The 72,089-nt window shown below is 38.2% G+C and overlaps 1 protein-coding gene across 2 annotated transcripts; it reads left to right on the top strand.

Annotated features, from left to right (window-relative positions):
• The first annotated feature begins 37,733 nt into the window (after positions 1 to 37,733).
• Positions 37,734 to 61,919, top strand: SLC35B3 (solute carrier family 35 member B3). Of its 2 annotated transcripts, none has more exons than XM_081952971.1 (10): positions 37,734 to 37,879; positions 42,528 to 42,778; positions 47,535 to 47,656; positions 49,358 to 49,512; positions 51,620 to 51,727; positions 52,612 to 52,709; positions 54,785 to 54,877; positions 55,360 to 55,471; positions 58,297 to 58,366; positions 60,412 to 61,919. In XM_081952971.1, the coding sequence occupies exons 2-10, from the start codon at positions 42,578 to 42,580 to the stop codon at positions 60,560 to 60,562; spliced, it is 1,110 nt and encodes a 369-aa protein (XP_081809097.1). In that variant the 5' UTR covers positions 37,734 to 37,879; positions 42,528 to 42,577; the 3' UTR covers positions 60,563 to 61,919. The 2 variants fall into 2 exon arrangements, with proteins under 2 accessions (XP_081809097.1, XP_081809098.1); XM_081952972.1 differs by lacking the exon at positions 37,734 to 37,879 and adding an exon at positions 37,918 to 38,086.
• The last annotated feature ends 10,170 nt before the right edge of the window (positions 61,920 to 72,089 follow it).

Genomic DNA, 72,089 nt, shown 5'->3' with positions numbered 1-72,089 from the left:
TACATTGCAACTGGGAAAACCATAGCCTTGACTATATGCACTTTTATTGGCAAGGACAATATAGAGTCTAAACAAGTGAATGATTTATAGTCCAGCACACAGAGAAGGCAGACAATTGTGCCTTTAAAAACAAAGCTTCCAACAATTTTGTGTGTTTATGAGTCACCAAAATAATGGAAGGGAGGACAAAATCAAAACAGCCATTAGATTTTATTGATGATAACGAGACATGCTTCTGTTTGTAATCCTTTGCCTCCCCTTGTATAATGCTAATGTTTATTATTATTCTCTTTAGCTTTAGGCTGCTGAAAGCCTCATATATCTTAGCACTTATATCATCATTTTAAAAAGATTAATCTTTAGACAATGGTTTCTGAATATCATTAATCTTGGTCTTGGCCTTGTTTGTTGTCCTAGCATAGTAATCATGAGATTACCAAGAAAACAAAACATCTGCCCAATAGAATAGGAGAAAGGGATTAAGGGGTACCTCAGTGATGAATGGTTTAGATACTTGATGCTTTAGGATGCCCTGGCAAAGTGTGTGGAAAAGGGCATGACTAAATAACAGCAATTCAATGAATGTTAGTAATTGGGTAGAAAGAAACACAAAAGCAACACTTGATAAGATTGTTCCACAGCATGAAGAAGATTCAGTTGTGGCACATACACAACAAACTCATTGTCAGCGTTCCAAGTAATGCACCCATTGAAAGCAGAACTCCAAGGCAGGTAGAGTCCTCTAAGAACATGTCTCCTTCTTTCTCAGGCTTTGTGACCACTGTGAGGCAGGACAGGATGGCTTCAGCCAGGTTCGCTTCAGAGTTAACACTCATAATATGTGGAGAATAAGCACGCATCCTTTTATTTGTCTGTATTCGGGGGATCCTGCATGCAATAAGATTCTTATACAGGGTTTTATAACTTCATTGCTTGATGTCATGGTGTGTGTTCACTTGCTGCTAAATGATCATTGGTGCCCAAAACATCAAGTGATCAAGATCTCATCATCAATTTACTAAGCTAGCAGATGGTGGATCCACAGCTGCTGGGGAACTTTCCCTCTCCTCCTTTCCATCTTTGCCCCAGAAATTGTGACACATCATTATTTCAATTTCTCTGTCTTGTTTCACTGGGTTCAGCTGATAGAAAAAGAAGACATTGAGACAGCTGAAAGTACTCCATACCTTTTAGCTTGAATTAGATAATAGAGGTAGTCCTCAACTTACGACCACAATTAAGCCCAAAATTGATGTTGTTAAGTGAGACATTTGTTAAGTGACTTTTGCTCCATTTTACTGTGACCTTTCTTGCCACAGTTGTTAAGTGAATCAATGCAGTTTGTGTTGTGGCCCAGCAGCGGCCGGCTGAGATGTTGGTGGACTCTGACAGCTCAGACTATTATGGGACTGCTCTGGAGGATGAGGAAGACTCTGGAGGATGTTTGGAGTCAGAGCAGGAACTAGCGAGGCCTGTTGGCCACCAGGTGACATCTGAGTCAGGGAGCAGTGAGGAGGAACAGAAGGAGGTTGTCCCTGATGTGCATATGCGTAGAATTGATAGAAGAAAGGAACAGCTGTGGAGAAGATGTCATAAAAGGAAGTAAGGACAGCTGGCTAAGGGTGTGGCCCCTCCCAAAGACTTTATAGGTGGAGCGACGGGAGAGGAATCTTTGCAGGAAACAACAGTCCATTTTACTAGCCGTTGAGAAAGCATTCCGTAAGTCTAATCTTGGTTTCTTAAAGTTAGCTTTCTAGGCTCCTAGCCAAGAGTTGGTTTTATCTATGTAATTAGTCATGGCAGACAGCCAAGCCTGTGTCTGCATATTCATTGGAATCACGGGACAGAACAAGTTAGTAGCCTAGTTGTTAAGTGAATCTATCTTTCCCATTGACTTTGCTTGTCTGAAGGTCGCAAAAGGGGATCACATCAATGATCATAAGCATGAACCAGTTGCCAAGCATATGAATTTTGATCACATGATCATGGGGATGCTGCAAAGGTCGTTAACTGTAAAAAAAAGAAACAGCCATAAGTCACATTTTTCAGAGTCGTTGTAACTGTGAACAATCATTAAAGAAACTGGGGTTTATTGTTTTCTTTCGCCTGTATCTTAAGAATGCCTAGAAAGTTTTTGTTATGTTTATTCTGGAATAGGATTTTCCAAACTGTATGTGCTATAGATGTCTTGGGCACCTAGACAACTCCTAGAATTCCCAGCCATTATAACCACAAGGGGGAGGGTGTTCTATATCAGATATTTTGCTTTAGGTTCAAATTTCAAAGCAAAGAAAAATATTTTCAGAAAAAAATTCTCAAGTTTTTATTGAAGTAAATAATGTCCATATTATATTCTGTGGTCGGGTGGCCATTGTTCACAAGCATTTTTATGCATCCTGGCTAACACACATTCATGTTTCATTAACAATTTAGATGCTGGAATCTGGGAGGGAGGGAGGGAGGGAGGGAGAGAGAGAGAGAGAGAGGGAGGGAGGGAGGGAGGGAGGGAGGGAGGGAGGGAGAGAGAGAGAGAGAGAGAGAGAGAGAGAGGGAGAGAGGCCCATCCATCTAAAACATGATGAAATGAAGAGGGCTAACTTCCCTGGTTATAATGCTATATTATACCTCTGTTAAGAAGAATCTACATTGCATATTTTACCACACATCTTGGAACAGATCTTATAACCAAAAGATGGTGGCCACTTTACATTTCTCTCTACAATCAGTTGTCAATCTGCGATTGCCTGTTGAGTTTGCAGCAGGATTCCATATGGACTCCAGGTCGCTCCAGTTCTATCTCATTGTCATTAGCTGTGGCTTGAAGAAATGACCAAGTCCTCATAGAGAGTCACTATGTAAGCGTGACTCAAATTATGATCACAGCAGCCATGTGGAACCATTAAAACTAGCCATTGTGAGGTAAATGAAATGTATGCACTTTTGAAACTTGGTGTCTTCCAGATATTTTTTATTTTAATCATCAAACTCATCCACAATAGCCAAAAGGAAAGAACTGTGGGTTTTGTGAACTAATTTCATACATAAGCAGGCTACTTTAAAGAACCAATTTAAAATGTTCTTGGGTCAGATCTTTGGACTTTTTCCCTTTCCCTGGAAGCCAAATATTTGGAAGCACAAAGAGAAAAATCACCAGAAGAAATGGAAAAAGGAGAATTAAATAACTCAATTTGGCTCTAAGTTCATTCACTGCTGGCTTTGGCCTTCTCATTACAGAAGTGGACTATAAACAAAGCTGTCCTTGTCACTTACTCCTATTTTACATGAACAGGGCAGTACTGTAGTAAAATATATTTATAACAACTTATTTTTTATATCAATGGGGCTTAATTTGAACTGAACTTAGTTCATAAACTACATGCTCAGATCAGAAATCTAGTTGAAGATCCAAAGCTGAGCCCAGAAATACAAAAAGTAATAGTAAATCAGAGTGCCTTGAAGCATATATAGGGCACATTTTTAACTACAGTTCTCTAACTGCAAATCCATTTTCTCTTCCAAATGGGTGGCCTGTTCATACTGTTTTCTCCCCTATTGACAGGTAGCTACAGCTGTTGTGCTTATAAAAATCTATTATGGGATTAACAACAACACAACATTGATATTTTAAAATATCAGCTATCAGCTGCAGCCATCAACTCAAAAGAAATTATATCTTATCACTCCTCCTCATAAAAATTTGATTTCCCATGCCAATGCACAAACCGTCGCTGATGTTTTGGTTTTTAATTATCATTTTAGTCACAGTTAAAACAGTTTGAAATGATGTAAGCAATGACTTCGAAAAGAAATAATAGTGGCATTAAATTTTATTTAAATTTCTACAGCACTGATTTGTATATAGGCTCCCACTGCAAGTTCCCACGAACCTGTAAAACGTTTAAAATACTGTCTGTGCAAATGCAAAATTTATGAATTCACACATCTCTGGTTGATTTATGTGAAATAATAATGCACTATTTAATGCTTAAACATGGCTAGAAGCAATGCTAGGCTATCAAGATGTACAATGGAATAATAGATTTATAAGACGGATAACCTTCCTGCCTAGAGAAGCTTGTTTAAAGGTGTTGTACAGATATATTAAACTATATGTAATTTTATACTAACTTAATGCTGTAGGCCTATACTGGAAGCAGTAAAAGATTACTGCCACAGCATTTGCAATAATAAAATGAGCCACACATTCAACATAATAGCATCTGAGTAACAGAAAGGGAAAGGGAAAAATAGGGAAAAGAAGTTATTTATGATTGCAAACTTTTTGCTGTTGTCTAACATGGTCAAGGCTTCAAACAAGATCACATGAAACTCTTAGTTACCAATCTGACTGAATTTAACTAATTTTGTTTCTCAGTTATTCCTTGCAAGGCCAAAAGCTGCTTTATTTTCTCCCTCTCACCATCTAGGCTTTTAAGCAAAATAAATGGAATCAATGTTCTCTCATATCTGAAAGCTATCAGAATCCAACCTCAACAGAGCAAGAGTCAAAAGTCAGCATGAATAACTGATTGGTTGATGCTGTTCCACTCATGATGGAACCATGGTCAGCTAAATTATTTCAGTGTTGGGTAAAGCAGTAGTTGCAAATGTTCTCCCAGCTCAGTGTCCAATCAATGCAGAAGAATGTGCTCACCATGGAATCCAATAGCACATACTGTTCATTGGCTTTTGTTTGAAGGCATTATTAGATACTTCATACATTTCTCTCTCTTTCTGTCAGAAAATACACTCTTGATGGGTTCATTCTATGTATCTTTGCTTGGAAGAAAGTGTCAATAAATCTTACATGAGTTACAACATGAGGAATTGATATTACAACCTTTTTTTCTTTTGCATCCTTCCTGGTGTTGTGTTATAACCACTGCTAATGACATCAGGATGTTTTTTTACTTAGTTATGCTCCTCCCACAGATAGTTTTATGGGAAATTCAGATAATGTCTTCTCTACTTGTTATCATCCTGTCTATTTTCCACAATTGCAGGGTCTTTTTTTTTTGTCTGAACATTAGAGTCTTAAATGTGGACAGTCCTTTAGCTGTCTAGTAAGGCAAACCAGACTATTGCCACAGTGTAGACAAAGGGTGATAAATCTGGGTTGAGAACAAATCTGAAAGTGTTTGAGTATTTTTTTAAGGCAACTCAGATGAAAGGTGTGTTGGACATCAATATAAAATGAAGTGGGGGGATTATGTCTGAAGAATGTTATTTATTTATTTAGTTTGCCAATCATCTTTTACACATGAAATGTTTATTTTTGGCAGAGGCATGGAAGAAACGAGCATCACATGAAACGCTGCATCCTGCATAACTTCAACATATGCTTTGTTTTTCCAAGCCTGGTACAATTCCTGTTGAAGCTGTACCATCAGATGCACAATGTACTCCTGAGCAACTCCAATGAATGATAATTCAGGAGAGTTACTCCTGAGCAACTCCAATGAATGATAATTCATTGGAGTTGCTCATTGGAGTTGCTCCCCGAGTCCCTTCGGGGAGAGGGGGCGGTCTAGAAATCAAATCAAATCAAATAAATAAAAATAAATAATAAAGAAGCACAACAGTTAGACATGCCTATTGACACGTTATTCGTTACCTCCTCTCTCAAACCTAGGTTGTGATTGCTGACAGAATGGGAACCAAGGTGTCACTAAAATTAAGGATGTCTATGTTCATGGGGAACCCCAAAGTTTGGAAAAGCAATATATTAAAGTTCACCCCCATATATACACGAGGAGTGCAATGAGGATTTATATTGTTGTGTATCTCATAAACCTGCAGGGCATCACGCCAAAATTACTTCATGTGCCACATTCATTTCACACTGTATTCTCTGATAGATTGCTCACATTTAACAATCTCATGCACTTGAGAAAATGTTCATCACTTAGTATGGAGAGATTTGTAAAAAGCAATATCGCATTTCACTTGTACTGTGGAAAAAGTGTGATTTTTTAAATTATTTTTTTGCATATTCCTCCTTCATGCTTCAGCCCACATACTCTAGTTCTACAAGATTTTGGAAACTACAAAGGCAATGGAAATGCGCAAAGGAACTTTACTCCTCTCTCATGTAGGAAATCGCTAGTAGAAAAGATACTTTTGGCATCAGACCTTCAGAATGGAAAGTCAGCTGGGACTCATCAGCCCCCCCCCCCAACTGAAAATCTTAGAATGGTCCTGAAATTCTTTCTATTATTATCTTTGGCCGTCACCTAAAAGGATTGTTTGCTTGGCCTGGTATAATTCTATATGTGGATTTTTTTTTTAAAGTGTAGATAAGATAACTAAATCAACAACAAACCATGGTAGACAGTAGTGAAATTAGTATCTCTGTCACTATTTATTTGGAACCAATTCTGGATGTAGCTTTAACTCCCAATATTGCAATGTCCAGAAATATGTACATTCCACTCTGGCTGTCTATAAAGATTCTCAGTCATCCAGGTCATGGTTGTCCCAAAGGTGCTTTTTCAAAATGCAATGGACATTGTTTTTTCTTGAAGATGTTTTGCTTCCTGTCCAAGAAGCATCCTCAGTTCTGACTGAATGCTGGAAAATGGAAATATTTATATACCTAGCAATCATCTGGTTGTTAGCATTTTGAAGGTGGGTCATTAGCTCTCAGGGAGTCCTTGAGACCCATTGGCCTCCAGTGGGCATGCCAACCCAGAGAAATCAACAGGATATATTTCAGCAACAATTTGTTGAAGGCTTATGTATTTAGAGCACAGGTGTCAAACCCATGGGAAGTTTTGCAACGTTTTTCCCATTCACGGAGCTGGGGCAGGCATGGCCTGCACATGACAGACCAAGCCTGCGGGCTGCCAGTTTGACACCCCTGATTTAGAGCTCCATTCTATTTGCCTCCCGGGTCCAGCAAAAACTGCCTAACATATCAATGATCAACATACTGCTTTCAAATGGGATAAACATGGTCTTAATCAAAACCACTAGCTTTGGTTGAAAGTATCCTATAAACCTTCTGTTTTACCAAAGTTATGTTCTTGAGTTAATGCAGGGTATTGTGGGAGGAGATGAAAAGTAAAAAAGTCAACTTAGAATTACAAATGTGAGAGAAATATTTCATCAGTTTTTATCTATTTGTGCACTCGTTTCTGCAATATTCTTCCCTAGTGCTTGAGTGAACATAATTTGCATCACAATACTACTTTATTTTGGATCGCTGCAGTAAAAATCAGGGTGGACAAGCCACCATTGATATATGAGCAGAACTGAAAAATGAAGCATGTCTGTCTCTCCTGCATCCCAGTTTACTGAGCTGAAATCCTAATGTTCAGATATTATAAATATCTCTGGCTCATTCACCTTAATAAGATTTCCACATTCTTTTCCAGCTTTCACTTATGCATGATATGCATACTTTACACCAGCAAAACACAGCTTATAACAGTTTATTTATTTAGTAACTGTTCATTTACACAGTTACATCCATAAGGGAGAAAACCAAACTGAAACCTCTTTCATAATTGTTCCCCCTTGAGAAGGGTTGCCTTAGTAGAAAATGAGAAGTCAATCAATTCAATCAGAATACAGTTGGAAGGGATCTTGGAGGTTTTCTAGTCCAACCCCCTACTCAAGCAGGAGACCCTCTTCCGTAAGTCTTTTCTTAAAAACCTCCAGTGATGAAGCACCTACAGTCCCTGAAGGCAAGCTGTTCTACTGGTTAATTGTCCTCATTATTAGTTTCTCCCTAATTCCGGGTTGCTTCTCTCCTTGAATAGTTTCCATACATTGTTTCTTGCCCTGCCCTCTGTGTGTTTTGGAAAATAAGTTGACCCGCCTCTTCTTTGCGGCAGCCCCTCAAATACTGGAATACTGCTATCATGTCATCCCTAGTCCTTCTTTTCTCTAGACTGTCCATACCCAATTCCTGCAATGGTTCTTCACATGTTTTTGTCTTCAGACCCTTAATCATCTTAGTTGCTCTTCTTTGCACTTTTTCCAAAGTCTCAACATCTCTGCAAACATCTTTGCAAAGTTTGTGAGGGAACTTATCCCTAGGTGAGGTGTGAATGTACAAAGAGTTAATAGTGAGCCACCTCCCCACTCACTGAATTGAAAGCTAATGGAAAGATCTTAGCATCTTAGGTATGTTCTTAGAGAGAAAGTTGAATAAAGAACTAATGAAGAGCTGACCTAAGTAGCCCTTTCTCCTTCATTTTCTCTTAATTTTTGGTAAAACGATATGGTAAACTCTGACAAGCAACTTCCAATTAATTAAGATTTGGACATTATTGCAGTTTAGTTTCATGGTTGGAAGGGAGATGCTAAAACATTTTTTTTCCTGTGCTCAGGAACATTGTTTTCAGATACTAGTCTGCTACAACTTCATCCATCAGAATAATCAGTTTGGTAATCAGTCAATGAATTTGTTTTCTCATTTCTCAGGTACTTTCAGTCATTCTATGCCAATCTTTGATACAATGATGTAAATGTGGAATGGAATGCCTTTCTGTTCATTCTGGCATAACTTCTTTCATTAGTGTTGTGTGCAAATGAATGGATCATTCTAGCATGAGTTGGCATGGGTCATTAAGCTGACCATTAGTCATTTAGTAGATAATCATTGAATACATTCATAAAGGTTACGTACATTTTTGCTCAGACACAGATGGTTTTATGTTTGGTCACAGATCTTCCTTCAAAAAACTGATAGTTGGGGATCCCATAGTATTCCCGCCATTTCAACCAAAGCATTTAAAAGGCTGCCTCTTCTTAGCTAGAAGTAGGGTCTTTTAAGTGCCAGCACTCCAATTTCCCCTTGTGCACATACAATTAGTATGGATATCAGTAGAAAAAATGCTCCTACCCTCAGGAGTTTGCAATGTAAAAATGCTTTAGGATCAGACTGCCTTTTAAATAAATTAGATTTTAATTTTACATTTCCATTTTTAATGGATTCATGTCACCAGAGTCTGATTTTTATTGAAGGGGTTTTGCGTTGCTTTGTAGGTATGGCTAGATTGTTTCAGGTTCCCAAAACACAAGGCAGGAACTAAATAAGAGTATATACTTGGTCAAATAAAATATCAAAAGTGTTCTGCAAAAGTCAGTGCTTACAAGGCACCATTTTGATTTAAGTTGAATTAGACACTCCAGACAACTTCTAACCTACCTGCCCAGAAACTGATTATAAATAGGGTTTGGAAAAAGTGAATGTGAATTGAATGTTCATTGAGAATGTTCATTGAGTATCAGAATAGAGCTGGAAGGGACCTTGGAAGTCTTCTAGTCCAAACCCCTGCTGAAGTAGAAGAGCCTAGGAGACATCCATGCTACTTTTTAGTAAATTCCTGGCCAGTTTTAAACAGAATCCAGTTCTGCCAAACCTTTTAGATGATCCACCAAGGACATCTAGATGTCTTGCTTTATTTTACTCTTTACAATAATGTCTGGGCAGGTCATGTTGCAAGGATGCCAGACCATCACATCCCTAAACAGCTCCTCTATGGTGAGCTGTCTCAAGGAAAGCGATCTCACGGGGGTCAAAGGAAGTGATGCAAAGACACGTTGAAAGCCTCCTTCAAGTCCCTGGATATCAACACCACCTCCTGGGAAAACCTGGTACAAGATCGATCAACATGGCACATGTTGATCCACCAAGGCTGCCAGACATCTGAGGGCAGAAGAACAACCACAGCACAAGAGAAGCGAGAACTCTGCAAAGCCAGAGCTGCAAATGTTACAACAATGGTGCCCACACATATCTGCCCGACATGCGGCAGAACATTTCATGCCGGTATAGACCTTACCAGCCACCTGCGAACACATCATGGACAGTCCACAACCTGTTAGATGTCAAGGTCCTCTTCGAACACGATGGACAGACATCATCACAATAATGTTTGCTCAGAAATAAATCAATAAGTCAACTATCCAATTCAGTAGTTTCAGCTTGTCTAATATTTATGTTGCGATTACTCACAGCAGCGTGCTAGGATCATCAAGAATAAAACAAATGCAGCCTTCTCTTCATAAGGTCAGTCCATGGATTTTGCTGTAGCACCTTTTTAAAGGGGTGATAGACACATTAGGATAATTCTCAGGCTCATGAGGAACTCAAGAAACAGCATTATATTCTCATTTGACCAGCAAATTGTCCTGGTATTTAGGTAATACATTACTTAAGGTAGGTATGTTGAAGCTGGATTGTCTGTGCAGAAAATCATAATGAAAGCTGCACACTGACTCAGTGCTTTTTAAAACAATGGTGTTCTCATATTGGATATATATCTCTCTGACTCTCTGTTTCCCTCTCTCCCTTTCTCTCTCTCTCTCATACACACACACACACATACACACACCTGGAACTTATATTCTGGTTCTAACAGCAGTTGAGGGACTCTGAGGGAAGCCATATATTCTATTGTTTATCTGCAGCCCCACATAAATACAAGTATTCTGCCTTTGATGATAGAGGCTTATTAACTAATATGGTTGATTATATATATATATATATATATATATATATATATATATATATATATATATATATATATATATATATATATATATATATATATATATATATATATATATATATATATATATATATATATATATATATATATATATATATATATATATATATATATATATATATATATATATATATATATATATATATATATATATATATATATATATATATATATATATATATATATACACAATACAATAATACAATAGTAGAGTTGGAAGGGACCTTGGAGGTCTTCTAGTCCAACCCCCTGCCTAGGCAGGAAACCCTATACCGTTTCAGACAAATAGCTATCCAACATCTTCTTAAAGACTTCCAGTGTTGGGGCATTCACAACTTCTGGAGGCAAGCTGTTCCACTGATTAATTGTTCTCACTGTCAGGAAATTCCTCCTCAGTTCTAAATTGCTTCTCTCCTTGATTAGTTTCCACCCATTGCTTCTTGTTCTACCCTCAGGTGCTTTGGAGAATAGTTTGACTCCCTCTTCTTTGTGGCAACCTCTGAGATATTGGAATAATGCTATCATGTCTCCCCTAGTCCTTCTTTCTCTTAAGCTAAACATACCCAGTTCCTGCAACCGTTCTTCATATGTTTTAGTCTCCAGTCCCCTAATCATCTTTGTTGCTCTTCTCTGCACTCTTTCTAGAGTCTCCACATCTTTTTTACATCGTGGCGACCAGAACTGAATGCAGTATTCCAAGTGTGGCCTTACCAAGGCATTATAAAGTGGTATTAACACTTCACGTGATCTTGATTCTATCCCTCTGTTGATGCAGCCTAGAACTGTGTTGGCTTTTTTGGCAGCTGCTGCACACTGCTGGCTCATATTTAAATGGTTGTCCACTAGGACTCCAAGATCCCTTTCACAGTTACTACTACTGAGTATGGTATCACCTATACTGTACCTGTGCATTCCGTTTTTGTTGCCTAAATGTAGAACCTTACTCTTTTCACCATTGAATTTCATTTTATTAGATAGTGCCCAATGTTCAAGTTTGTCAAGATCCTTCTGTATCTTAAGCCTATCTTCTGGAGTGTTGGCTATTCCTGCCAGCTTGGTATCATCTGCAAATTTGATGAGTTCCCCATTTATTCCCTCATCCAAATCATTGATGAAGATGTTGAAGAGTACTGGGCCTAAAACAGAGCCTTGGGGTACTCCACTGCATACTTCCCTCCATGTAGATGCAGTTCCATTGAGAACTACACGTTGAGTGCGGTTGGTCAGCCAGTTACCAATCCATCTGGTGGTGATGCTGTCTAACCCACATTCTTCTACTTTATCTAGTAGTAGGTTATGGTCTACCTTATCAAAAGCCTTACTGAAGTCCAAGTAAACTATATCAACGGCATTCCTCTGGTCCACTAATTTTGTCACATTATCAAAGAATGCAATAAGATTAGTCTGGCATGATCTGTTTTTGACAAATCCATGTTGGCTTTTGGCTATTACTTTGTTTGCTTCTAGGTGTTCGCAAATTCGTTGCTTGATTATTTTTTCCAGAATCTTTCCTGGTATTGAGGTTAGGCTGATAGGTCTGTAGTTTCCTGGATCTAATTTTTTCCCTTTTTTGAAGATGGGAACCACATCAGCTCTTTTCCAGTCCTCTGGTAGTTCCCCGGTGTTCCAGGATCTCTGAAAGATATAATTCAGTGGTTCTGAGATCTCGTCTGCTAGTTCCTTCAGAACTCTGGGGTGTAATCCATCCGGTCCTGGTGATTTGAACTCATCTAGGGTAGACAGGTGCTCACTTACCATTTTCTTCCCTATTTCAATTTGTGTTCCTAATTTTGTGGTGCTGCTTTTGATAGGTTGGACTGTTTTATCCCTTTGTGTAAAGACAGATGCAAAACATGAGTTAAATAGTTCTGCTTTCTCCCTGTTGCTTGTCACCTTCTTGCCACTTTCTCCTAGCAATGGACCAATTGTTTCCTTAACTTTTTTCTTGTTTTTAACATGTTGGAAGAAGCTTTTTTTGTTAATTTTTACTTTTGTGGCAAGCCTTTCTTCATTGTGAGCCTTAGCTTTCCTCACTTCATCTTTACAGGCTCGGGCTATTTGCTGATATTCTGCCTTAGTTATGTCCCCCTCCTTCCACTTTTTATACTTACTTTTTTTGTCTTTCAGTTTGTCAGATAGTTGTTTATGCAGCCATGCTGGTTTCTTTTGGGAGCTGTTGTTTTTCTTCTTCATTGGTATTGTGTTAGACTGGGCTTTTCTAATCTCATTTTTCAAAATTTCCCAAGCTTCTTGAGTTGTTTTCCCCTCGAGGATTCTCATCCATGGAATTTTTCCCAAGCTCTCTCTAAGTTTATTGAAATTAGCTTTCTTAAAAGTCCAAGACTCTAGTTTGACTTTGTTCTACTACTTGTGTTTGGATAATGTTGAATTCCAATATTGCATGGTCACTTGCCCCCAGGGTTCCTATGACTTCAACACCTTCTATCATTTCCTCTCTGTTAGTGAGAATTAAGTCCAGTATGGCTGATCCCCTTGTTTCCTTCTCTACTTTTTGGAAAACAAAGTTGTCTGCTAGGTTTGTTAGGAACCTGTTGGATCTTCCACTTGGTGCAGAGTTTGTTTCCCAGTTGATGTCAGGGTAGTTAAAATCTCCCATTACTATTGTGGTGTGCTTCCTACATACCTTAGTTAGCTGACTAGCAAAAAGTTCATCTTCTTCCTCTGCTTGGTTGGGTGGCCTATATATATATATATATATATATATATAAAATATTCTATAAACATGCTTTATAACTTTAAAAGTCAATATGTAGATGGTTATTACATTTTCTTGTTCCATGAATATTGCCCAATTTATTAATTCGGCTATGTATTCGTTTGCAAAGGTTATGGAATACTACACATAGCAAGAATAATTACGTTGCTCAGATAACCCCAAGCAAAAACTTCCCAGTGGTATTTTGCTACCTGAGGCAAACAATGAAATGGCATTTGCTATATATCACACCTGTAGAAGCCAACTGTCCTGCAAGTACATTTTGATTTCAACTCTGAGGATGGGACAGTATGTCTCATTACATCTGATTGCATTCTAGTCTAGAGCTGCAGCAGTAAAAACTGTATGGCCTTCATTGTCCTGTTTCCACATGGCCAAGGATCTCATAATAATATTTTAGGACAATATTTTCTTCTTCTCCAGCTGAAATTTACGGGGTGGGGTGTGGTGTAATTGCCTCACTAACAGCAAACACTGTTTACAAAATCAGAATGCCTATTTGCAAGACGTTTGTCTTCCACAAGTAACAGAAAAAATTCCCAACTCTCTTATCCATTCAGCAGCCCTCCCAAAATGAGAGGGAGGTAAACTCCTGAAGATAATTCTTCCCATTTTCTTCTGGAAATATTGCAATCTCTGAGTTTATGGACCTTTGCTCTCCACAAAGAACATCAGAAGTTCACTGACTTCTCGTGTTTAAGGAAATGTACTATAAATCATAATGTTTCTGCTTTGAATAAAGGCTGATTCCAAATTTGACGGTCCCTTGACTCTGGCAGCAGTTAAGACAAATGTTCCTAACAGGACTAGTTGCTGACTCACCATTTTAATTTCCCACAATGTCCCCAACATAGCAGTGTGAAGAATTAAAAATGCAAGAGACTGCCTAATGCTGATCAAAGCATGGTGCTCCAGAGGGAAAACGTGTTCAAAGAACAGCTAAGAATAGGTCTCAGGGTGGATGAAAGTTGAATTTGCTAACAATACTCTGCTGCCATGAATACAAAAAGCTGGCCTAGATCAGTCATTGCTTCTCAACCATTCCCAATATATTCTCGTGATTATATTGATGAGTTATTAGACTGATATTTGTAAGGATTGCATGCACACACACAAAATGTGTGTACACATACGCATACTGTATATACGCATAACTCGTTGGGTTGTTACTATGAAGATACAAGAAAACACACAAACACATACGCTGCTTTCAACTCTGAGAAGGTAAGCTATTACTATAAAATAAATAAATAAAATATTTGTAATAAACCCAAAGTTTGTTCTTGTACAGACTGATCTGGAAGTATTCCTTGCACAACTTAGTGTTATGCAGGGCTAAGGGTGTCAAACTCAAGGCCCGTGGGCCGGATCTGGCCCACAGGGTGCTTAGATCTGGCCCGTGGGTCTGCCCTGAAACAGCGAAGGACTGACCTAGTGTCTCTGCCAGCGAAAACGGGCTCCCAATCCCCATTTTTGGCTGGGACGGCCTCTCACAACCCTCTGCCAGTGAAAACAGAGCTCAGGAGGGCCGCATGCTCCATTTTCCCAGCTCCGTTTTCACTGGCAGAGGGTTGCAGAAAGCCATCCCAGCCGAGAACGGAGATTGGTAGCCCGTTTTCGCTGGCAAAGAACTCGGGCCACCACAGGCACCACTGAGATGAATGATGCCAAGCTGGCCACGTCCACACTCACACTCACCCCGGGCTCCCAAGATTTAAAAAAAAAGAACTGATGCGGCCCTCACTGAAATTGAGTTTGACCCCCCCTGTGCTAGGCTAACTATAACAATGTAACTTGATGGATGACTTCAACTTTACCTTAGATGCTTTAGTAAATTCTACCAAATTCTAGGAATTTCCACTTGCTTCTGCAGTACAGAAATGTAACAAAAATAAATAAATCTCATTCCCAAAATCTAAGTTAGACAACTTCATGAATGATATAACTTCCTATCACATTTGTTCTGGATATTTCTATCGCTACAGAAGTGTTTGTTGAAAGTATCCAGTCATATAGTCAGAATCAGCTCTGTCCTGAAAGAGAATGAAGAAAGGTTATATTAGCCCCTTGAGGTAGTCCAGACAGGTTTCTTCATCCATGTATGCTAGTCGTTTCCAGCTCTAGGGGCTGTGCTCATCTCCATTTCTAAACTGAAGAGCCAGTGCTGTCCTAAGACATCTCCGTGGTCAGGTGGCTGGCATGACTAAATGCTGAAGGCGCATGAAATGCTGTTACCTTCCCACCAAAGGTGGTTCTTATTTTTCCTATTTTCATTTTTACGTGCTTTCAAACTGCTAGGTTGGCAGAAGCTGGGACAAGTAACAGGAGCTCTCCCTGTTATGCGGCACTAGGGATTCGAACTGCTGACCTTCTGATCAACAAACTCAGTGTCTTAGCCACTGAGCTACCACATTCCTTATTCTATTCTAGTGCATTCTAGTCCAGACAAGAAGCATGACAAAGAATGCTCTGTCATGGTTTTAAGTTACGTTAACAGAATCTTTCAAGACTGAAAGTATTTTTCCTTTCCTTTCTTTCTTTTTTCTCCAGAAAACTAGAGTCTCTTCAGAAATGTTTCTCATGCTGCCCCTTCTTCTCTGGGGCTGAGACACCTTTTACATGGCATTTATTCCATCTACTGTGAAAACTGTCTCCTATGGTCATTGCCACATCAGGTAGTCCTCAACTTACAACCAGCAACCATTCCAAATTACAATGGACTCTCCCAAAGGATACTTATTACCTGACTCCAAAGTTTTGACAGCTAAATCCCAACGATTTCATTTTGGGCACTTGGCAACCAGTCAGCATTTATAGCCATTTGCAGCATCTGGCAGTCACCTGACCACCATTTATGACATTTTTTTCCTGAAATCCAGAAACTGATTTTCAGCCAAAATGTACCAGAGTGAACAATTGGTTTGCTTAACAAATGGTGTTTGTTTAACAACTGCAGATTCACCGTTGTGATTTGTTTAATGACTGCTGCCAAAAAAGGCTGTAAACTCAAATTGTTCACATGTCTGTCACCACTTACGATGTAACGGGCGTGCCCCATTATGGTTATTAGTCAAGGACCACCAGTACCATTACAGATTGTGGGCAGTCAAAGGAACTGCAATCTGAACAGTTCAACAACGCTTAAAAAAAAAAAATTGGTCCGCGCAGCTCTTTGGAACGAATACGAAGTAAGGTACATAAAATCACATGGCGCCTAAAGATAATGCAGATCCTTGTGGGAATTATACTTTTAAACCCAGTGTTATATCTAATCACACTACAATTCCCGTTCCATTTCTTTTTAGTTCCTATGTATCCAACTGAAGTGTGCATACAGGTGTTTGAAGCTGTGAAACTATAAAGATACAGTGAAGATGCTTCCCTCTTCTGGACAAAACTAAGAAAGGCTTAAGGCGAAAGAGAAATTAAAAACCAAGCATAAATCCAGTAGGTTTACTTTTCAGTGTGGAAATAATCACAAATTCGCAGAGGTTAGTGGGAATTGAGTCCAAAGCACAGGTATTTTCAAAAAGTCATCCAACTTTTGCAGAATCCCTTTTCCCATTTTCACCACCTTTCAGGGTGTCAAACAGAGTAGGAAATTAAGGAAAATGCAGAAACAGGATACATCACATAAGCTGTTTCATAAGTAAGTTCAAAGTGTGTGTGTGTGTGTGTGTGTGTGTGTGTGTGTATTGCTCTGCATTCTTCTGTAAATAATGTTCAATATTAATCAAGGGGAAAAAACTCCCTCTTGCAGAATTCATGGATTCCTTTTTTTATCTAGCCAACAGAATGCACAAATGGCATTGATTACAAATAAGTCTAGGTTTACAATATATTGAATAATCTATTTTCACCACAAGATGGTACCTCAAGCATATGCAAACTCATATGCCTCAATGTAGTTGTAACTTTGATACTATTGGTGCAGTACCAAACAATAATCTATCTATCTATCTATCTATCTATCATCTATCTATCTATCTATCTATCTATCTATCATCTATCTATCTACATTTATTTATTTATATTGCTTTTTAATTAATAACAAACAAGAAAAAAGCAAAACACAAAAAGTGATAGTGATATGTACATTGTCAAAGAGAATAAAAGTGCTATAACAAAAAAGTGAAAGAATGATATACAAATATATGCCATGTCATTATAACAATAAAGTTACACTTCTATATATACTTGTCAAGTGCATTATTCAAGATAATCCAAACATCAGACTTAAAAATCTGCTATCAGATCAGATTTATGCTTTAGCCGGCATTAATGGTGCTATAGTCATTTTTTCTGTTATGATTTATTACCATTGTTTGCTTCATAAAAGAATCATCTGGAAAAATTGTTAGAAATTGTTTTTAAAAATCTGAGCAGCATTAGAACAATATCTGTAAAAACATTAAAGGTGGAAACAGACATGAAAAAACAAGAAAAGTCTTCTAAAATATCTTTGTACTCAGGAGGTATTCCAGCCACAAATTCCAGATGTGCCACAAGATGTCAATGAACAGCTAGTGATTGATTCAAAAAAAAAATCGAACAGACAGAAGCAGTATTCTGAAATTGTGTAAAGATATCAACATTCAAGATTCCTTAGAATCTTTGTGCCATATGTGTGACTATACAGTATGTCCTATTTCACAGTGGACCATTGTCAATTGAATATTTACTTATTTAAATTATTTTTCCAAGGATACTCATTGATGTCCTCAACTTAAAGGAAAGTTTAGTGCAAATCTAATGTAAAGATCAAGACATCCAAAAGGTGATCAGTGGCCTTCGTATAGCCAATCAAGAGATAGTAAGCTAGTAAGCTTATAGGAAAGCCATAAATCATAGCTTGGAAGTCATGGGCAACTGTTCTTTTCTTGTTTGAAATGTTTTGCTACTTATCCAAGTAGCTTCTTCAGACTTTCCAGTTGCTATGACTCAACTTCCAGACAACTTTAACTGAGTGACCGACAATCTTCACTGACACATAAATCATAGTCCCCATACAGCAATATGGTGTGCATTTCTATCTATATATTTTAACAAGGGTTTATCATCTTATTTTACGGTGCTTCTGCCTTTCTTTAGGAGACAACTAAGCACACATAGAAACTGACATGTTTTAAGGAACATGAAAATAGCCTATGGAGTTTTGAAGTACAGCTTACAAATTAAAAAAATGCCTGGTTTCTCAGCTTCTGAATCAGGAAAAAGCTAATTAAAACAGAATTCTCCATATCCTCCGGAATCATTCCATTATCGTATTTCCTAGAAAATTCTACTCCATCCATTTTTTAAACTTTATCAGATGTTAGAAGATATGTGTAGAGCAGTGTTGTGTGTGTGTATGTGTGTGTGTGTGTCAGATTTATCCAGATCAGAGGCACTTACAGAAAGCTGCATTGTACTTTTATGAACCTTCAAAATCAATTGTATCAATTACTTGTGTATCCACAAAGTTACAACTCATGAAAAATGATGTAAGATATAAATAGTTATAGGCATCTCAGGTGACTGCTTGAAGAGAGGAGATCTCTTAAGAGAATGTTATGCACCCCAAAAGATTGATAGTCTGGTTGGGTTTCTTAATAGCCTAAGATTTTGTTAGTTAAACTGTATACGTAATTAACTTATTTTCTTGCACATGTTTTTGTGGCAGTAATGCTGAATTCAAACATTGCTCTGAAGACTTATTTTAGTTCGGATCACTAAGCATAATGGAGCTTGTAAGCGTAAGGACTCTACAAACCCATCATTTCTTCATCTGCATAATACTGAGATTAGTGAACTGTAAAAATTGCAGAAACATTGCATATTGTAAGAATATAGTCATAAAGGCCTCTGGTAGAACCTCTGGTCACAGCCATAATTCGTTCCAAAATTTTGGTCAAAATCCAATTTGGTCATAATCTGAACCTTTGGAAATTTGGCACTTACAAAAAAAAATGGCGTGGAAGGGAAAATTGACCACGAAAAAAAAATGTGAATTTTTTGGTCTGAACCCGATTTGGTTGTGGTCAGAAGTGTTTGTGACCAGAGGTTCTGCTGTATTATGCTCTCCTTTACATACGGACTTGCTGAAAGCTTCTTTGCATCAGAAAAAAATTTAATAGTTGAGTCATATCAAATTGACGTGTTGATATTCAGGTTCCTAATTCCCATTGGTGCTCTTATTGAATGCTGATCTTCAACGGGTTTAAATGTTACTCAAGATAGTTTTGAAAGATAATTTTCAAATGTTACCTTTTTCTTGCATTATTGGTTTTTGCTTTTTAATTGTTTTTAATGCCCTGTGGGTAACAGCTATATGCAATTAGTTTAGATGAGATTATAATTGATTGTGAAAGGCATAAATACACTAAGAAAATCTGAATGAGAAACCACCAATTGGTCAAAGCACATTGCACCACCATACTTATGAGTTGCAGCAAAGAATGTCATCATTTCTTCCAAGTCATTGCAGGCTGAATGACAGCTCTACCTGTTGCTGGAAAACACAGTTTGGGGTAAAATTTTGAGTAAGCTGGATCGCTTGCCTTCCCAAAAGGAGAAAAATATGCTATATTTTTATAGACACCCAACTGAGCATGTGAAGGCAGAAGACATGAAATGAAAATTATGAAAAGATGGATTCCAAAATAGCATAATCACCAAGCATTCCAGTAAACCCAGTGCATTTACAATGTTTCAAGGGAACAGCACATAGTAGCAGCTCCTGAACTGAATTCTACTTTTCTGATTTTGAAGAATAGATCAATGACTGGCCAACTATACCATTTAACTGTATTGCCAACATTCCACTTCAAATGAGGATCGCACGGCTGCTGATAAAGTTTATTTGCATCACTCTATCTAGAACTATCTCCAAAACATTTCCATGACCGAGAACAATAACCGGAGCATCCTGTGAAATACTCTTTTACTCTCTTAAGTATCACATTGCTCCCTTCTCCTACCTACAGAATGCCAAGAGCTTTCAAAAAACGCATTACCATGCAAATATCTTGGGTCCCTTTACTACACATTTATATTGCAGGGTAATCAATAAATTATTATTTCAATATTTATTGGAATCCCAGAATAAGAAAGAAGACAGATTACACAAATCCATCTTGGATGATTAATGGTTCCGTTAGCAACAGGCATACGCTGATGGAGTGGGCCAGTATGCAGACTATATTACTGAATATTTCAGCTGGGTTGTAAATATAGTATCTGTTTCTCTTAGGGACTGTCACACTGAGTGCAGTATAAAAGGCTATAAATTCCAACAGATTAATTAACTCTTTGGTTACTGGGGCTGTGTGTCACCTACCCTGGCACCTAATAAAAAATCCTTTAATGCCACGACATAAAGAAGGGCCTTTTTGGAAATGAGTTATTAACAGCATTTTGTGAATAGATGGAGAAATTGTAGCCGAGCCATTTAAGTGTCATAAAGTGCAGCAAAGGCTGCTGAAGGCCTCAGAGGGATGCCCAGCAATACCATAACAATCAAATCTGAGATGGAAGAGGGATTGAGCTGTCCACTCAGAATTTTTATATTGTCAAAGAGCAGCGAAGAAATAATGTGATCAAGAAGTGAATTAACCTTGTGTGTGGAAAGAAAGGGGGATGATCTGGTGGAAAAGGCAGTAAAGTAAAAATCACTCCATAACATCGACACTGCAAGCCGGTCATGAGGGGCTTCTAATGTCTGCAGGCTGTCAGAGAAGAGATCCAGTCCTCCAAGTACCATAAAACCATTACCTACATCAAGGGACAATTGGCATCCATTCATTCTTGCTTTATAAAATGCTTAGGGGATCCTGCTGTTGTACACCAATCACAGATTAATTTCCACAAGCGGTTTGTCTTCAAAGCTCATGAAAGACTGTAGGAGGCATTCTATGCACGGCAATTAATTTTCTATGATGAATGAAAGAGTTATGTGTCACCCCAAATGGTGAATTCATTAGGCCCTCACACCACAGTCTTAATCTAATGCTCTGGTTTTCATTGTTTATCACCTCCAACTCATGTGCAATAGTGCCCATGACACCTAAAGGGCCGTGGATATGATTACTTTGATAAATTTGCATGTAAGAGTTGGAACGATGTAATAGATGTTCATCCTCAAACTCATAAAGTAGATTTCATCTGGGTGCTTCTGTAAAACAACAACTGCGAAGTCATTACATTGCATTACAACAACTGTAATGTACATAAACAAATAATAATGAAAAATTAATAAATTTCCTTTGGGATACAGTCTAAATCAGAATAATCGTATGTATGTACGTATGTTTAGAAGTATTGCTTCATATTGTTGTTTTCATCTATTTGTACTATCAATCAATAAAGCACTTTCTGTACACACACACACACACACACACACACAAAATTTGTTACAATTATGGCTCAATCAGTGGACTGTTCAACCCTTTGTTGTTACTATTATTATTAAAAATGCATTTGCTCCATGTGGCTTTGCTTCATTGTCATGCCATCTCAGCAGTTATGTTGTTATGTTTTCTGAGTCACATAGCTCACCTGGCTTAGACATTTAGCTTTAGTTCATGATCTAATTAAGCAAGACTAAAAGAAATATCCATCATTTTCATGGCTCATATTTTGCTGTGGATAATGGGAAAAAGAGAAAGAAGTGGTCTTTATGCCATGTTCCCAAGGCAATTATCACCCATTCTGTCCCAAATAAAAGGTAAGATTCAGTACAAATTTTAATATATACCCAGTCAGATATAGTGAATTTAAAACTGCATAATTCAAAAGTCTTACACTGATTTCTGTGGAACTGTGCATATTTTTCTCCTCAGAAGGCTTTATAAACAGCCCACTGTACAGAAAAACAAAAACATAGAGCTATTGTGCTTTTTTTCGTGCTATTCTAAATAACTTTTTAAAAGGGGGAAAAAAACCTTTCTTTTTAAAATTTTCACCACAGCCCTGTTGCTGAATCAGAAAAGACTATTTCGAGAACAGCCCACACAGGACCAGGCCGTAGAATCCCCAAAGGACCTTGATGTTATCACATGACATTCAATAGATGTGGAAGTTTAAAATCTTCAGTGCTTAAGCTCTGATGTGCTTGTGGGGGTGGGCATCAAGCTTCTCCAGAATGTTCTCAAGGAATCTGTCCTTTCTTGGTCTCACAGATGCAATTCTGCAAAAGGTACATATTTAAAGAAAGAGGGGCATACTGTTCATCTACACCCATTCCAAAGCACCTTTCCATCTTTGGATGAAAGAGCTACACACCCCTAGAGAAACCCCTAAGATAGTGATGGCGAACCTATGGCACGCGTGCCACAGGTGGCATGCAGAGCCATTTGTCAGGGCACGCGAGGCGCTGCCCTGTCAGCTGGCCAGCGCGAATGCGCGTGCTGGCCAGCTGAGTTCACCCTGTTTTAAAGCCATTTTTCGCCCTCCCCAGGCTCCAGAGGCTTTATAGGAGCCTGGGGAGGGCGAAAAGAGCCCCCGCCGCTCCCCAGAGGCCCTCCAGAGGTTTCATGAGCTTTCATGAAGCCTCCGGAGTGCAAAAAACCAGCCCTATAGGCAAACCGGAATTTCGGGAATGGACCTCCGGTTTGCTCTGAGGTTCATTTTGACTGCTCCAGAGGGTTCAGGGAAGTGTCCTGAAGGTCCCTGAAGCCTTCGGAATGCTTAAAACGACCCTCCGAGCAAACTGGAAGTGACATCCTGTTTCCTCTGAGGTTCTTTTTGACTGCTCCCGAGGCTTCAGGGAAGCATCCTGAAGGTCCCTGAAGCCTTCGGAGTTCCGGAGGGCTTCTGGGATGGCGGAGGAGGCTGTTTTCGCCCTCCCCAGGCTCCTATAAAGCCTCTGGAACCTGGGGAGGGCGAAAAAAGCATGCAAAAAATGGGGGGTCGTGCCTGTAGCGTGCACGTGCGCACTGGGGGGGGTCACGCATTACATTATGGGTGCGGCATGCCTGCACACGACCCCCCTGCGCTCTCCCCACTTATGGCACGCGAGCCAAAAAAGGTTCGCCATTGCTGCCCTAAGAAAATATGTATTGTGCATATAGAACAGAGGCTGAATGGAATGCCCCAGTACATTGCTCATCTTACAAAAGGTAGATCTAGCGGTCCTTTCTAAGAAGACCCTATGCCAGGCATGTCCAAAGTCCGGCCCGCGGGCCATTTGCGGCCCGGGGGGTGGTTTAATACAGCCCTCCCTGCTCTGTGTAAATGCGGCCCTCCCACGGCCTTCCCTTCTGATTGAGGGCGGCAAGCAGAAGACTGTCTGCCACAAGAGGGAGGGCGGTGAGAGGGCCGCATCGGAAGCTGGCTGGGGAATTCTGGGGGTTGAAGTTCACAAGACTTAAAGTCGCCAAGGTTGAGAAATTCTGCCCTACAGCAAAGGTACCTGTCATCCATAGGCCAGCCTAAAAACAGGCAAGGCGACTTGCTTGTAAACTGGTCGGGCCACATTCGTACCAAAGAAAAGGGGGAAACTTCTGTCTCCCTTGGGGGGGGAGAGAAAGGGCGCCTTTTGAGGAAACGAGAGACCAAGCCTCACGGGTATCGCCGAAGAACGTGCGCCGTAGCCTTCACAACACAGGCTGCGAAATGGGAAAACTACCAGGCGGCGCAGGGGCAGTACGTGAAGCACGGGGCCAAGGGATACTTGTAGCTTCTCCGCCGGGCTCGGAGAGGTCTGGCAGGCGAAAAGCAAGGAACCTTCCCCCAAGGTGGGTTGGTTTTTTGTTTTTGTTTTTTTTAAGGAAGGAGGAAATATTCAGCCACGCATTAACTTCTCTGCTTGAAGAGACCAAAGAAAAAAGAAAAAAGAGGAGATGGCCCATTAAAGCTCACATGAGCCACTATAAACAAATATCGGAAGGTTTTTAAAGGGTATCAATAAGCGTACGTGTGTGCACGCTCGCATATTTGCCGCGTGTAACCTTTGGGGAAGTTTATTAACATCTTAGCGATGTAGAGAATGAAAGAGAGGTGCGGGTGAGAAGGAATTGAAGGGGGTAACTCAAGTTCCCGGTTTCTTTCCTTGGACACAACAACAAAACTCACATATTTTGCTTCCGCTTTAACAAAATAATGATTCATTGGGAAAATGGGGCAGTTTCACCCTTCACATTAGTGCAGGTAAGTTTTTTTAAAATTTATTTAAAATACATTGTGAAAACTCAGCTGTCAGTTGATCTTAATGTTATGAAATGAAAAGTATGCCATTTGCAATTAACTTGGCATAAAATAATTCATTTGCATTTAATTGTAATTGTTCAAAGAATGTTTGGAAAAATGTTCGGCCCTCCAGCATGTTCACTTCATCCAATCTGGCCCTCTTTGAAAAAAGTTTGGACAGCCCTGTGGCCTATGCTATCTGCTAAATTACATTGGGGAAGGAGGAAAGCCAGTTATCTTTAGTCTATGTGTTGTGTATGTATTCTTAAAGTTGTTGTATAACAGGGTGTCAAACTCCATTTCATTGAGGGCCGTGTCAGGGTTGCGTATGACCTTGGAGGGCCAGGTGTGGGCATAATCATGATGGGCGTGGCTAGGGTAGGCGTGGTCATGGTGGAAGATTGACACAGGCTCAAGATGAGCTTTTCCCCTTCTGTCTTTCCACAGTTCTTTACTATAACCATTTTCCTATCTCTTCTACCAGATATTATAGGCAAACATACTCAACTAAAATTTTTATTTCTAAACTTACACCTCAATGTTTAATAATAAATTGCTTTTCCAGGCAGAAAATCTATTTATATTATTGCATTTTTATTATTCAACTAATAATAAAAATACATTAGCATAAATAACATAATACAAGACCTAACAGAAGAAGTAAATTTCTAGGATAGTAAATAGAAATGGCTGTCAAGTATAGATTGTTGATTGTAGACTAAATGGACCTATAGTATGTAAAATCTGGCATTAAACTATAGTAGTAAGATAGGCTGTTGCTTGTTTTCTATCCAGATCAGGCACTTACTTGAGGTCACATAATTGTAATCCAGTCCAATCCAGTCCTCCTGCAGCACTCTGCCGGCTGTTCAGAGGCCTTGTGGGGCCTCTGCACGGCCCATTTTTGGCTGGCAGAGTCCTGCTGGAGACAGTAGAGGCCGAAAACGGGCCAGTCCTTTGATATTTCCTGGCCAGCCCCATGGGCCACATTTAAGCACCCCTTGAGTTTGACACCCATTATTATTATTATTATTATTATTATTATTATTATTATTATTATTATTATTTATTAGACTTATAAGCCGCTCCCTCTCCTCGAAGGGACTCGGGGCGGCGTACAATAAATACATAGCATGTTGCACGGAGGAGGTATATAGAAAAAAACAATTATTACAATTCATAAAATAACACAATAATAATAGAGTTAAAAACATTAAAATACCCTAAAATTTAAAATTGCCAGGGGGATTAGAGGATAGAGTTATAGTTGAGCCAGGCCGGCTAGTTGGAACAGGTGGGTCTTGAGTTTCTTGCGGAAGGAGCGGAGATCAGTAGTAGTCCTAATGTCGGGGGGGAGGTCATTCCCCTGTTGTATAGTGTCCTATCTCAATACAGAGGTGAAACCTTTTGTCATTTTTTGAGCACATCTAGTTCTGTTGGATCAAAATGCACAAAATGAGATTACTATGTAACCTGAAATCTTTTACCTCTATTAAGAATGCCAGGAAAGAACATTTATCTAAATCACTGAGTAAATAGTATTCCCTCCTACCACCGCCCCCCAAATCAAATAATTAGAAAGGAACTTGTTAGTAGATTCAAAAGAAAGGTACAATGTAAATTTTCCAAGACTCCACAAAGAATTAATCATTTACAGAATATGTTGTTTTATTCTAGATATGCTGAAGTTCTTGCTCAGCTCCTTTCGTACCTATTTTCTTAAGGATCAATCTAAATTTTCATGCACTCATATATCATCCCTTTGTTTCCATCTACACTTTTTCTCGGACCCCATTTGTGCATAAGAACATGCTGAAGCTGTTTACTGTTTTCTCTAATTATACAAATCAATTTTGGATGTCAGTCGATATTTTGATATTGTAATCAAGCAATTGGAGGGTGGGGTGGTTAAAAAAAAAGGTCAATCAATCCATTCATTCTGCCAATCAAAGAGTAGCATTGGGCAGATGGGGAAGGGGGAGGAGAGACAAGATGGCTGCCTGGAAACTACTATCATAGTGAATCAGCTTCATAATGGAGAAGCTGAATAAAGAGACCAAAGGCCAAGAGTCAAATAAAGAGGCAAAGTAAAAGATAGATCAGAAAAAAGGAGCATCTATTTCTTTCCCTCATACCTGGCATCAGGGAAAAGGTTCTTCAAGACACTTTTCTAAAATAGACCAAAGATTTAGAACAGTGGTTCCCAAAGTGGGCGCTACCGCCCCCTAGGGGGTGGTGAGATGGCTTAAGGGGGCGGTAAGAGGCCAGGGGCGTGGCAAAGGAGTGCTGGAGGTGGCCTCCTCTAGCGAGCTATTCAGAACAAGTTTGCTCACTCACCCCCGCCCATCCAGAAGCTGCTCGATCGCTCGCTTCCCCCGCCCACCTGCACTATGCTAGCCCTGCCCACTCACCGATTGGCTGGCTCGCCAATCACCCCGCCCGTCTCTAAGAGCTCTATCTAAACCCAGTTAACTTTTTTTCTGCTTGACTTTTTATAGATAGGGCTCTTAGATGTGGGCGGGACGATTGGTGAGCCAGCCAATCAGCGAGAGCAGGGCTAGCATAGTGCAGACAGGAGGGGAAAGCGAGTGATCAAAGGGAGGCCATTTCGCCTCCCTTCACTCCCACTTTGTCTTGATGAGGTCACTGCAGCTGTGGGCGCGGACGGACGGAGGTAGCCAGAGTGGTGGGGAAGCCCGGGGGGGTGGGCGAGAGAGCTGCCTGATCCTCCATTGCTCGCCCGCCCGGGCCGCTTTGGCTACCTCCGTCCATCCATGCCCGGAAGTTGCAGCGACCTCATCAAGACAAAGTGGGAGGCGAAGGGGCCTCGGTGCCCTGCCTGATCCTCCTTCGCTCGCTCGCTATTTTGCCTGCATGGGGTGCCTCGGTGGAAGCCCTTTGCTGGCAGCCAGACCTTCCCTCCCCGGGGCGACAGCACATCCATGATCACTGCCCCAGTAACGCTGCGGCCGCTCGGCCTGCGAAGAGAGGGAGGGAATGAAGGGTGAGGGAGAGCAGCAGGGGCTCTCTGCAGGGGCTCTGCATCCCCCCCCCACCGGAGCCTTCCCAGAGGAGGTGGGGCTGGGGAATGTGGGGCGGGGAGGCGCTGTCTGTGGTGGGACTAGGGGGTCCCAACCGGCCCTTCTGACTCTGGAGACCAGAAGCAAGCAAACACACACACACACACACACACACACACACAGCAAAAGTGTCTGGTTTGGAATATAATCCTCCCTAGTGCTTGGGGAAAAAATAAGAGGAACATTGGGATATACATTTTGAATTAACTTGGAAAGAAAATTGCTAAAATCACTTTTAGTTGTGTTCTGCATTAAGAATTCATGCAGTAGCATTTCTTGTTGAATTAGCAGAGTAATATTTACAACAGCCAGCTAAGATAGTTTTATCTGTCTTATAATGTGCGTGGGTAAAGGACTTAGGCATAAGTGCAATGTTTGCCTGTGATTATATAATAAATTCACAGCTTATACATTTGAATTAGATGTTTTTCAATTCATGTTTAACCTATACTTGATATACTTGTATTCAATACATAGGGTGTTAATTATGTCAATGGAAGAGATAACAAACTGCATTAGTGATATATATGTCAATGCGTTGATTTGTACTAAAAATGTTTAGTTTAAAGAAGTTATAAGGAATCACAAATATGAGTGTGGAAAATGTAAATGTAGTTGTGGATGACCCTTTGCATGAGTTGCATTGGGAAAAATAAATAAATAAATTATTATTATTATTATTATTAATAATAATAATAATAATAATAATAATAATAATAATAATAATAATGGTGAAAGAAACGAATAAAAATTCTATACCGCATCGGTCGTCGTGCGGGTTAACAAGGGCCGCGGCGGATGTTGAGGTCCCTGGGCATCCGTCGACAAGTGGGCTACAAGTGGACCAGCCAACAAAACGACAGAAATATAGTGCAGATGAAAATCGTGCCATAATGGCCTGTTATTACAACTCAGAGCCAAAAAAAGAGGCTATTTAAAGCGAATGTATGATTTATGGAAACAACAATATCCAGATTCAAATGTTAGTGGACAACGACTAGCAGATCAAAGGCGATTTATTATACGAAATAAAGTGTTTAGCGAAGTTGAACTTGAGGAAATTCAGGCAAATTGCAAAACAACAACAACAACATCACAAGAGGAAATAAGTGATACTCATGACACAACTAAAGAAATCATAGGAGAACTCTCAGAGGAAGCTGCCGGAGAGGAAATAAAAACACTACCACCAGAACTACTTACCATTGAACCAACTGATGAACCAACTCAAAAACAAAATGAACTGAAGGACAAGATCATGGAGCATTTTCTGGCTAGGGAGGAAAGGCAACGTTTACCATCATTAAAAACTGTCCCTAAGAAAATTGTGGGTCCTATCATGAAAATGGTTAATGCAGTGCTTTCAACAATTGAATCGGGATCCATCTTGGAAACAAATCAGTTAATGTACAGTGCAGCTGTAATAGTCACTAATGAACTAGGCATTCAAATCAAAGTACCTAATCACACAATTGAAAAAGCATCAAAGCCAAAGTGGAAAATCCGATTAGAACAAAAAGTCAAAAAATTAAGGGCAGATGCTAGCAACTTAAAGAACATGCATGAGCAACGGCTTAAAAACAGAAAAATCATAGATCAGCTAATCAGAAGATATAGATTGGATACAAGAAACATCAATGAAGCTGTAGAGATTGTAAAACAGCAGATAACAGCAACAGCTAGAAAAATTGAAAGATATGAGGCACGAATCATCCAGTATAAACAAAATCAACAATTTCGATCAGACCAACGGCGTTTTTATCAAAGTCTTAATGTGAATGGTGGCACCAAAAGTCAAAAACCAGAAAAGCAGGCCACAGCTGAATTCTGGAAAGAATTGTGGGGAAATGCAAAGGACTACAATAAGGAAGCAAAGTGGATACATGACTTTGAGGAAAGCATTGGTAACAAACAAATGCAAGTATTAGAAATAACAACTGAGATGGTCAAAAATCGAGTAAAAAAAGTAAAGAATTGGACATCACCTGGAAATGATCAATTACATGGTTTCTGGCTCAAATATCTGACCAGTTTACATGCAATGTTGGCCAGGCAACTGAATGAAATTTTACAAAATGGTCAAATTGATGAATGGTTGACAACTGGAAAAACATACTTGTTTCAGAAAGATGCAACTAAAGGAACAATACCTGAAAACTACAGACCAATAACATGCTTGCCAACAACCTTTAAATTACTCACAGGCATTATTGCAGATAACATTATGGATTATTTGGAAACAAACAACATCTTGCCAGTAGAGCAAAAAGGCAACAAAAGAAGGAGTAGGGGCACAGAAGATCAGCTCCTAATTGATAAAATGATATTAGAAAATTGTAAGAAAAGAAAAACGAACTTGAATATGGTCTGGATTGATTATAAAAAAGCATTTGACTCATTGCCACATAGTTGGATCATAAAATGCTTAGAAACAACTGGCATTAGTAAAAATATTACATCCTTCACTGAAAAGGCGATGAAACAATGGAGAACTGAGTTGGCAGTAGGGAATGAGAACTATGGAATGGTTAATATCAAGCGAGGAATTTTCCAGGGTGATTCACTTTCACCTCTTCTCTTCATCATTGCGATGATCCCACTACCAGTAATCTTAAAAAAATGAAATTAGGCTACCAAACAGCCAAAGAAGCTGAAAAAATTTCACATTTATTATATATGGATGATTTGAAACTCTATGGAAAGTCAGAAATAGAAATCCAATCACTGACAAACACTGTCCGAGTATTCAGCACCGATATTTCAATGCAGTTTGGCATGGAAAAATGTGCCACTGTATCCATAAAAAGGGGCAAAATCACTACATGTGAGGGAATTGAAATGCCCAATGGCCAACTAATTAAATGCAACGAAAATGAAGCCTACAAATACTTAGGCATTTTGCAGTTGGATAATATCAAACATGGACAAGTAAAAAATATTGTCAGGAGAGAATACACCAACAGAGTTAGGAAAATTTTGAAATCTAAATTAAATGGTGGAAATACAATCAAGGCCATAAATACCTGGGCAATACCAGTTATAAGATACACAGCTGGTATAGTTAACTGGACACAAGCTGATTTGGACATTTTGGACCGAAAAACAAGGAAACTAATGACAATGCACTACAGTTTACATCCACGTGGTGACACTGATAGACTATACCTGCCCCGAAAATCAGGTGGCAGAGGATTATTACAAGTGAAGCAAATAGTTGAAGAAGAAAAACATGCACTAGCTGATTATTTAAAAGAAAGTCAAGAACATCTATTAATCGAAGTAAAGAACAAAAATCTACTGAAGGCCCAACAGACGAAACAAGAATACAGAAAAGATGTGATAAAATCAAGAATGGAGAGTTGGCAGAACAAAGCCTTACATGGTCAATTTCTGGAAAAAATAAAAGATAAAGTGGACAGTGAAAAAACTTGGTTATGGTTAACAACAGGTACATTAAAGAAAGAAACAGAGTCACTAATCCTGGCTGCGCAAGAACAAGCTATCCGAACAAATGCCATTAAGGCCAAAATCGAAAAATCCTCTGATGATGCCAAATGCAGACTCTGCAAAGAAGTTGATGAAACTGTTGACCACATACTCAGCTGCTGTAAAAAAATCGCGCAGACTGATTATAAATTGCGGCACAATTCAGTAGCACAAATGATCCACTGGAATTTGTGCAAAAATTATAATATTAAAACAACAACAAACTGGTGGGAACATAAGCCTGAAAAAGTCACCGAAAATCAGATGGTCAAGATCCTGTGGGATTTTCGTATACAAACAGACAAAGTACTAGCGCATAACACACCAGACATCACACTGGTTGAGAAAAAGAAGGTTACAATCATAGACATCGCAATACCAGGTGATAGCAGAGTTGAGGAGAAGGAACATGAAAAAGTCGCGAAATACCAGGACTTAAAAATTGAAATCCAACGATTATGGCACAAACCAGCAGTGGTAATTCCAGTGGTAATCGGCACACTGGGTGCTATTCCAAAAGCACTGGAATTACATTTAAAACAGTTAAAACTTGACAAAATCACCATCAGTCAAATGCAAAAAGCTGCACTGCTTGGATCTGCACGTATATTACGAAAATACGTTACGACGTCCTAGGCCCCTGGGTGGGGCCCGACTAGTAATCAATGCCAAATCCGGCGAATCAACTGGCCGCTGTGATACAATCGTATAATAATGATAATAATAATAATAATAATAATAATAATAATAATAATAATAATAATAATAATAATAATAATAATGGTCAGATGGTCAAGATCTTGTGGGATTTTCGCATACAAACGGATAAAATACAGGCGCATAATACACCAGACATCACACTGGTTGAGAAAAATAAGGTTACAATCATAGACATCACAATACCAGGTGATAGCAGGGTTGCCGAGAAGGAATATGAAAAAATCGCAAAATACCAGGACTTAAAAATTGAAATTCAACGATTATGGCACAAACCAGCAGTGGTAATTCCAGTGGTATTCGGCACACTGGGTGCTATTCCAAAAGCACTGGAATTACATTTAAAACAGTTAAAACTTGACAAAATCACCATCAGTCAAATGCAAAAAGCTGCACTGCTTGGATCTGCACGTATATTACGAAAATACGTTACGACGTCCTAGGCCCCTGGGTGGGGCCCGACTAGTAATCAATGCCAAATCCGGCGAATCAACTGGCCGCTGTGATACAATCGTATAATAATGATAATAATAATAATAATAATAATAATAATAATAATAATAATAATAATAATAATAATAATAATAATAATAATAATAATAATAATAATAATAATAATAATAATAATAATAATAATAATAATAATAATGGTCAGATGGTCAAGATCTTGTGGGATTTTCGCATACAAACGGATAAAATACAGGCGCATAATACACCAGACATCACACTGGTTGAGAAAAATAAGGTTACAATCATAGACATCACAATACCAGGTGATAGCAGGGTTGCCGAGAAGGAATATGAAAAAATCGCAAAATACCAGGACTTAAAAATTGAAATTCAACGATTATGGCACAAACCAGCAGTGGTAATTCCAGTGGTATTCGGCACACTGGGTGCTATTCCAAAAGCACTGGAATTACATTTAAAACAGTTAAAAATTGACAAAATCACCATCAGTCAAATGCAAAAGGCCGCACTGCTTGGATCCGCACACATATTATGAAAATATGTTACGACGTCCTAGGCCCCTGAGTGGGGCCCGACTAGTAATCAATGCCAAATCCGGCGAAATAACTGGCCGCTGTGATACAATTCTGTTGATGCAATAATAATAATAATAATAATAATAATAATAATAATAATAATAATAATAATAATAATAATAATAATAATAATAATAATAGATTCCCCAAAGAGGTAAAAGGCTGCATTTTGCTAGAGTTATTCTTCCAAACTGTTGAGGAGGGGGATTGGACTCCATTGCCTATATTTCCCTTTTCATCCCCATGGTTCTTTAGTGAAAATTATAACCCAAGAACATATAAATCTGTTAAAATGTTCCCATTCTCACTTTCTATATTGGGAATCCCTAGGTACCATGCAATAATCTCATCAAATAATTCAAGCAAATGTTGGTGACATTGAGCTGAAGCCAAAGTTCAAGAAATTGTACCAAGAGTTTTAGTTACAGAAAGAAATTTCTGATCGCTATCCTGCTCTATGGACAGTGGTTAAGAAGCTCCTTGTTGCATTTCCAACATCATATTTGGTGGAACATGGCTTCAGTGTGATCTCCAAGCAAAGAAAATGACTCCAGATTACTGAATGTGGTGATTTAAGACTCCTGCTAAGTGACTTAAAACCAGACATTGGGAAACTGGTATCACTTCATCAAGCCCATCCATCACATTAACAATTTACTGAACAGTGAAGTAGTTACTAAATTTTGCTAAGTTTACTAAGTTACTAGTTACTAAGGTTCTTGATAAATGACTATCAGACTTTGAAAACCTGGTATCACTGGATCATGTTCAACAATTTTGTTGAATTAACTAACTACAAAGGTTTTTAAATTGGATTTTGAATAAATGTGCAATTAATTGTTACAGTTTTGAATTTTACTGTTACTATCTTTATTCCTTCATGCAAATCACCCAGTCACATGACTCCCCCAGCCACGCCCATTAAGCCACGCCCACAGAACCGGTCATAAAAAAAAATGAATTCCACCACTGGGTGGAGGGCACTGAGGATCAGTTTGTAGCACCAAGGGGGCGGTGGACTGAAAAAGTTTGGGAACCACTGATTTAGAAGAATCAAGAAATTGAACAAGAAACAAACAATGAGAAAAGATGAGCAAAAACTTTTAAAAAGATAAGAGAGAACAAACTTTGTAGAAAAAGGACTACAGCTCCATAGAGAGTGCCAACAGAGAGATAAACATGGATTAAGACAGCAAAAATTTATACGTCAGCAATATGTATGAGTTATAGAATTTTTAAAAATGAAAATACAGTGAAACTATGGACTTTGAAGAATACAGCATAATGAACTTAATGAAAAATCAATTAAATAGAAAAGTTTTATTAAAAGTAATATCTGCATTAGTTGAAGGCATTTGTAATTTACAATTGCTTTTTTATTCGCAGACTTTCCTTTTGTAAAGTCAAGTCTCTTCCATTCTTCCCTGCCAGTCAGTAAAATAGATAAGAAAAAACAACAACCCAACCAGGGCTTTGTGTCTATTGAGTCTGAGTCAATCTGGTTATTTATGGTTCAAAAATAGAACTCACAACAAGTCGTTGCCGGCCATCTTGACCTTTTTGATCCCTTGTGGACACTCTTGCTCTGTACAACCAGTAATTGCTGGTAATTAAACCCTAACCCTTGTGTATTCTAATTAAGAGAAAAATGAAGACATGGGGGTGTGTGTGCTTAGACCTATATCCCAGCGGTGGTTGGAACAGGTGATGGCAGTGAATACTAGCAAAAATAAACATGTGTCATGTAGGGAAGACACTGTGGTATGGTAGCAGTACCAGGCTGACCTTAACTGCTATACAGGAACAGATTTGATTAATATTTGGATAGATTCTCTGATTGTAAGTTAAAGAGAGGTTTTTAAAAAAAATATCCAAAAGGAAGTAGCAACTTCAATTATATATTTGCCGAGGAAACTGCATTGATGTGGCCATGTAACCACAGAGTCAATACTCTATTTTATTATTTTTAAAACAGGTTTTTCTGTCACAAAATATTAGCAAGGTTATAAAAGCTTATTTAATGTGCTATATTTTTTCTAACTAAACACAAACACTGTATAAATTAAGATATTATTTTTGCTTGTTTAGTCATAAATATAATGCACTGCTTTTGAATGCAATTTTGAATGACTTAATTCCCACCAGTAAAACCTGTTTTCAAGTATTAACAGAGGTGAATAGAATGCATTGACCCAAAATATTGACTAATTCAGCAAGAAGGAAACACGAAATGTAAAAACATCATCATTTCTTTAAGACAAAGTAAAGGAGGGAGGTGAGTTCTAAAAATCTAGAAATCATATCCTTTACAAGCAATTGTAAACTCATCCATCACAAACTAATTTTTTTCCATAAATCAAGATAGGGATCTTGCTTATTTATTTTTCTTTTCCTGTTTACAAATAATAATTTCCTATTTTGTTCTATAGAGTCTTCAAATTAAAACCACAATTGGAACCTACCCAGTCAGTGGGGAAGCTGGAAGGGAGTTGCAAATCTCAAGTTGGCAGGCAGGTAAGTGGCTGTTGCCAGGTGGGACAGAGAACAAGGGGGTAGAGGGAAGATCAGGAAGGGTGTGCGCGGATTCAAGGGAGTGGTGAGAGGCATGGGTCAAAAAAGATTGACGGAACGCATGAGGGTGCAATGGAGGCATGGGTTTAGGGAGGATGCACAAAAAGCCTCACCCAGATCAGAACATATGCACAGGTGGCTGGTACAGGCAGAGAGTCAGGTTGCGCAGATGGGGGAGACTTATCCCAGCAACTTGCCACCTTTCCTGCTGACTTCCCCACTGACTTTCTGGGGAAGCTAACAAGGAAGATTGCAAAGAGTGATCATGTGATCACAGGAAGAATAATCGGTCATAAGTGTGAATCAATTGTCAAAGTCCCAGATCATGATCATATTACCACAGGGGTAGTGGGGACGGGTGGAATTCCAAAGACTGGTTGTAACTACTTTCATTTAGTAGTGTCATAACATTAAATGCTCATCGAATGAATGATCGTAGGTTAAGGACCACCTGTATCCCTAATTTGTAAAGGAGAAAATTTGGAAATTTAAGCTTTCCAAATTTAGCTTTTGGAAAGATGATGTAAGAAACCTTCCACTGGAAACAGCTTTACTCTCTAAATCAACTTTTTTTAAAAGTAGCATTACAATAGATTTTTAAAAAAATCTGGAGTCAGAATGTTAAAAGTTTGCAGCAAAAAATGTTAATAATCTTCCTCCCTGTATTCCCTATGTTATTTTATGCAAGTGGTATTTTATTTTATTTTGATAGTTATTGGAAAACTGCCACCATTTGAAAGTTCTAGAGTAACAGGTGCTTACTAACATATGTGGAGGGATTTATTTCCAGTGGGATAGCGCAATCTCTATCACTCTATTCTGAACACAGCACCAATAGTAGAATCTTACCGCCTCGAGTTGGAGGGATACAATTCTTATAATACTTTTAGGAAAAGGTATGAATGAAATTATAATTTTATTCCAGGCTTGTATAATTGCTTTAGGACTAACATATTGGATGTGCATTGCTCCTTTTGTTACTGTTATCTCTAGAGGGATAGTTGTGTTTAGTTTTACTTAATTGTTTTCTGTATAGTGATGTTCTGTTTTTATTTTTAACAACGTTCTGGGAATTTCTAAGAACAAATGCTAGAATAAATATTTGAATAAATGCAAACAAAAATATTTGACTTGATATATCCCCAAATGTATATCTCAAAGTTTTGGAGTTTGAAATGAGAAAAAATCCTCTTTGTCCTCCATTTATTAGTTCACTACACCATATACTATTTTGAAAGAAGAGATATTTTAGCATTACAAGTTTTACTAAAAGGGCAATGTTAATTTTTTGGTGTTTGCTACCTGCTATGGCTTCTATATACAGTATTTAACCTATGAAACCCTTTTTTCCCTCTTATTCAGCAACCAAAAAATAAGTTGGGAGCCTTAGTGGATAAACTGTTAAAATTTAGGAAATTTAAAAATATTCAAGCTGACAATCTATGGATAAAAGAATGAAAATAAATGAGATAGATGCAGTCTCTATTTTACCATGAAGACATCATGGAAATGTTATGAATAACTAGGAATGCCCAATTAAATCTTGGCCAATTGATCATGTACAGTTAAGTCAAACAAATGATTAAAATAACACTAATTATTGTTTCCCGTGAGTCAATTTGCACTCTTCGTGAGGGTTTTTTTTCCTTCCCCATCTACCTGCTCTAATCGATGGCATTTCCTCATTGTCTTTCACCATATACTGTCCAAGTCAAAAACTACTTAGTTGAAGTTGTGGATTTCATTTTCTTTGATTTTAAGTTTTTTAAAAATGTAATCATGGTTTTCTGTTTAATTTTCCCATATTTATAATTTTGGAGTCATAATTTCATAAATTGGGCAGCTGTATAAAACTTTTTAATAAGCTTGGCCAGATCTGCCATTTTTTCTGTGGCATGGATCAGCATACACTCACAGAAAAAAGAAATTAATTCTATTTTAAGATTAGTGACAATGCATGAATATGCAACAACAGGGGGGGATCCCTTTAAGCGGGGGACACAAACACTGGATTAATCTAATTTTTCGACTACAAATGGCTAGCCTTACAAACATTACTGAAAAACTGATTCCTCTTCCTTATCCAAATGATAAGATGCGTGTGTGTGTGTGTGTGTGTGTGTGTGTATACATATATACACATATATACAAGACCCGCATAGGAAACTCAAAATAGGTTTGATACTCTTCTGCTTATCTTCGCATATATAGAGTATCAAACCTATTTGAGTTTCCTATCTGACATCTATAAGCGAAGATCAACGCAGTACATCCGGTGAACTCCACAGATATTATCTATAATAAACACAGATACTGAAGAAAAGTTGCACAAGCATTATGAATGAACGGCAGAATCACTGGAAGCCCGCAGTAGCGGCTGCAGCCGCTACCGTTTCTTTCCCCACCTCCCGAAAGACAAGATCGCGGTTCGCGGCAATCGCAAGTTCGACCCCTTCGGCCGCCCAGAAGAAAGAAGCGAACCAGCGAAAGGCGCAGCGCCGTCTCCGAGCTTCCAGGCCAAGCCGAGCAAGCGCCGAGTCACAGATGTCGGAGGTGGGTAGTTCGATGAGCTCTGCGCTCCCCGCCATTTTGGGCGCTTGTGGGGGGAGCGAAGCGGTGGCGGCGGCCGGAGAGCTCCACCTCGGCCCGGCTGTCTCCTCTTCCTCCTCCTCCTCCTCCTCCTCCTCCTCTTCTTCCTCCTCCTTTTCTCCTCCTCCTCCCCTTTTCCTGATTGTGGCCAAACCGTCTCTCCGGACTCAGGTACTAACGCCTCCTTTCCCCTGCTTGATCATAGGGAGGGATAGTGTATATATAGGGCGAGGCTGGGCGACGCCCGACAAGGGGTCTTCTTGCCACTCGGTCCTAACCCGGTCCGTGGTGACAGATCCTTCCCTTGACCGTGGTGCATTTTCCTTCTCCTTTTCTTCCGGCTTTGCTCGTTCAAGCTGAGCGTTTTCACTCATACGATACGAATAGAAATAGAATTGAATTCTTTATTGGGCCAAGTGTGATTGGACACACAAGGAATTCGTCTTTGGTGCATATGCTCTCAGTGTACATAAAAAGACAAGATACGTTTGTCAAGAAACATAAGGTACCACACTTAATGATAGCCATAGGGTACAAATAAGCCATCAGGAAAAATCAGTATCTATATCAATCGTAAGGATACAAGCAACAAAGTTACAGTCCTGCAGTCATAAGTGGGAGGAGATGGGTAATAGGAACGACGAGAAGACTAATAGTAACAGTAATGCAGCCTTAGTGGATAGTTTGACAGTGGTGAGGGAATTATTTGTTTAGCAGAGTGATGGCGTTTGGGGGAAAACTGGTCTTGTGTCTAGTTGTGCTGGTGTGCAGTGCTCTATAGTGTCGTTTTGAGGGTAGGAGTTGAAACAATTTATGTCCAGGATGCGAGTCTGTTTTTACAGTCCTCTTTTTGACTTGTGCAGTGTACAGGTCCTCAATGGAAGACAGGTTGGTAGTAATTGTTTTTTTTCTGCAGTCCTGATTATCCCCTGAAGTCTATATCTGTCTTATTGGGTTGCAGAACCAAACCAGGAGGTTATAGATGCAGATGACAGACTCAATAATTTCCCCGTAGAACTAAATCAGCAGCTCTTTGGGCAGCTCCTTCATTTACCCTCTTGTTCTGTCTGGATTGATGCATTCCAAGTCCTGCGTCCCATTGCAGCAACCCATTACAGAATAACAGAAGAGTTGGAAGGGACTTTGTAGGTCATTTATATCAAATCACCACCACCCTGCCCAAGCAGGAGACCCTGCCTACCCTGTTGTGAAAGTGCTCAATGGATAGAGGATGGAAGGGATATCAAATGCAGCTTTCACACTTAGTAAGGATGCAACCCATTGCCCAGCTTTTCATAACTGATGTTGCTTTTATCAGGTGGGGCAGGTCAAAGAGGTCCCCCCCCCCCAAAAAAAATGCTGCATCTGGAAAGTGAGGGGAGGAAGAAGACTGCTATGGGCTAAGGGCTGCTTTAAACCACCTGTGGCAAGGTGGGTGGTGGGGCAAACAGTGCTAAGGGTTGTTTATTGGCAGCTCTTACAACTGAACTCCTAAAATACAAGTCATCCTCGACTTAGGACCAGAATTGAGCCCAATGTTTATGGTGTTAAGTGAGAACCTTGTTACATGAGTTTTGCCCCATTTTATGATTTTTCTTGTGACGTTCGTTAAGTGAATCACTGTGGTTGTTAAGCTAGTACCACGGTTGTTAAATGAATCTGGTTTCCTTATTGACTTTGCTTGTCAGACGGTTGCAAAAGGGGATCACAAGACTCCAGGATGCTGCAACCATCATAAATATGAACCAATTGTCAAGCATCCGAATGTAAACCACATGACCATCAGGATGCTGCCACAGTCATCAGTCACTTTTTTTCAGTGCCATTGTAACTGTCAACGGTAACGAAATGGACTGTTGTAAGTCGAGAACTACCTGTAACTAGTAAACTGGAAAAATTAAGATCGGCCATTAGAGTTTAGTTGGAGAGGAAAGTGGTGTGAGCCACTCCTCCAAAATTACCTCCAAATGAACAGAACTTGCCATTTTGAGAGGAAAAACATTCAGAGATTGTAAGGAAGATCCTAAAATAGGCTTAACATATTCTTTATTTATTTTTCAAATTTATCAGGTTATAAACAGCCTTACTCCATAAACTCTAGACCAGTGGTTCTCAACCTTTCCAATGCCACGACCCTTTAATACAGTTCCTCATGTTGTGGTGACCCCCAACCATAAAATTGGTGTCTCAGTTCCTAAGACCATTGAAAATATGTGTTTTCCAATGGTCTTAGGCGACCCCTGTGAAAGGGTCGTTCGACCCCCAAAGGAGTCCCAACCCACAGGTTGAGAACCACTGCTCTAGACCATGGGTGTCAAACTGAGGGCCCAGGGGCCGGATCCAGCCTGTGGGGTGCTTAGATCTGCCTGCGGGGCCGCCCTGGAAACTGCGAAGAACTGGCCTGTGATGCCTGTGCCAGCGAAAATGGCTCTCCTGAGCTCCGTTTTTGCTGGCAGAAGGTTGCGGGAGGCCATCATAGCTGAAAATGTAGCTTGGGAGCCCATTTTCGCTGGCAGAGCCCTCAGGCCACCACAGACGCTCCTGACACGAGTGACATCGAGCTGGCCATGCCCCTCCTCAGCCCCCCCCAGGTGAAACACAACTCTGATGCAGCCCTCAATGAAATTGAGTTTGACACTCCTGCGCTAGACAGTGCATAAAATAAGTTAGAGTTAGAACAGCAATATTGTTAATAAAATAAACGAAACAATAAACAGTAACAGAATTGTATTTTCATGTTAGTGCAGTTCTTCCTGTAAGTGCATAATCTTCAAAGAAATGTTCGATTCTCATCATCGCCCTACCTGTTGCAAACATGTGACACATAACAAATTTTAAAACATTCTCATCTATCAAATGTTTGTTTTTTCTATATTGGTAAACTTTTAGGACAGTGGTAAGTAACATATATTCTCTCCAAAAACAACCTGTAAATTGATAAGATATAAATATTCCAAGAAATTTAAATGTAATATATATTCATTTGTTTTTATTTAAATTTCCAATTTAGTTTGCATTTTAGTTTTGGTTACTGTAAATTTTTGTAGACAAAAGATGGGAAATAAAAGTTATGAGTAAAATTGGCTAATCTAGAATTTTCATTTATCTTTTGATTTTATGGCCCAAAGAAACAATTCTGTTTTACATAACATTGTTCAGAAAAAGCTCACTTCATAAGGGTTGGAGAGGGGAATGTCAAGTAATATCACAACTTATATACTTGGGTCAAAAATCATGATGCAGTTATGTAATTATTTTTTGACATCATGACACTTGTCATTGTTACTTTATTACATCACCTGACTTGTTATAGATGCTGACTCATCTGTTCAATTTTTGTTTGTCCCGTGCTTTTTAAAGACAAGAAATCCATATATTATTAGTACAAAAAAAGTGCTTGAAACAGTATTTTGAAAAACAACTTAAATACCTTTCAGTGGTGTTTGGTTCAATCCTTGCTGCATTTGTTAGGAAGTAAACTTCATTGAGTTATGTAATAAGTTTTCCCAAGACATTAAGTTTAGGATTACAATTTGCTGACTTAAAAAAAAATCTGTTAAGTGAATATTCAACTGTAGGTACTCATATACAAGTGTATTTTTCTGCACAAATAGAGGATAGAGAGAATTGAATTAATACATTTGAAATTGTAGTTAGGCTTAGTGCATTCTATTTTTATTTGTGGTTTAGAATGTTTGCATTTTGAATTTACTAGCAACTGAGTAGATATAAAGCTAGTGGGAAGATTTTTACATTCCATCTTCCACATCAAGAAAAAGCTGGTTACGTGCTTATCCTTCTGTGTGTCCAGTAGCAAGTCTGCATCTCAATGTTTGTAACTATGATTTGAACTCAGGTTTGATTAAAGGTATTTTTACTGGCATAGCAATTGAAGGCACAAAGTAATCCATACAAAGAGAAAAGAATATTTGTAGCTCAGGATTGAATTGTGGGGTCCTTGGTGCTTTCCAAGTTTGGTTGGGTTTTTTTGCAGATGTTTAATTGCCAAACTAGGTAACATCATCAGTGCTAGGAAAGGGGTTTGCTCTCTATATAACCCACACCCTTCTAGTGCTGCTAACCAATTTAGTAATGAAATGTCTGCAAGAAAAAGCTCAGAGTATCAAGGACCCCACAGACTAATTGTATTAAACCAGATGCATTTCACATTACTATTATGTAGTTAGATATTCTAGTAATAATTGTTGTTTTGTTTCTCTTGCATAGTATATCCTATTTATCTGCTCTGCCTTGAGAGAAATCAAACACTTGCAAATCAGTTTTCTAGAAGCATAAAATACAGTAATACTTAAATATCTCTTGGTAAATTAGATTATGCATTCAATTATTTTCTTTATGTGCTTTTGTTATTTTCCTTTTGTCTTTTTAATTTCTTTTTTCACCTTCATCCTGTATTAGTTTGTGTTAGTTTTTATTTTCTCCATAAATTTTTAATAAAATTTACACACAAAAAATATTTACAGAACTAATGAAATTTTTAAAATCACCTTAGAGAGTCTAAGTGAAACAAATTACAACTAAATGTCATAATGAATACATAAGGTGCTCCCTTAACTGTTGCTATGATTAAATTTAACCTTATTTGTTTCAGCTTGCAATCAAACAGGACGTTTAACTACCGAATGCAGAAGATTAGGAATTATGGATATGAAATTCAATTCCTCTCGGAAATACGTTTCTATCAGCATACCATCAAAATCCCAAGCTATGTCACCACACATCAAATCAGTAGATGATATAATTGTCCTCGGAATTAATCTCAGCAAATTTAACAAACCTACACAGTTTTTTATTTGTGTTTTGGGAGTCTTCCTGTTTTATCTTATTTATGGATATTTGCAGGTATGCACTATCATTCCTTGTATGTGACTGTAAAAAAAATTGCCAGAAAACAATTTTTGTGGCTTATAGCAATTTTGATGCAGCTGTAAGCTTTTTAAAATAAGAAAAAATTATATTCTTATCAAGATAAACAGACATTTGCACATTTGATGAAAAGTGGGAATGTCCACTTATTAATGAGCTTTCTTAAAAGTTTTGCAAGGTTGAGCATCAATTGAAAAAGTTCAGGTAGAAATTAGTATTAGAAAGTTTTATTCAACTGAGCATTAAGGTAATTAAATTATAAATTTGGGAATTAGCAAGAATTTAAATTTTTATAGTGATGAAAGAATTACTGCATGTTTAATAATATACTTGAATATTTAAAATATAAACCTGGAAAATACATGTTTTGCAAATATAAATCTTCATTAGTTGTATTATTTTCTGAAATGTAATTTATTATATAATTCATCTGGCACCTTGAAAATTGTTGAGAAGAGCAACATAAGTAAAATAGCTAATAGTTATCATAAAGCAAACATTTAGATTTAGTAAAAGTGGTTTTAAGCATTATTTGTTCTAAAGTGAAACTGGGCTGTGCATTTTTGGATCCTATAAACATGCAGTGAAAAAGTTTTTTGTTTTTTTACAAAAACAAAACTAGATGTCAAGTAAAAAGAGGTTTAAGTTTTCTCCCTCTGTGGCTAGGACGTAGTTGCTGGGATTTATTTTTAATGGAATAAAGAATTCAAGGGAGTTGTCATCTTGAATCAGAAGTGTCACTTTGAAGTGTACATATAATCATAATGTATGTTCACTTCATAAGGTATACAGTCATAATGTGCATTTTGAATGGTATTTTGAGGTTATCTAGTTCCATTCATACAATTTTTCACACAAGAGAAAAGACAGACTCTCCATGTATGAGTGCAAAATAGGGCAAACCAAAGTATAAATCTGAAAATAAATATTAAAATGTATCTGAATAATGGGCAGATAGGAGAAGCAACAAATATAAGTTGTGGTTTCTGCCAGAAATTTCTTCAGGATGAGTGGATAAAAGTAGTGTGAAATACCATATAATGAGCCAAATGAAAGAATATATGATTCAAGAACTCGGCTGAGTGACTAAATGATCCCTGACTGGTCACACTTACAGTTCCCATTTGAAAACCACCACCAAAGAGTCTACTACTATTCTGAGAATACTGTTCCATTGGTTAGCACATATTCCTGTCAGGAATTCCTTCTAAACTTCAGTCTAAATCACTTTTCATTTCAACCATTAGTCCTCTTCCTGCCCTCATTTTCTGCCCACTCTTGCACATTTTAGAGATGTCATGTCTATTTCAGCCTTAACTTTTGTAAACTATAATATGCCCCAAATCTTTAACCATTCTTTATAAAGCTTGGTTTCTGGACTCTTGTTCTGGTGGCTTTCCTTTCAATGAAATCCAGACTCACCATGTCTTTATCTAGAACTGGAGGCAGTTTTCTAAGTGCTGTCTTAACTAGTGCAGAGTACAGTGGGATTTTATCTCCTGTTATCTGAATGCAAGGTTTCCGTGGTATAACCCACGATTCCTTTGATCTGTTCAGCTGCTGCAGAACCATGCCTACTCATACAAAGTAACCCTTTGCGGTAGTAATTAGCATCAGTTAGTTACCAGTTAGGCCCCCCTGATCCTTCCTGCATATACTGCATCTAAGCCAGGTATCCCAATATTGTATATAGGCATTTGATTTTTCTTACTCAGAATCATATTTGTCAAAGAAGAAACACATAATTTTAAGGCTTCAGTCTTGATGAGAGTGACAGTGACTAAATTCCATATTGCCAGCGGCAATATTGAGGCAAGAGAAGGCCTTCAATCTCCATTCTATGGATTAATTTCCAACTTCTGCCCTAAAAAAACTAGCATCAATTCGAAATTCAAATTTCAATAGAAATGACTTTGTATTTGGGTGAACCAGCAACAAAATGCATATTGAGCATTTTATGAAAGGTGTATAATAGTTCACATTGGAACACTTTATACGTCATTGACGAAATTTGAACTAGATGTGAGCCACTCAGTGAAAACAAGAAATGAATGTGCAGCTGCAGCAAATATTATGCAAAAGTTTGAAAATAAAATAACAATAAAATGCAGCTGTTCTGAATAATACTAAAGCAGGGTTCTTTAATTATTTTTTATTGGATACGCAACAATGGCTTGCTTGCTTTCTATGCTATGCTAAATCATAAGGAGCGAGTTTGTATGTCGTACTGAACAAAAATAGCACAGTGTACAAACTTGGCTACAATCAACCTTTCATGTAAGAATCATTCACATGTTTTCCTTGCTTTTGGAGTTGTTTGTGCCTTGCGCTTGTAGCTGGCTCAGGGCTTGTATGGGAAGCAAGTCAAGTGACTACTGACTGCAACTGGGATTGAGCATGATATGCAATCATTGACTGACGAAATACGGGTTTATTTCTCTAAACCATGATTCGTTCACTGATTCATTTGCACATCATCCTAAATCAGAGATTTGGAGAGTTCCTGCAGGATAAAATCGATCGGATCCGAAGGGGATGGACCCACCTCAGTGCTCCAGTGGGGACGTCTGAGGCTAGTCTTGAGAGACCATGCTGGGAGAGGTTAACCCTGTTGTCACCGAAGATTTGGACAGGTTGCGCGGGCGACTGCGAGCCACTACATGTTTATTGGACCCGTGTCCCTCCTGGTTGGTACTGGCCTCCTGGGAGGGCTCACGAGGCTGGCTACTGGGGCTGGTGAATGCTTCGCTGGGTGAGGGCCTTTTACCAGCCGCCTTGAAAGAGGCGGTGGTGAGGCCCCTGCTCAAGAAGCCTTCTCTGGACCCAACGGAGCTAGCAAATTACCGTCCTGTCTCCAACCTTCCTTTCTTAACGAAGGTTGTTGAGAGTGTGGTGGCTCAGCAGTTTCCGCGCCACCTGGAAGAAGCTGATTATCTAGACCCGCGCCAGTCCGGCTTCCGACCCGGTCACAGCACAGAGACAGCCTTGGTCGCGTTGGTGGATGATCTCTGGAGGGCAAAGGATAGGGGTTGTTCCTCCATCCTTGTCCTATTAGACCTCTCGGCGGCCTTCGATACCATCGACCATGGTATCCTATTGCGCCGTCTGGAGGGGTTAGGGGTCGGGGGCACCGTATTACGATGGTTCCGCTCCTACCTCTCTGGCCGGACGCAATGTGTGTTGGCAGGAGAGGAGAGGTCGACCGCGAGGCCCCTTATCTGTGGGGTCCCACAGGGGTCGATCCTCTCGCCTCTCCTGTTCAACATATATATGAAGCCGCTGGGCGAGATCATCCGTGGTTTTGGGGTGGGATACCATCTGTACGCTGATGACACTCAGCTGTACATTTCCACCCCAAACCACCCCAACGAGGCTGTTGAAGTGATGTCCCGGTGTCTGGAAGCCGTACGGGTCTGGATGGATGACAACAGGCTCAGGCTCAACCCCTCCAAGACAGAGTGGCTGTGGCTTCCGGCTTCCCGGTTCAACCAGCATATGCCATCGCTGACCATCGGAGATGATCAATTAGCCCCGGTGGAAGGGGCACGCAATTTGGGCGTCCTCCTTGATGCCCGGCTGTCTATGGAAGATCATGTGGCAGCCGTGGCGAGGGGGGCGTTCCACCAGGTTCGCCTGGTGCGCCAATTGCGGCCCCTTTTGGACCGGGAGGCCTTGCGTACAGTCACTCACGCGCTGGTGACGTCTCGCCTGGACTACTGTAATGCTCTCTACATGGGGCTCCCCTTGAGGTGCACCCGGAGACTGCAGTTGGTCCAGAATGCAGCCGCGCGGGTAATTATGGGGAGATCGAGGTTCTCCCATATAACACCTATCCTGCGCGAGCTGCACTGGCTTCCTGTGGCCTACCGGGTGCGCTTCAAGGTGCTGGTTACCACCTTCAAAGCGCTCCATGGCACAGGGCCTAGTTACCTGCGGGATCGCGTCCTGCCCCATACATCCCTGCGACCCGTCCACTCACACAGAGAGGGACTACTCCGGGTGCCGTCCTCCAGAGAGTGCCAGAGGGCAGCGCCCAGAAGTAGGGCCTTCTCTGTAGTGGGCCCCACCCTTTGGAATGACCTCCCCCCAGACATCAGGACTACAACTGACCTTCGCTCCTTCCGTATGAAGCTGAAAACCTACCTGTTTCGACTAGCTGACCTGGCATAATTCTACAACCTCTCCAGCCCAGGGCATTTTTAATTGGTAATTTTAGTTTTTAAGGGTTAATTTCACTGGGGTTTTAACTTTTTAGGTATTGTAACTTATTTATTTATTCTTACCTCCTCTGTACGCTATATAATACTTTTGTATGTCGCCCCGAGTCCCTGTGGGGAGAGGGGGCGACTAATAAGTTCAAGTAATAAATAAATAAATAAATAAATAAAATAAACAAACCACTTCATTATAATGTAAGAAGGCATATGGTTTCAAAAGGTAATTGGTTGATATATTATAACTAAATGGGACATTTGGGGGGGGGTTATATGTCTTCTATTTATACTAATATATTTGTGTTACACATATTGGTGATGTCCAACTATTTAGTATATTAATTAATCCTAAATTCATTTGAAAGTTAATCAGCTCTATGTAGCTATTGATATAACAATGCCATTGATAAAACAAACAATATAAAAAATTATTATCCAAAATGAAATTGAGAGTTGATATTACAACTCACATAGTATGATTACATACCATATTTTGCAATATGTTTCTGTTTCTCCAGGAACTGATATTTTCAGTAGAAGGCTTTAAATCCTTTGGCTGGTATCTTACATTAGTACAATTTGGGTTTTATTCCATTTTTGGACTTATAGAACTACAGCTTATTCAAGACAAGAGGAGAAGGTATGATATTTCTTTTTATAGTCTTAAAATTAGATTCTTCAAAGCTTGATTCTTATGTGTAGTTTTACTGAGTGGACATAATTTATACAAAAATTTAGCTCCAGTTTGTAAAATAAAGAAACTATAGTGACAAACAATATTCTTCAGAAAACTACATGTCACCTTATGAAACTGTCTGAAACTGATGAGTTTTCAGAACGTGAGTGATTTTTAAATATACATTTTCCTCTTTCTCCCATTCCATTTTAAAATGGAAAATATTTATATATATAAATGTACTTTTAGGATCCACATATCAGTTAGTGCAAAAGTAAAATTATTTTTTAAAAATCAGCAGCATGCATAACTTTCACATTTAATCTATAATTAAAAGGAAACCTATATTTTGTTAGTTCATATAGAGCGTTTCTACACATAAAACATATGAAATAAGAGTTATTTAAAACGTTCAAAAGATTTTTTTTTTTTTAAATTGGCTTAACATACAGTGAAATGCTTGTTAAAATCTAGAACCCAATGACCTGTATGGCTTCGGTGCATAAAGTATATAGTAGAGCAATCCCTTTTCTAGATTGTAGCATATAGGTAATCCTTGCTAAATAACCGTTTTATAATTGTTCAACACCCCGGCCGTCATAAGTTTTAGGTTTAGGTTTATTTGGATTTATATGCCGCCCTTCTCCAAAAGGACTCAGGGCGGCGTACAACATTAAAAACACACATCACAAAAGTTAAAAAAAAAAGATTAAACCCATTTCCAAAAAGACCAAACTGATTTTTTTTTAAAAGAAACAATACATTCAGACCTCATGAGGTCACTGTGCCTCAGATAGGCGGGTGTGAGTCCCTCTTTGTGAAGTGTGAGTCCCTCTTTGTGAAGTGGGGCCTTAAATAAGTGGTGCCTCTCTCCCACGTAATAAACCTTACAACCTGTCACAGTATACTGAAGTCATGTGATTGCAATTCACAATGGGTTTTTGCCAGTTTTCAGCAAAAGATGCCCGTTCAATTGAATGGTTTTACTTAACAACCACATCGTTTGCTTAACAATAGTGATGGTCACTTAATGACTGCCACAAAAAAGACCAGAATATTATTTCCAGTCATATGTGTGTCTCACTTTATGACTGTTACAACTTACGACTGTAATTCTGTGGCTACAAGTCAAGGACTTCATTCTATGTCTGAATGTGAAAGAACTGCAAGAGAAAACATGTCTGTTCAGCCATTGGACTTTTATTCCATATTTCTACCAATGAAATGCACTCAAAGCAGCTGCGGAATTCATGGGACAGATTTTATATTGGGCATTTTTATTGGAAATCAAAGGGTGAAATTGTCAGCACAGCTGTTTAAGAATTATCCTTTTCATTGATGTAGAAATGAGACAATCACTGCTATTGAGACCACATTCTTTTCTTTCACTATGTTAGTGTGGGACAAAGCATAAAGGCTATACAAGTTCTGTTACTAAAAGAAAAAATGATTGAAATTGTAATAATAACACAGAGGCTTTACCTTGAGTAGTTAAACATATTCTGACTTACGTTTAATAAAATTCAGATTTCGGCATTTATATATACCATGCTTTGCAGAAAAAGCCGCCAACTTCAATAATAATTTTTACTTACCAAAATAATTAAACCTCTCTATAGTGTTGCCATTTGTTCCCAACATTAGAGCTTCATTTATATTTTCCAGGATCCCAGGCAAAACCTACATGATAATAGCTTTTCTAACAGTGGGGACTATGGGTTTATCAAATACCTCCTTAGGATATCTGAATTATCCTACACAAGTAATCTTCAAGTGCTGTAAACTGATCCCAGTTATGATAGGAGGAGTCTTTATACAAGGTATGGCTTATTTTTGCTATTGACTGCTATTCATTTCAGAAAAATAACCTTGTAAAGACCCAGTATTGGTTTATCCTGCTACCACCACACTCCCACCTCCCATCCTCCATAAAAAATCTATAGGGCTTAAATAAAACAAAATCAGAAACAAGGCCTCAAATCCACTTACATTCTCCAAGGAACGTTTTATATACCTTGCACAGTGATACCAACAAGAATTACAAACTATTCTCTGCTATCTTAGGCTGTTGAGATAAATTTAAGATATGATTGATAAACTATTTGAAACTGCCTTGTTATGAGAATATCTTATCTGCTTTTGGTTTAGCCTGCCTAAAATGTAGAGAGAATATGCATAAAGTACAAATAATTTGTTAAGTGCTTTGGATTAATTTAAAATCCTATCACTCCTACATATATGAACATCCAAAGTATGTTGTGAAATACAAGAAAATAATGTTCTTTCTCTTCTTCAGTAATCTCAGAACACATCACTAAGTTCCTAGCCCTTTTGTGTACTTGTTGATCATGAGCCACTTCAGTGATAATACGTAGTTAATTAACTGATTGTAACTATAAGGAGGACAAAGTAGAATGCTTATGAATCATTTGAGAACTCTTGCACAGGGGACACAAGCACAAAAAAATAATATCACCTACCCTGTTTCCCCGGAAATAAGGCCTCCCTGGATAATAAGCCCAATCATGCTTTTGAGTGCATGCGCTAAAATAAGCCCTTCCCCAAAAATAAGCCCTCCCCAAAAATATTTAAATGCATGTGGAGTCGTTCCTTGCCGTCTCCTCTTGTTGCTTGCCATGCAAACAACACGAGGTGAGGTGAGGCTGGAGGGAGGGAAAGGGAGGAGTGCCCCATGCACCCCACATGCCCTTACCTAATGGTCGCTCCTGCAACTCTAGCCACCACGCCGCTTCTGTTATGCTAATGGCTGCCGCAAAAAGAGTGGCAGGCCCAACGATGCGCCTTGCTGCCGCAGCAGCGCAACACAGCAGCAGCCATGAAGTGAACACATTCGCCGCCACCTGTACCTCAAAAATAACAAGACCTCCCTGAAAATAAGGCCAAGCACTTATTTTGGGGGTCAAAAGAAAATATCATTCAGGGAAACATGATATTGATAAAAACCATCAAGTCTAATGGGTGGTTTCCCTTTTTGCTTCACTATAATAGCTTATAGAGAGAAACCTGGTGTATTTTTGTGGAAATTGCCCTTTGAACTCCTCAAAGAACTCCATTCTTAGAATGTTTTTAAGCAGCCAGTTCTGCTTCTGAAATTTGCAGTAATGTTAGCTAGCTGGATTAACCACGGAACAGTTATAGGTGGATTAAGTGATAACAATTAAATTTGAAGTCAAATGTTAAAATGATTTCAAGGCTGAAATCCTCTTTGCTACTTAAATTTCAGACTGATTGTCTTTTTGAGATACCTAAAACAACTCACAACGTGATGAAGTGTACCATTTAACCACGCTTATGATAGAAGGGTTTAGATGGCGTGCAAATGGCCAGAGAATGCACATAAGCTCTCTGTTGTGATTTTGTGTCAGGATGCTGACACAAAAGGACTGCCTCATGAGTTACTTTAATGGCATAGTGAGTGCTTCATCTTTGCTCCTTCTCGCATCAGTATCGGTAAACGTATATAATAACAAAACAGTGTGGGAAGTAAAAGTAACAGTAAGCTTCCAGAAGAGAGTTGTACCAGTTTGCAAAAAAAAAAAAAAGTGTTTCACCTGTTCTTGTCATTATATATAAATAGACCACATTACTGCAAAAGATTTTGAAAGTGTATATGATAATGAATGAGTTTTTAAATGCCACAAAATTCACTGTTCGTTTTAACGTAAAAGTATAATATATGGCTACCTCACTGATAACTACTGCACTGCATGTACGTATGTATGTATTTTTGTATGTATGTAGCGGGAAGGAGCGAGCGAGCGAGAGAATATTGTGCAGTGTGGAAATAGCCCACATAAAAAGAATATTGATAATGTAGCATCATATGAATGAGCTAAAAGTAGTCTGACTGAGACAGTATCAACATTGCTTCTCCTCCCCCCACCCGTTTTTTTTTTAACAATACAGGGAAACGTTATAATATTGTAGATGTTTCCGCTGCAGTATGTATGAGCTTGGGCTTAATATGGTTTACTCTAGCTGATAGCACAGTTGCACCAAATTTCAACTTAACAGGTAACTTTTATGTTTTGGAATTTTATTCTTTTTTAAACTTGGAAATACACATTGTTTACATAAGTGAACATATAGATGAAGTAAAACTATTGACTGGTTGAATTCTTCTGCTTGAATTCCTGTAGGGACATGGAAAGTTAACACAAAATAGAATTATTGAGGTCTAATTATCTTGATATTGACCCAGGAAATATTCCAGGTAGCACGCACACACACACACACACCACATCTTGTATCACATGACAGTGTCACCTTAAAATTGAAGGCATAATTGGAAAGCCTGAAGTACACACAATTTAAATATTACATTTTAAATATCATATTACGCCCTGTTTCATTAACTCGGTATTTGAATTTAAACATTTACAGTGCATTTGGAAAGTATTCAGACCCCCTTCACATTTGTTAATTTTGTTACGTTGCAGCCTGATTCTACAGTTGTGGAATTTTTTTTTCCACATTAATCTACACTCAGTACCGCAGAATGACAAAGTGAAGGCAGAATTTTAGCAATGTCTATAAATTTATTACAAAGAAAAAACTGAAATATCATTATTTCACACTAAACAGACAATCTTAATTTCCTATTTTTTCTCGAAGTTTTTGCTAGGTCTCCAACTAATTCATAACCAACTACTTTGAAATCTTTAAGTATTAGCTTAATTTTCTTCTCCCTGCAACCGAGGACAAAGAGTATAAATTCTATATATTTCTGAGAAGTGAATATTAATCTCTGTGACTGGACTGTTAAGATTTTCTTATTATTACAAGGTTGTTATATTCTAGACATTTTCATAAATATGTATATTTTTTGTTGGCCATGCATGTCTATTCTTTAAATATATTCTCATTATACCTGTTTTTATTTTTCTGATTTTTTAAAGGAGTGGTCCTTATATCCCTTGCCCTCTGTGCAGATGCAGTTATAGGAAACGTGCAGGAAAAAGCAATGAAGTTGCACAGTGGCTCAAATTCTGAAATGGTAAATCCTCATATATATATTTTTGTAATGTCATTTAATTGATTGAAAAATATAGAGTTGAACTGTAGGTCTTTTGTTTGAAATCATGTCCTTAAAAATTCAGGTGAAAAATGTTAGGCGAGATATTACTGGCTATATGATTTATATTCTGTTGCTCTGATCTAAAAGAATGATAAAACAATCTTTTCTTAGAAGTTTAAAAAATCTTTTTCATAAAAATCGATCAAACAGCTTTTCAAACATTCAGCTATTCCACATGGATTGTGTATATTGATAGTATGTTATGCATTCATTAGCCTCTTTTTATTATCCTTCAGTTAGAAAGAAGGCCGCCGCTACAGAGTTGTTTACATTTTTACTACGTTAACTGTAGCAATAGCTCTCTATAGCTGACATAGATTAATATATTGGAGTGCTGTTTTTAAATCTGTTTTCTTTATTTTTAAATCTGGTGAACAGAAAAAAGGAAGAACCTGTTTTAAACATTCAAGATGTCTCAAGATGTTTGATCATTGACTACAGTCACTTATAATTAGCCAGATTGTAGTATTAAATTTGTAGATAGTACTGAAGCATAGTGGTCACATTAGCACAGCTCAGTTTCAGTATCTTTTATTAGACATTTTGATCCCTTATAAATCCAAATTATGGAACTAGATCTGTCTATTCAAAATATGGTCAGGCTAGTTAAAAATAACTTTTGTACAAAATTCTAATTCAGTTTCTCAATCATTTATGTTTTACCACTAAGTTCACATTAACATTAATCTTGCATATAAAGTGTTTGAACTTAATATTTTAATATATATTAGATATTCAGTAATGTCAGATTTTCCTTTTTATGTATTTAGTCAGGGGCACCTATCAGTTTTCTGATGTTCTGTCTCTGGACTGAAAATAATGTGCCCTTTAATATTGTGACTCTAGTGATACACCTCCTTTTTTTAAAAATGAAAATGGCATATTTTGTAAGAGTTTGAACAGGAGAGAAAACACATTTTATTAATGTACTACCGAAAACAGTAAGTATTGAGTGAGGTAATAGTAAAGATTTAATGATCCATTGGTTTTGATGGAGATTTAAGAATGAGTGTCACTGAAATCAATGGGTCTTAAACATATCTAACTTTTATTTCTCATAATGTACTGTGTATAGCAAGGATTACAGATTACAGTTCTTCACCAGTTTACTGTACTGAAAGCCAAATTGTATTATCCATGGAATGTCCATAGTTCAAACTTTTGCTCCTAGACTTCTTGCCCGATTCAGATAACACATGTTCACAAATTAGCTGTCTTGGGAGAAAAATGGCAGCCAATGAATATAATATAATATACCAGTAAAGGATGAAATGCCTCAATGCTACTTTTTGCATTTAGCATTTTGGAATATAGCAAGTCTTCTTGTGTAGTGAAAATGTTGGGATAAAATGTAAGGTCCTTTGAAAATAAGAGTTCAATATTTTTCAGAACCAAACCAGAAAATTTTCTCTAGTACCAAAACATTTCAATATATATAATATAATACATATCTTTTTTTTTCTTCCTAGCATTTTCCCCACAAGTTCAGGGCCCACTTTTTTCAGATCAACTAAATATTGATCCATTGCGACAGGGATTTACTGACAGGCGTGTCACCCAAGCCTGATTTTGTGGGCTGAGAGAAAGTGAGTAGCCCCAAGTCAGTCATCTGGCTTTCACACCTAAGGCTATAGCCTTCACAATCTCCTGATTTCTAGCCTGTACCTATCCAAACTGGCTCTCTAGGGCAATGTATGACACCCATTGGATAATGTTCCCAGGGCTGATCTATTTATCTCATTTGCTAACTGCCAAAGTATATCTTAGTTATGTGAAATGCAGATCACTTAAAATACTGTGTGCTAATTGTGAGCAAGTTTAAATTATTCAGAAACATCCAGCCTAATTGTGCCAGAATTTGCTTTCATCTAGTTTGAAAAATGGGTAAAAAATATTGTACTACCTAAAGGGATTATTTGCAGATCCACAGAGCAAATGTGTGGCATATTTAAAACAACAGAAGTTTAAATAATTTGTTTTTGTAATTATTCCAGGTTTTGTATTCCTATTCAATAGGTTTCCTGTATATTTTATTGGGACTGACATGCACTGCTGGCCTTACTCCTGCAGTCACATTTTGTTCAAAGGTAAATGTGTTGATCCTATTACAATTTTCATTATTGGTAAACGTAAACTTTGCATTTATGTGTTGTTGGAGTACTTATTGGATGAACTGTTTAATATTTTTTTCCATTTGTGCTGTTTATATATATAAAATAAGAAAAATAAATTGTATTATTCATTAAGGCTGAAAGATAATTCCCTTCAACCGAACTGGGAATTATTTCTCAGTAGACACATTTCGCATTGTACAGTAATACAACAAAGCTTGAAAATTCTTACATGTAATCACCCTCATCAGAATTGCTTTGTATTCTTTGAAATGTCAAGAAATGTTTATAATTTAATTATTGCTTTATCCATTATTCATCAAAAATTAAATACAAACTTTGAAAGCTTTAAGCACTTTTACTTTAGTTCAGGCAGCATATTAAAGACATTTATTTCATTTTCAATACCTCAGGGTTTGTTTAGCATTTTACTAATAATGTTATTATTGTTTTTGCAGCGCCCAGTTCAAACATACGGCTATGCATTCTTATTCTCCTTGACTGGCTATTTTGGAATCTCTTTTGTCCTGGCTTTGATTAAAATCTTCGGGGCTCTTTTAGCTGTAACAGGTATTACCGAGTTTATACGTTTACAGGAGAATTGAATCAGACTCCATGTTTGGATGAAATATGTAAACTATGTAATTTCTACATGTTTAAAGTAGGTTGTAAAAGGTCTTCTACTACAGATACAGAGCACTACATTTGCTCTGATGCCTATTCCTTTATTCTGGAATTTTTTAAAATTCAAGTGGTGAGAGTGCTGATTAAAAGCATGTAATGTTTTCATTTTGATATAGAAGTTAATGGGGAAAAAATCAATGTAAATTCAAATTCATATAAGAGATTGATGAAATTCCATAATGAGCTGTAGAAAAGAATAATCAGTGTGTGTATGTATGTGTGTGTATATACATATACATATATACATATATACATATATACATATATACATATATACATATATACATATATACATATATACATATATACATATATACATATATACATATATACATATATATACATATATATACATATATATACATATATATACATATATATACATATATATACATATATATACATATATATACATATATATACATATATATACATATATATACATATATATACATATATATATATATATATATATATATATATATATATATATATATATATATATATATATATATGCTGGTTTTGTTGTATTTGGGTCTTTTCCCGTGTAAGGTTGAGATTGTCTTTGCAACGTTTCGGCAGGATCTCACCTGCCATCTTCAAGCGTGGGCTTGAAGATGGCAGGTGAGATCCTGCCGAAACGTTGCAAAGATAATCTCAACCTTACACGGGAAAAGACCCAAATACAACAAAACCAGCATACCTACACCCGTGAAAATCTACGAAAACAAATATATATATATATATATATATATATATATATATATATATATGTATGTATGTATGTATGTATGTATGTATGTATGTATGTATGTATGTATGTATGTATATATGTATATATGTATATATGTATATATGTATATATATGTATATATATGTATATATACACATACATACATACACACATATACACATATACACATATACATATATACATTTAGCTATTTAGAAATACCTTTTTATCTAACTTTAAAAAAAATAGAGATACCAATAGCACTTAGACTTATATACTGCTTCACAGTGCTTTACAGCCCTCTCTAAGAGGTTTACAGTGTCAGCATATTGGTAACATATTGAAATTACATTTGATATTTGATTGGCCCATTAATGTTTTTTCCAGGAAAAGTGGGTCAGTGGTTTTTATCAGTCTTCCTTAGAATGCATAAATGATTAAGAATGATATTTTGAGTAACATTGCATTAGACATAGTCATTCATCTTTCAGCTCAAACATATTAAATATATGTTTTTCTAGTTTTGCCATTTTTCAATAGTTGTAAGATGGAAAGAGCATATGCATACGATAGGCCTTATTTCTTGCCCTTGGAGAGAAAGATGTGAGCACGGTCAAGAAAGAAAGACACAATGGCTAATTTCAATCCTACACTTGCTTCCATATTGGGATTTAAGTAACAACAAAGGCAAAGCACTGTGTTACTGCTTCTTTTGTTGAGCATAGATTGTCTCAATAGCCACAAACTACAAGTCTCAGCTTGACTGGCAAGTTAAGTGGGAACAGCCACTGAAATGGCACCCAAGATGAGGCCACCCAGTTATCAACCAGATTTGCCAGTAGATGAATGTAATTAAATCATTGTCTCTCCAGACCATTAAAACATTGAATAATCAACAACTTTATCATTCATACTTATAGTCTATATTCCAGTTTCTGTTTTGGCACCAGCAGCTGGGTGACCTAGGACAAATCATTTTTCTCTCCTTGTATCTCCATTTTTCAATCTTAAAATTGCCATAAGTCCTTTGGGGTGGGGGGCAGAAACTTCTGTTTCTGTTTTATAGTATTTCATAGGAAGGCATTGTGGCAGAATACGACCACAAAGTGGTGAAAGGTTGATAAGAGGTCCTACAACTACAAAATCTTGTACTGAATCAGATAACTATTCCTATTCCAAGCAGCTGGCCTGGCTCAACTTTGATCTAACCATATCGCTCCTGACGGGTTTTTAATTGGGTATTTTAATTATATTTAATTTCTAGGGGTTTTTAAATACTGTATTTTAATTGTTTTTATTTATCAGCCGACCTCCTCCTTGTGTGTGTCTCAGTATATGTCTCTGTTATATGTTTGTTTTGTCCACATATTTATTTCATATGTTTCATTGTACGCCGCCCCGAGTCCTTCGGGAGAGGGTGCGGCTAAGAAATAAATATATTATTATTATTATTAACTGACAATCTTTCTTAGCATTGTGCTGATATTGTGCCTACAGGGGGATTCTACTGTAGATGCCCTGTGATATTTGACTGTTCTATTGCCTAAAAAGGTTGCTACATGTTAATAACCAACTAGTATGCTACAGCATACTAGCCTTAATCACCTATCTTCTACCAATTAATGAAATTGGTTGTTGCCATAAATAAGTTTCATTCTGAGATGAACGCTTTCACTTTAATAACCAGTTATAATCACTTACTTTCAAGACACTGTCTTTCAGTATTTTTAATTACTTTATATTCCCATTCCTTGATCTAGTGCCTTCTAACTGTATCAAGCTTGAACACTAGAGCAATTTTCAGTAAGAATGTTTGTTGGACAGACTGTTTAGAAGAGCATATGGTAATTGAAATCAAGCAATACAAGATTTAAGAAGCTTCATATTTATATTTTCGACAGTGTTTCTTTAAGAAGTTGTATTTTAGTTGGATTGGAATGAATGTATAACGTCCTCCTGTGGTTTTTCTTCCCTCCAGTTACAACTGGAAGAAAAGCAATGACAATTGTCCTTTCTTTTTTGTTTTTTGCAAAGCCATTCACATTCCAGTAAGTATTTCTCTTCTATCACATTTTTGTGAAAATTTAATATGTTTTATTCAAACACATTCGCGAAAACCATAGAGTTAAATAACGTAAATGAGAGATTTGCACTAGATCATCCTAAACATGTGCACTCACAGACCTTTACCTGTTTTCATGCATTTGCTAAGAAATAGAGCAGAAATAGAAAGTACTGAAAAATAGACAGGCAACTGAGCAAATGGCTGTAGACATTTCTGCTGAAAAGCACAGAAGATTAGTTTAATGAAAGAGTAGCCTGGAAGGAGCTCCTTCTCTAATGAACATTAACCATTTTTAGAACACCTAAATAAGACTTCTCTTTTTTCCCCCTTTAATCAACTTCTCCCACTTCCATCTCCAGCTTATTTCTCCTTTTTCATTTCTGTTTCTCCTTAAACAAAGAAAGGGAGTGTGTGTGGGTATCTTTCTTTATGCATGTAGGATGGGTTTTGTGTTTGTGAGAGAGAAGGAATACTTGATAGATGCAGATTAAGGATTCACTAACTGTTTAATTTAAATCAGTATTTATTAATTCAGTTAATGCTGATTTATTTTTGTGATTTTTTTTTCCTTTTTCGGAATCTACATTGAGTCATGCATTTGTAAGGTGAAAGGAATCTCCAGGATTGATTTAGGCTAGAATTGATAAGCCATAGTAGTTCAGATGAGGAAGGTGGTTTGTGTTTATCTGCTTTTTTTTCCTGTCTGTTTTTATCTTGTGGTTGAGATAACTCAACATCCAATTCGGGGTTGTCTTCCTTGAGGTGAATGCCATATGTCTCTCTTTTCTTTACATGCGGATGCACTTGTAAGTTCATCCATTGGTAAATATACATTGTTACACTCGAGACCTTTATGATGGTGATGTTAGAATTATTTAACAGAACAATAAAGATAAGGTTTAGTTAGATCTTCTGATGGTCATTCTCAAACTATGGCCAACAACATGTAGTATCTAATACTACATCTTCATTATTATCATCAGACCTGCTTCTGTAATCAGTCTCAGTAATTCAGGAAGTAATTCTGTCCCACGTTATCATCTGGTTAAGTTCCAAAATCAGTCTGCATTCTGAACGTAGAGATGTAGAACAACTAGTCTTAAAAGGTTATCTGTTTTTATGACAATCTCAGCTTTGATAACCTGGATTTAACAAGATATTTTAGACCACAACATCAATTATATCTGTCAAGGGGTCATATGAACAGATAGGTGATATGAACATCAGTGAGCGGCAAGGTGGGGCAGAGACCACATTACACTGCCCTCCTTCTGATGAAACTCATGCGTAAGGTTAGCAATTGAGCTATTGTGATAGCAAAGTTTTCCCATTCCCCTAAAAATAAATATCAGAATCAAATGTGCTCTCGCTTATAATTTGGGGGGGAAAGTTAGTTTGAGAAACCTTGGTTTCATTATAAAAAATATCTTATTTGAAACAGTAGAAATTATTTTTGTTATAAAGAAGTAAAGAAAAAAATAAATGAAAGCATATAAGCTATTATTTTATAATATATAAAATAAATGCAGGTAGTCCTCGACTTACTCATCACAATTGAGCCCAAAATTTCTGTTGTTAAGTGAGACATTAGGTGAATTTTGCTCCAGTTTACATTTCCTGCCACAGTTGTTAAGTGAATCATTGAAGTTGTTAAGTTAGTGACCTGTTTGTTAAGTGAATCTGGCTTCCTCATTGGCTTTGCTTGTCAGAAGACCGCAAAAGGGGATCATGTGACCTGGGGACACTGCAGCCATCATAAATAGGAGTCAGTTTGCCAAGCATCTGAATTTTGATCATGCCACCCCAGGGATGCACCTTTGAAAAATGGTCATAAGTCACTTTTTTTCCAGTGCCATTGTAACTTTGAACGGTTACTAAATGAATTATGGTAAGTCGAGAACTGTTTATTCTATAACTCATTTCACTTCTACAGCGGCTATTTTGCTTTCTGTATGAATTTTGGCATACTGGACTTATTACATGTGCAGTTGCTAATGTGATTCTTTTTCTTTCACCCACCCCTCTTAGGTATGTGTGGTCAGGTTTATTAGTTATCCTTGGCATATTTCTCAATGTTTACAGCAAGAATATGGATAAAATCAGATTGCCTTCACTGTGCCGTCTCTGGAATAAATCTCTGGAAGATAGAAAGTCAAGGACGTTATCCCAAACAGTATAGAACTGGCTTGTGCCATGTGTTGGCATTAGACTGTTTGTTTCTGTTCTTTCCTTGCAATAGTCTGCAGCCGAATCATTTTCCAAAGGGAAGGATGTTTAAAAAAAAAAAAAACCAAAGGCATTGAAGGCGCTTTTGTCTACTAGCAGAGGACTGATGTCAGCTTGTCTGCAAAACTTTGAGCACTTGGATTCCCTTCTTGGAAGGGATTGGTTGAATGATGTCATTGGATACGGAACATGGAAAAATAATAATTCTTGGGAAAGCTGCTACTGAAATTGTCTCTCTGAACGGAACACTTGGGAAAGTGAGTTACGTTGTTAATTTGGGCATTTTAATTGTATAAAAGATGCTTTGGCGGTGGCTGAAATCAGTGGACCTTGTTTTATTGTTGGAATGTGTTTATTTAAATGTAATGTCTTAATTGATACAAATCAAAACTTGATCGATAAAAGTGAACATTTAAACCTCCAAGGTTGAGATCATTATGCCGTTTTTTTCCTTTTTAAAAAAATAATAAAATCTATCCCAGACTGTTTTTAAAACCTTTGTTCTCATTGTTTTAGCACTGTGGATTTCTGAGAAGAACTAGAACTCCCCATAAGGGCTTTTATGAGAGAGCAACTTTCTGTCTATGCATTTCCTATCACATAATTGATTCGTTTATGAAATTATCTTTCAACTAATGTTAACAAGTTGGGCTGCACAAATGTTCTGAGCTGAAGACAGCCATTTAAGTGTTCCAAGCTTGAAATAAAACTGAAGCATGATGAGACTTCTCTTTCAAGATTAAGACAATGCAAAATTGGTCCAGCCTTAAAACAAAAAACTTTGCTACTTTGAATTGTCATATGACGAATATTCTGATCATAAAATATAACCTTGAACAAACCATTGCAACCTTATAACAAATTGTTCTGACTTCAAAATAGACAATATCGAGTATTCTGAGCTCAAAGCAAAATTTAAATATTTCGGTTTTGTTCTGATTGAACATTGTAATGGGATGTTTTAAGAGGATCATTTGGTTCTGAGCTTGAAAAAAAAATACATTTCTCATTTTATTCACATCCCCACTTAATGAACAAGTATTCAGAAAAGTTTGATAAGCCCAGCCAACCTACATCATTCCACAAAATATTGTTGCTTGCTACTTCTGCAAATTGAAATGAAAGAAAAGAAAGCTGGGAAAATAGCTAGAGAGCAGAAGATGAATTATTTTGTACATTTTTTGATATTGTAATTAAGTTATAAATTTGATCATTCGGTGGAGTTTTCTGTAGTGTGTATTTTTAAAGCAAATGCTAAAATACCGTGCTACACTAATTTTATAGCTAAATAAATCATGCACATGAGTGTATACTTGCATATCTTATATACATTATTTTGTTTTTGTAAATCATGAAGATCCAAGACATTTTGGGCAGGGTAGTAAAGTCCATCCTTGCAATGGAATTAGTCTGTTTGGAGAGATGGTTCAGAAGATCTCAAGCAAAATCTTCTATGCTAAGCAGCTGAATATTCCATATAGGGAATGAAGCATACCTTTTGAAGAACATGATATTGTACTTCCTATCCATTGTTCTTAGGTTTTGTAGGAGATCGCAATAGCACTTAAACTTATATGCCACTTCACAGTGCTTTATAGCCCTCTCTAAGCGGTTTACAAAATAAGCATATTGCTCCCAACAATTTGGGTCTTCATTTTACCAACATCAGAAGGATAGAAGCCAGGTTGGGCTTCAAAATTTTTAGCAAGGAGTTCTATGCCCGGTTGCTTGGTGGGCGTGGTTTAATCAGCCTCCTGCACCATGGTGGCAGGGGGACGTTTGTGCCCTCCCCAGGCTCCAGAGGCTTTCCTCGAACCTCTGGGAGGGCGAAAATGGACTCCCCAGGCTCTGGAGGTTGGAAATCACCGAACTACTGGTAGGCCCATTTTTCACCTTCCCCAAGCCTCCACACGCGCCCTTACCTACATCCAAAATGGGCCATGTGGGGACTCCTGGGAGGGATTGGTTGGGCAGGGTCAGCCAGAAGTGGATTTGGGGGTTCTCCAAATTGCACAGAATCTTAGCTAGAGATTCTTCTAAACCCCCAGCAGCCCACCCCTGGATAGAAGGCTGAGTCAACCTTCAGCCGGTCAGGATCCAATCCCTGGCAGTCAGTATAATTAGCCTACAATATTGTATTCTAACCCTGCACCATCACAGATAGGTAGTTTGTAGCATTTCATCATAATTTGTCAAAGGATTATTTTATTTTGTACAGAGGTACAAAAAATATATCAGTTGAATTTTTTTTCTTTCTTGGCTAACCAACTAGTTCTTCCGCATTTCATAGGCAACAGACATTTGCTAACTTTTGGTTGGCAGCACGAGCTCACCATCCATTTTACATTTCAAAAGCGGGATGAAAGCAATTTACATTTTCTACTCTTTCATTAAAAAAAGATAACCAGCATTGGCATCAAACGTAATTTCCCAGTTTCCTGGCTGAAATCGTGAGAAAAGAGCTCACTTTGGGAAAATGAAATCTATAGCACAGCACTGGTTTATTTAAACTTCTCAGCTGTCCTACTCTCAAAAGCTGAAGAAGAGATTAGAAAGAACACTGCATCAAAAAGGACTAATTAAAAATAAACATTTTCTCCCCCCCCCTTTCTTCTTTATAATCTTTTTTTCCTTCTTTAAGCATAGGGTATTTTGTGCCTCACACTCCCTTTGCCCAGTTCATCTGGTTTGGCTGGCCTCTGCTATTTCCTGAGCCTTGTGCAATAAATAATGGGAGACGTCTAAAGCTCATCACAACTGCAAATAGGGTGGTGCAGAACCATCATCCTCTCAAAATTGCCACAGCAGGAATAGTTGGCAGCTCATCTATTACATCCATTACTCCAACACAACCCTTCCCTATTTGTCCTTGGCTATTGTAAGGCAGGCTGCTAAGGCAGAGATCCTTGAGTCTTGCTTGGATTTTATAAGGCTTTTTTCCCCTCCAAGGAGCAAAACAGTCTTATGCACCTAGGTAACACATCGTCCATAATTTGCCACTATATATGCTAGTTCCTGGGACTGCATCCATTCCCAGATGTCTGCCTTCCCCATCCCTGCTCCCCAGGTCTAGACTATACCAGTCAAAAATGCAGATGTTGCATTGTTCTATTTTCACAAAAGGCCAATTAGAGAATGGCAGCCATGACCACAAGTTTAAGTCCTGCATAAAGACAAACCCTGTAAAAAGGAAAAGGTTGGAGCCAAAGATGTCTTCCTATGATTTCTTTGCTATTATACCTTCCAAATATCTGAATTCCCTCCAGAGCAAAATAAAAGACGATACCAATGTTTCTGTTCTCCTTTCGAAATATGCTCCAACTGTTCCTCCTCTTTGCTCTTTGTCCTCTCTAAATATTTGTCTGGATTTGTTCTTCTGTTTACTGTTTGTTTAGGGCAGTTTGCTAAAAGCAAACCTTTTAGACACCCGAGTGCCCAAACTGCATGCATGCCCAAACTGAAAGGTGTGCATGTGCGAATGTGTATAAACGTGCATGCACAGACATGTGTGAATGTGCACATGCATGGACATGTGCAGCAGAGACCCCAAGACCAACTGGGCGGCGGGAGGTGGAGCATCCCAACGCTTCTTGGCTGAGAAGCGAAATGCCTTCAAAGAAAAAGTTGCCTCCTGAAAAAGCACCTTCGGGACAACCATGATCTGATTGACTTGAGAATCTCTGCAGACTTTTACCTATACAATTTGGGATGAACATCCTTTGAATGGTGTGGGAGTAGGAATGGTTTTCCAGAGAAAAAATTGCAGACTGCAGGAACCAGGAGGACTACTCATAAGACCCTGAGGACACAGATAAACCACCAAGTGCTTCAATGACCATCTAAAAGGATGCAAATGACCAGCTATTTGCAAGGTATATAAATCCTTCCCTTCCCCACCATCCTGTCAAAGCTGAAGAAGCGTCTTCGATGAAAAGTGAAACGTCTTTAAAAGAAAAAACAAGAAAGTCCAGTAGTCTCCTGAAAAAAGCAACTTTGGGACAACCATGACCTAGGTGACTGAGAATCTCTACAGACATGTGTAGGCAGTTGAACAACATGAAGAGATCCCAGAAATTGTAAATATGACCCTATTTTTTTACAATGCAAAGCAAATTCAAAATATATGTCACCGTGAAAGACCGAAATTGGTGAATGTCGACATTCACCGGTGAATGTCGACACATACCAATTTCGGTCTTTCACGGTGACATATATATAACGAGTCAGCGTAACGCTTTACTTTTGCTTTTCAATTTGCGGTCCTGGAAACTACTCGTTCTAACCGCGCAGGATCGCAGGTTTTAAAAAAGAAGAAGTCCGCGAATAGAAGACACTTAAAAGGAAGTGAGGAGCCGAGGTGTCGAGAGGATAAGGGTATTAGGGTAAGGGTGTCGAGAGGATAAGGGTATTTAGCAAATATTTTGGACATACACCAAGCGACTGTGAATGTCGACATTCACCGGTGAATGTCGACATTCACCAGATTTCGGACTTTCACAGTAACATATATACATCTTCCTTACCTGCAGTGTTGTATCATATGGTTCCATATAATAAATCTTTTAATTTGCAATACATTACAAATAAATCAACAGAAAATAGATATTCTAAATCTATGAATTGTTTCTGAAGTTTCCATTTTGAGAGGTAGAAGATATTACACATGAAGAAACATAGCGTAATACTGATATCGTTTACCTTCTAGCAAAAATCAGAATTGACTGACTGTATATACGTGGCAATGAAACATGAGTTCCAGGTGGCTTTTGCCAACCTAAGGCTCTGCTACATGCCACTGCATTACAGCCGCTGGTTGTACTAAACAGATTCTAAAACAAGGAAATGCAAAAATGCACAATTAAAAATATTCAGGCAACTAAATAGCAGCAGCACCTTTGTGAGCTGAAGATCACTTCACCCGATGCATAGAGGGTCTTATGCCTTTAATAAAATTCATTAGCCAAAACAAAAAAGGTGCTTATCAGATTCCTTCTAATTTTTGGCCAACCTAGATTAGGATGGCTTTCCTACGATATTTCAAGCAAATAAAGCAGAATGTGAATTTTATACTTCAGTCAAAGACCCAGGCAATTTTTAGAAATGCTGTTATAAAATTCTCCATCTCTCCTTCCTATTTTGATAAAAAGGCAGGTATACGTGAAAACACTCGCCTCCCACTCAGAAGTTTGAGAATTCAATGCTAGGTAGCAACAGATGTTTCTCTCCAAGGGCACAAAGGAAAAAAATATCTGCTGTGAACTCCGCATAGGCATCAGGAAGGGTATTCGGCACATAAATGCTCAGCTCCATCCAGTCGCCCCAACTCTACCCCTAATTAAGTACAGGGTCATAAAAAGGGAGAGAGGGTTGTGTTTTTGTTTTTTAGTTTACAAAAGGCATGTCCAGTTGAACAACTCAGATTAGAATCATCAAGACATTTTGACTGAAAAACTGGTGTCCCCCTTTTCCTGTCAACTACAAAAGGGACTCTATTTTAAATGTGGGTATTTGCTAAAACATGCTTTCAAGTGTACGAGTAGTATGTACGTGCTTTAGACATTAATCAGCCCCCTCAGTGAGAATAAATTGAAACTACACAAAATAATTTCTAGGTGACTTGTGCCCTTAGATTTCATGGATTAGCAAGTGGCCTGGAAAGCAACCCAGGCTGTTTTTCATGCTTGCACGGTAGAGATTCGCCATCTCTTTCGGGTCCGTCTCCTTGTCAAGCACGCAGACAAAAGGAGGAGGAGGAGGAGGAGGAGGAGGAGGAGGAGGAGGAGGAGGAGGGGAGAAAGAACGACTTCCATGCACTCCATTCATGTCAGTACTCAACAACTTTAACAGCACAAATATTCTGCAGTCAGTCATGAAAAGAAATTTTTAATAATAAATATCTAACAATTAATGGGCTGGTAGCTGCAGTTGTCTTGAGGGCATAATATCTAATTTCCTTGCAATGTCTCATATCCTTACTTTTCACGCTGCAACAGTCTATCATTAAAACCGAATGCAGGTTTCTATCACTTTTATTTATTTTTCAAATCAACTTATAAATCAGTGCCAGGCCTTGTTACAGATGAGTTCCAATAAATTATCGGCTGTGGACAAATTCTGAATGTTAAACACTCCCGTTCTCTCTCCTCACTCCTCCACCCACCCACCCTCATCCCCCCCCCTCTTTCTCTTAGTCTTAGTGTGCTTCTTTCTAGCCCTCTGGGCTTGGAATCCTAGCGCACGGCGGATTTCCCTCTGCAGCAACCAAGAACCTTGCTACTTAATTACATGCCATTTAAATAATGTAAAAGGGCATTTGTATTTCTGCAAAAATGAATACGTACAGTAACAATTTGAAAGTCCAGAAACAAGATTTACCTTTTTTGAACTTGGCTGCAGGTGGCTTTTTTTTTTCTTTGTATCATACATACACTCTTATATTCAACAGAGGGGGGGAATCTCTTCTATATTTTCACTGGTAACTGGAGAAAAAGAAGAGTGGGTGAATTTTTTTCTTTCCCTTACCATAGTTCAGACACTCCTGGTTCGTTATTACAATTGTCTATCGAGACAGATTTGATTCCTATTCCTAATCTTAGTTTCTTATTGTTCTCATAATGCTAGCTATTATATTCAGGTATGTTTCTCATTCCGCCACCCCACCCGTATGTCTTCCATAAAACCAGTATACAAAATTGTGCTCATTTGTTTTCAAGAGTACTTATGACTTAAGATCTATTCCTGAAGGGGTAGAGAGAGGCATTTAGAGGTCTGCCCACAGGCTATACCAATATTGATTGATTGATTGATTGATTGATTGATTGATTGATTGAGGCTTTGATGGTCCTGGAAAAGCAGATGGGAAGAAAAAAGGATGGGAAGCCTCCCTTGGAAGCTCCCATGTGCAACTCAGCAATGCAAGACTCTGTAGGTCACGTTTAGTGATTGTTTTCTTAAATGTTTTCTTTCTAATTTGCATGTTTTCATTCACTATTTCGCTATGTGTGAATCTTTTTCCTCAGGACTATGGTTCATGTGTTCAATGAAATAGCACATGTTCTACAAAAAAGAACCTCGATGTGATAATAACCTTGTATGTCTTTAAGGTGTTGTGGCACTCTTCACCCTTTGTCCTTCAGCTTACATTTTTAAGAATCTGATTTAATTTAGACTATAGTATCAAAGCAAGCTGGACTTCAGTTCCCTGGTGGAGAAAATACCTGGTTGTTTTTTGTTGTTGTTTGTTTTGTTTTGTTTGCCTCTTTCTGTATCTAGAATACAACAGAATATGCCAAAGTAATTTGATATTTGGGGACTGTCAGCTGAAATTCTAATATGCTATGTCAAAAGCAATAGAGAGAAAGGGAACATTTGGATATTTCAAGCAAGAGCCGTCAAAATAATTGTCAGCATAACTTTATGATGTTTCTAAACACAAATTGTGCAGCATGTTTCTCATGCCCTAAGTTTGCTGAAATCCAATTTGTCCCCACTTAATCATTTGGAAGATCATTTGTTTGTTTCCCTGCACCCCCCCCCCATTCATTGTACTTCAAGTGGATCCCTAAACCATCTAAACAGCATTGGGATATGGAGGCAAGGCAATTCCATGATGCACTGTTATAGCCAAAGCACTGACCCCTTTAAGATGCTATTAGTACAAGGAAAGCTATATTGCGCAAAGAGCAGTGAACCTGATTTCTAGTTGCCATTTTCAACAAGCAAAATCCTCCCATCTCTTTTAACGGAATGTAGAATTGGTTAAGCAGAATATTTCAGAGAAAATATATTACCAAGTAAACTCTTATTGTTAATCCCCAGAAATTCTACACACCTATACCCATCCACACTTCTTGTGCCCTAGGTTAGGTCAGCATTCAAGATTCTTGGTGTGTGGGGACGTATTAACATACAGAGGAGCAATCACACTGTTGTTATTATTAGAGCAGAACTCTTTTGCATGTTAATGACAAAATCCACACCGGTGGCCCCTTTTGTTCTCAGAAGTAATATAGAATTTGGACAGCATTTAATGAGAAGGAAAATGCCAATGCAGAAGTCAGTGTTTTAAATATTAGATTAATATTGGCACAAGGGATAGAGTTAAAAGAAAATGTACATGAATTCATCTTATCATTGGTACCGGTTAATGAAGGATGTCCAGTCTCTTCTTAAAAGCCTTCTGTGATAGAGCACCCACAACTTCTGAAGGCAAGCCATTCCTTAACCAGTGGAACTGCTTGCCTTCAGAAATTGTAGGTGCTCCACTTGTCTGGAATGGTATAGAGTCTCCTTTTCGAGCAGGGGTTTGGTCTAGAAGACCTTCAATGTCCATTCCAACCAGGGGTGAAATGCTACCGGTTTGAACTGGTTCACCCAAACCGGTAGTAAAAAAATGCTACCAGTTTAGACAAACTGGTATTTCTGACGATCAGCTGTGACGTGCAATTTATATTAGCTAGAATCATCTGATTTTCCGCTTTCTAGCTAATCTAAATCGTGTGGCAATTCCCCACACGGATTCCCCCCTCGCTGTTCTACTTATCTTTGCAGGCACGCTTAGTAACAGGCTCCGTCCACCCGCCCATCCGCCCGGATGTCATCACATCCCATTTTTGCGCTCACATTTGTGAACTGATAGCAAAAGTAACACTATTACCCCTGCTTCCAACTCTGTTATTCTATAAAGAATCCGTAAAGGATAGTTATTTGTACAAAGGTGGCATGGTATTTCTTGGAACTTGATCCTTATCTTTTTAAGTAATTTAATTTACTACCAAGCAATACTTACAAACAGCATGCTAAGGAAAAAGAAGAATTCCCAACAGAATTTACAACCAAAAGAGAGATTTTTTTAAATATAATAATATGAATACTATCTTAATATTGCTGCAAGTAATGGTGCTGGTGAAGACAGTTCAAGAATATCTCGATATCAAAACTGTTCGGTTTAGAACAAACAGGAAGAAGAGAATCTATTATTTTATTCTCTCCTCCTCTGAAGTCATCAAGTAAAATTTAGGAGTGTGCATACGGAAATGCTGTAAAGTTTGAATTAAATTGCCAATAATTCATTGATCTTTAATAGCACGTGGTCATAATAAGAATGAGTTCACATTTGTACAGTATGTATGACAGTGTGAGATGGCATCAGCCCTAGGCAGGAGGATATTTATGTGTTACTATACGTCTAAAAACCTTTAATATAAAGGCCTATAAAGAATTGTCTGAAATCAGCCCTTATTCTACTCTACTAAGTCAGGTGTTTTTAGCTATTATGTATAAAATGAAGAATGAGGTATGAGCAAAATGCAAATGAAATTTAAAATACTTGTCAAAGCAATGGGTAGTAATAATTAAATGTAATCTAGACCTTCCATAGTGTCACTAATCAGAAAATGACAAATGATGCTGGATCCTGGAGTTGATCCAAAAACTTCCAGGGTTGGTAATGTTAGCCACAGCATCTTTTCTAGAGTACATCTAGCTGAGCACATAGAGAGAGAAAAACCTATAAATTCTTGAGTTATTATTCTTATTACTGTAATATTGTAGTACAGTACTTCTTTCTGTAACAAAATGTTGCAAATAAGAAATCACTACCAGTTCCAGGCTGCAAACCTTTGCAGACACACTAGATAGTAGAAAAGAGAGCTGATTTTTAGCTGCCTGCTAGCTGTTCCCTGCAATTTTGTGGCTTCAGTCTGACAGCATTATTTTTATAATTTTGTGATATCCAAAATCCATTCCCAAATTTGTACTTCTCAGAGTAGGAATTTCTTGAGTTCTTCTCCAGGGAATAGCCAGAATCTGAGCGAAAAAAATATGTTCCTTCCTAATCCAAGTTTGTCAACTTTAAGATTTGTGGACTTCAACTCCCAGAATTCCCCAGCCAGCATGAGAGTTCAACTTCTGGAAGTCCACAGGTCTTAAAGTTGCCAAGGTTGGACATCCCTGTTTTACATGAACCTAGGTTTGGAGATGAATCTTACACCCCCTACTGGGCAGAGGTTCGGCCGACTGGTAGTAACTCAGCCTGCCATGCCCCTGAACCTGTTCTTTCAGCAGCGCCTCTTGTTTTTTGCTTCTGTGCATGTGCAGAAGCATTTTTTTAAAATACTGTGCATGCATACGCAGAACATCCCTGAGTGAACCGGTAGTAGCAGCAGCCGGAACCCACCCCTGCTTATAGGATAGAAAACAATGTTGCTGAAGCGTACTGTATTTCCAGTCCAATGTATTTCTCTTTACTACCGTATTTTTTGGAGTATAAGATGCACCGGAGTATAAGACGCACCAAGGTTTTGAAGACGCAATTTTTTTAAAAAAAGTAGGTAGGTAGATAGTGGGAGAGAGGGGGAGAGAGAAATACAGTAGGTAGGTAGAGAGAGAGAGAGTAGTTAGTTAGTTAGGTAGGTAGGTAGATAGGTAGGTAGGTAGGTAGGTAGGTAGGTAGGTAGGTAGATAAGGGGGAAGAGGGGGAGAGAGGGAAATAGAGATAGATGATAGATAGATAGATAGATAGATAGATGATAGATAGATAGATAGATAGATAGATAGATAGATAGATGATAGATAGATAGATAGATAGATGATAGATAGATAGATGATAGATAGATAGATGAGAGAGAGAGAGAGAGAGAGAGAGAGAGAGAGAGAGAGAAATACAGTAGGGAGGGAGGGAGAGAGAGAGTGTATGTATGTAGGTAGGTAGATGTTCCCAGGTTATTTATCCACGTGCTGGAGAAGGAAATCGCTAAAAGCATATATGTTTTTGGATCATGCTCACTGCCTAAACAAACGGAGGCTTTCAACAGGAGAAAGTTATCTTCTCCTTGTCCCTCAAAAGCAATTTAATGCACTAGCGGCATTTGCCTATTACTCAAAGAAAAGAAAACAAGAATCTAGGAGGATTTGAATGCAAAAAGATGGTACTATATTTACAGCTTGCAACCAAACCAGCAACATTGATGAAGTCCTTTTCTAGTTACATCGCCTCTTTCATAAACTTTAACATTAATACAGAAAAGGTAAATCATAGAAATATAATTAATAAAAACCACTTCAACAATAACAACTATATGTGTACATGCTAAAGAATGATTAATGACAAAAACTTGTAGGGCTTTTAGAAGCCCTCTTTCATAGATGCTGCTGAGAATAATGAGCATGAACTTCACTGATATAAAGGAATATCATTAACATCAATTTTGCGATCTGACACTAATCAATATTATCTGTATTTACTTGAAAATAAGGTATTACTTTTTGGGGGGCTGCAAAATAAGCACTAGGTCTTTGGGGGGATGCCTTACCTGCTTACCTTAGAACCACCAGAGCCAGGCCTCCCATACCCCAACACCTGTTGCATCATTGCCCCACTTCTTCTGCAGCTGCTCACCACATGGTTTGTTGCACCAATGCTGCCACTCGTGGCAGGAGGCTGTGTGGTATGTTGTACAGTTGCGCGCGCAAACAGCAGC

The sequence above is a fragment of the Natrix helvetica genome (genome assembly GCF_964273705.1).
Source record: "Natrix helvetica genome assembly, chromosome: 4".
In the NCBI taxonomy this organism is placed as follows: Eukaryota; Metazoa; Chordata; class Lepidosauria; order Squamata; family Natricidae; genus Natrix; species Natrix helvetica.
Note: the sequence above shows the minus strand (reverse complement) of the source record. Positions and strands in the feature narration are given on the sequence as shown.

Bases quoted from the DNA above. Each gene is read 5' to 3' on its own strand.
- SLC35B3 (XM_081952971.1), top strand. From the start codon at position 42,578: ATGGATATGAAATTCAATTCCTCTCGGAAATACGTTTCTATCAGCATA. The intron at 42,779-47,534 runs GTATGCACTATC...CTGTTTCTCCAG, and splicing joins TTATTTATGGATATTTGCAG to GAACTGATATTTTCAGTAGA. The intron at 49,513-51,619 runs GTATGGCTTATT...TTAACAATACAG, and splicing joins AGGAGGAGTCTTTATACAAG to GGAAACGTTATAATATTGTA.